Genomic DNA, 54,007 nt, shown 5'->3' with positions numbered 1-54,007 from the left:
GACCTTCCGCGAGTATGCAACTTGGTGGAGGTCAGAAGCAGCCAAGGTCAAACCAACACTAGAGGAAGAACAAATGAACAAATTCTTTGTCAGGGCACAGGACCCACAATATTACGAAAGGCTAATGGTCATTGAGAATCATAATGTCATGCCCCAACCTCGGGAGGTGCGACCGGCGCTCAATCGAGTAAACCCAACTGAGCAAGCCTTATCGAACACTTCCTACCCAACTCGATATGAATAAGGAAACTATGCTTTCATTCATTTATTTAGACGAGGAAAGATAGTGCATTCTACAATGTTAGTTCATTTTAAATCACAACATTAAACCGTCGATAAGTTCCAAGATACAAATACACTTTAGAAAAGCGAATATTAGAATTACATCATAGTTCGTAGACCCATCCAACGCCCGTACGTAACCCACACATATGTCTACGGAGTCTCTAAGGATGTAAAAGACAAGTATGACAATGCCGGCAACAAGGCCCCGACTATACCTCAAAAGTATAAGTCTACAATAAAAGATGTGCAATATAACCCCTTGAAGGAGAAATGGCTCACCAAGACTTCGAGAAGAAGGTACTCTGCTACGCGCGATCCACACTATCTGCAATGGAGCCACCTACATTCATTTAAAAATGTAGCGCCCCCGGCAAGAAGGACGTTAGTACCATGGAATAGTACTAGTATGTATAACTAAGCACCATCTAGTTAGAAAGAACTTTCATACCAAACATAATGAAATCACAAGTATAACTCAATAGCTTTAAATGATCCCAACATTATCAATGTAGAAGAATCATGCAATTTTTCACATTATGTTTCCATAGCCTTTAGTTTGGGGCATTTCTTACTGTTCCTCCTTGTTCACTATACCACCGCTAGCTTGAGCAGAGTCCGATCTTGACCCGATCGGCTAGGTTGCCTCATTTGAGACATACACTTCAATCATAATCTCAGTTCCCTTTTATCCGGGGTTCAATATCAACATATTACCACTATGTGTGCGGCATGGCGTCCGATCTTAGCCCGATCGGCTAGGCTGCCTTACCAAGGCGTTTCCCTTTTCTCCATCATTCATCTCAATTCAATCTTTGTTTCACATATATTATTCCGTAGGCACTTGGAGCCACAACTATCACGTCATATATTTGGCACTAGGCTGTATTTCACATCATTCCCAATTTCAATGTTAGATTTGTAATTTAGGATAATAAGTGCACACAAGAGCAATTAAAATTGTAGGCGAGGAGACTTCACATAGATTGCACAACATATGCAACTTCAATTTCAATTTAAAGTCCAAGCATTTCAATACATAATTCATATCCTTGCCCTTTCAAGTTATCAAGATAGCACGTTGATCATGTTGAGACACATCTTTCATGCATATACGGTTACAACCTCAATTCATGTTAAATAACAAGCAATGCAACAACTCAGCTTTAATCTTACTATACTCACACAAACACCGATGAAGCTCGATTTCTAAAAGACGGGGTTTTAGCCATACATACATTGTTTAAGCTTTCCTTAATTCCTACAAAATTCTGGGACTCTTAGTACCTCAATCTATAGTATAAGAATTACAAATCGAACCAAGAATTAGTGACATGGTTAAGATTTTAGCTCGTTCAGGTATACTATCAAGCACCAAGTGTGCATGGTGATCTTAGGTCCCTTTTTTGAAAGAGATTCCCCAATGTTATACTTCAATTGTTGTCTCTTTAATTCTCATCCTCCCCATACCCCATTATCTCTTATGCATGCAAGATTATTAGCCATATTTCCCAAGAACTCAATTGTTAATCACTTATTTTAAATAGAAAGTTCAAAATTACAGATTATGGAACAAATTCTTACCTTTTTAGGGTGAAGACCTAGCAACTCTCTTGACAATCTTCAAGATTTTGGGGTAAGAGTTGTGTGGGGATTAGATGAAGGTCACTCCATCTCTCTCTAGAACTCCTTTTCTCACTCTATCTTCAGTTAAATAACATAGAGAAGGTCATACGGGGTGTTTTTAATGGGATGTGGTCGGGTTTTAAAAATTAGAAAATAGGAGTCCCAACTCAGATCTGCGATCGCATATGCGATCGCATATCTGACATGCGGCCCGCAAAATGGCCCGCAAAAATGGTCCCAAAAATTGAACACACTGCCTTGGTATGTGACAAGAATGCGGTCTACATACCTGTTCTACGGTCGCATAATGCACCGCAGAACTGCCTCTTGCAAAAATCCCAAGGGGATTATGCGACGACTATACGACCCGCATATCGAGTATACGACCGCATAATTGGCCGCATAGGTAACCTCAAAATTACCTATCACACTACTTGTTTCTGCAGTGACTATGCGGTCTGCATAACTGTTATGCGACCGCATTCTAGACCACATAATTGCACTTTTCTGGAAAACATTGATCCTTGACTTTTTAGTGTGTTGATCAGTCCAAAGGGTCCGAACCGATTTTTTTTTTGCAAATTTCTAACACATATTTCTAACTTGGCACTACGAGCTTTGGGTTTTGAGTGGAAATTTTCACGGGGCCTCACATCCTCCCCCACTTAAGATTATCCGTCCTCGAATGAGGATCAAGGTTCTCTTATTAGCAATCTCTATGCAACCTTCTGCTTTTTACAACCTAAACATACTATTAGTCTCCAAATTGGCTAACTCCCTGAATTTCCGAAAATTTCGCTAGAGTTCCCTTTGTATCTGGGCCTTATCCACCTGTTAGAGATCCCCAGAAACAAATCCTAACAGCAGGTACACATTCCATAGGCATAACATAACTCGTACAATACTAACCATGGCCACATATGCAACATATATATATATATAACCAAAATAGGATAGTTTTACATAGATTAATTCAAAAGGTAATAGTTCATAGGAGCTAAATGCATAAAAAGCTATTACATGACTATTCAAACAGCTGCGAGTACTTCTTTTTCATTTCATCCTCGGCTTCCTAAGTGGCTTCCTCAACTTGCTGGTTTTGCCATAACAATTTCACGGAGGCAATCTCCTTATTTCTTCCGAACTTGCCTATCAAGAATGGCAATTGGAACTTCTTCATACGACAATTCTTCATTAACCTCAATAGTTTCAACTGGCACAATAGTAAATGGATCTCCTACTACCTTTTTCAACATAGACACATGGAAGATCGGATGTACCAATGACATCTCGGGTGGTAGCTCAAGCTTGTATGCTACCTGACCAATCCTCTGAATGATTCTGTACGGTCCGACATACCTCGGACTTAATTTCCCTTTTTTTCCAAATCGCATGATACCTTTCATAGGGGAAACCTTCAAGAATACCCAATCATCTTCCTTGAATTCCAAATCCTTGCGACGTATATCCGAATAAGACTTTTGGCAATTCTGGGTAGTTTTCAACCTTTCCTTAATAACCTTGACTTTCTCCATGGCCTGGTGCACAAGGTCCAGCCCTATCAGATCAGCTTCTCCGACCTCGAACCACCCAATGGGAGGCCTACATATTCTACCATACAATGCCTCAATAGTGCCATCTGGATACTAGCGTGGAAGCTATTGTTGTAAGCAAACTCTATAAGTGGCAAATGATCATCCCAGCTACCTTTGAAATCAAGGGTACAAGCACGCAACATGTCCTCAAGTGTCTGAATAGTCTGCTCTGCTTGCCCGTCAGTCTGGGGGTGAAAAGCCATGCTAGATTTACCTGCATGCCTAAACCTTGCTGAAATTTCTTCCAAAAGATTGCCGTGAACTGAGCCCCTCGATCTGAAATGATGGGACTGGAGTACCATGCAACCTGACTATTTTCTTGATATATAACTGAGCATACTGTTCCGCTGTGTCGGTTGACTTGACTGGGAAGAAGTGTGCTAATTTCGTGAGCCGATCCACGATCACCCAAATTGAGTCGAACTTGCGCGGAGTGCACGGTAACCCTACCACAAAATCCATGTTAATCATCTCCCATTTCCACATTGGAATTTCTATGCTTTGAGCCAATCCTTCGGGCCTTTGATGTTCGGCCTTCACTTGCTGACAATTCGGACATTTTTCCACAAAGTCTGCCACATCCTTCTTCATGTTATTCCACCAATAAATTTCCTTGAGATCATGATACATTTTCGTAGAACCTGGGTGTATGGAATACCTAGAAGTGTGAGCTTCTGCCATGATCCTTCCCCGAAGATCGTCAATATCAGGAACACATAGGCGGTCTTGGTATCGTAGGATACCATCATCCATGCCAAGGAAAAAAGCTGTGGTCTTGTGTTTGTGAATCCCCTCTTTCAGTTGTGCTAACAATGAATCATTGAATTGTTTTTCTTTCACTTCTGCCACAAGCGATGATTCAGCCCTATTCTACACAATTACCCCTCCTTCATTAGAGTTCTCAAGGAGAACTCCCAAACTAGCTAACTGGTAAACCTCCCTGGCTAATGGCCTCTAATATGCCTACAAATGAGCCAAACTTCCCATAGATTTTCGCTAAGAGCGTCTGCCACAACATTAGCCCTTCCCGGGTGATAGAGAATATCAATTTCATAGTCCTTGAGTAACTCTAGCCATCTTCTTTGACTTAGATTCAACTCCTTCTGCTTGAAAATATATTGAAGGCTCTTATGATCCGTAAACACATCCACATGGACCCTATACAAATACTGTCGCCAAATCTTTAGCGCAAACACTACTGCTGCCAGCTCTAAGTCATGGGTTGGATAGTTCTTCTCGTGATTCTTGAGTTGCCTAGAAGCATATGCTATAACCTTGCCGTGTTGCATTAACACACACTCGAGCCCGACGCTTGAAGCATCACAATACACCACAAATCCCTCTATACCCTCTGGTAGTGCTAATACTGGTGTTGTTGTCAACCTTGATTTTAATTCTTGAAAACTCCTCTCACAAGCATCAGACTATTGGAATTTAACTTCTTTCTGCGTCAATTTAGTCAATAGATAGGCAAGAGTAGAAAACCCCTCCACAAATCTACTGTAGTACCCAGCCAAACCCAAGAACTGCGAATCTCCGTTGGAGTGGTAGGCCTAGGACAATTCTTCACTGCTGCAATCTTTTGAGGATCAACCATAATTCCTTCCCCAGAAATGACATGACCTAAGATCGCGACAGATTTAAGCCAAAATTCGCATTTTGAAAATCTTGCATACAATTGATGTTGCTAAAGAGTCTGCAAAACTTCCCTGAGATGGTCAACATGGTCCTCCCGACTTCGGGAATATACAAGAATATCGTCAATGAACACTATCACAAAGGAGTCTAGAAAAGTCTTGAAGACTCGATTCATAAGATCCATGAAAGCTACCAGGGCATTTGTTAGCCCAAAGGACATCACCATAAATTCAAAGTGCCCATACCGAGTTTTGAAAGCCGTTTTTGGAATATCCTGCTCTCTTATCTTCAATTGATGATACCCGGACCACAAGTCAATCTTTGAGAAACACGCAGCACCTTGCAATTGATCAAACAAGTCATCTATTCTTGGTAGAGGGTATTTATTTTTGATTGTGACTTTGTTGAGTTGCCGGTAGTCAATACACATCCGCAGAGACCCATCCTTCTTTCTTACAAACAAGACCGGTGTGCCCCACGGTGATACACTCGGCCAGATAAAACCCTTTTCTAGCAAATCCTTCAATTGTTCCTTTAGCTCTTTTAGTTCTACCGGTGCCATTCTGTAAGGTGGAACTGATATAGGCTGCGTGCCTGGCATCACATCGATCCCAAAATCAATCTCCCTGTCTGGTGGAATCCCAGGGAGCTCATCTAGAAAAACATTTGAAAATTCATTCACAATTGGTACAGACTCAAGGCTAAGCACCTCGGTATTGGTGTCCATAACCTGAACTAAATGATAGATACACCCCTTCTTGATCATCTTCGCAGCCTTAAGGTAGGAAATAAACCAACCTCTAGGCACTACATTATCTTCCTCCCATTCAATAACGGGCTCATTAGGAAATTCAAGCCTCATAGTTCTAGTCCGACAATCAAGTTTGGAAAAGCATGAATAAAACCAACCCATTCCCATTATCACATCGAAATCGACCATCCCCAATTCAACAAGATCCGCCGTGGTATCCCTACCACGTACCGTGACAACAAAACATCTATAAACTCGAGAAGTTGTAATAGACTCACCAACCGGAGTAGACACCGAAAATGGTTCATGAAACTGATCTGGTTCTATCCCGAATTCCATTGCAACAAAAGGGGTAACATAGGACAAGGTGGAACCGGGGTCAATAAGTGCATACACATCATGAGATTGAACAGTCAGAATACCTATAACAACATCTAGGGAAGCCTCTGTAGTCCGACGTCCCCTTATAGCATAAAACCGGTTGGGTCCTCCTGAACTCTGCGCACCACCCCTAGCTGTACCACGCCCTACGGGTGCTGGGGAGGGGGCTGAAGATGTAGCAGCTGCTGGACTGGATGACTGAGTTGTGCCCCTACCTGCTCCCTGGCGGGATACACGACAATGTCTCTGAATATGACCCCTCATCCCACATCCATAGCATATAAGTAACTCCAGATAGCAAGTCCTTGAGTGCATCTTCCCGCACCTGGGGCACGGCGACCTTTGTTTCTGCTGGAACCTCTCTTCTGACTGACCCCGCTGATGGGATCCCCTATTTCCCTGACTGGGCCTGAAACAACTCCACCGCTGCTGGCTGGGCCCTGATGGCGGTGCACTGGCTGAAGACTGTGCAACAGACTGGGAAGGCCCTGATGATCCTCCCCTGAAAGTTAATCTTCCCCCACCTAGTGACTCTCCCATGTTGCCCGTAGACCGGACCTTGCTGTTACCCTCTCTCTCCATTTTGTTCTTCAATTTATGGTTCTATGTGGCCTGAGCAAATGCTACCATCTTCCCATAATTCATGTCAGAATTCAATGCAGCCATGGAAGCCTCATTAATAGTCAAAGAATTAAGGCCCTGAACAAACCGACGCACCCTGGCCTCCATTGTGTGCAACATATGAATGGCATACTTGGACAAGCGAGCAAACTCCATGTGGTACTCCCACACACTTCTGTTACCTTGCTTCAAATTTTCAAACTCTACTGCACGGGCTGCCCTTGTCTCAGCGGGCAGGAAATGATCTGTACAGGTATCTGCAAACTCGCTCCACCTTGCCGGAGGGCGCCACTCCTCTCGGGAATCTTCTCACAACTCAAACCATGAATAGCCACCCCTTTTAGACGGTAGGCGGCCAACTCTACTCCCTCCGTCTCAGTTGCACGCATAACCCTGAGGGTCTTGTGCATCTCATCAATGAAATCCTTAGGGTCATCTTCTGGATTGGCACCTGAAAATACTGGAGGGTCTAACTGAAGAAATCTGTTCACCCTAGAACTAGTAGAATCCCCTTGCTGGCTGGATGAACTGGGCACAACATTTGACCTCTGGGCTTGAGAGACTACTAGCTGGGTCAACATCTGAATAGCTCCCCTAATATCCCCATCAAAAATACCAGAACCGGAAACTGGGGCTGGAGGCGGGACAGAGGTATCAACGGGAGGGATAGTGGTACTATCCACAGGTGTAGGAACTGGGGTAGTCTACTCTGGAATAGAAGAATCAGGCAGAGTGATGGCAGGGCGGCTACCCTCACCCACAATATCAAGCAGTGAATCATCAGCCATTCCTAAAGTGGCATTAGCATTGGCTTCGTGGCTCTCGCTTTCTTCTTAGGTTCCATTTACTGAAAGATAGAACAATGCACTAATTAGAGAGGGAACAGTTTCACCGCACGATCCAGAATATCAAAGAAGGGTGTTATTCATAAATGCCCAAGTAGCCTCCAACTTATAGATGTGGTACTACACACCGATAAGGACTCTACTAGACACGGCTCCGAGACATCCTAGGACACTTTAAAACCTTAGGCTCTAATACTAAGTTTGTCACGCCCCAACCTCGGGAGGCGCGACCGGCGCTCAATCGAGTAAACCCAACTGAGCAAGCCTTATCAAACACTTCCTACCCAACTCGATACGAATAAGGAAACCATGCTTTTATTCATTTATTTAGACGAGGAAAGATAGTGCATTCTACAATGTTAGTTTATTTTAAATCACAACATTAAACTGTCGATAAGTTCCAAGATTCCATACAAATACACTTTAGAAAAGCGAGAATTAGAATTACATCATAGTTCGTAGACCCATCCAACACCCGTATATAACCCACACATATGTATACGGAGCCTCTAAGGATGTAAAAGACAAGTATGAAAATGCCGGCAATAAGGCCCCGGCTATACCTCAAAAGTATAAGTCTACAACAAAAGATGTGCAATATAACCCCTAGAAGGAGAAGGGGCTCACCAAGACTTCGAGAAGAAGGTACTCCGCTACGCGCGATTCACACTATCTGCAATGGAGCCACCTATATTTAATTAAAAATGTAGCGCCCCCGGGAAAAGGGACGTTAGTACCATGGAATAGTATTAGTATGTATAACTAAGCACCATCTAGTTAGAAATAACTTTCATACCAAATATAAAGAAAGCACAAGTATAACTCAATAGCTTTAAACGATCCCAACATTATTAATGTAGAAGAATCATGCAATTTTTCACATTATGTTTCCGTAGCCTTTAGTTTGGGGCATTTCTTACTGTTCCTCCTTGTTCGCTATACCACCGCTAGCTTGAGCAGAGTCCGATCTCGACCCGATCGGCTAGGTTGCCTCATTTGATACATATACTTCAATCATAATCTCACTTCCCTTTTTATCCGGGGTTCAATATCAACATATTACCACCATGTGTGCGGCATGGCGTCCGATCTCGGCCCGATCGGCTAGGCCGCCTTACCAAGGCGTTTCCCTTTTCTCCATCAATCATCTCAATTCAATCTCTGTTTCACATATATCATTCCGTAGGCACTTGGGGCCACAACTATCACGTCATATATTTGGCACTAGGCCATATTTCACATCATTCCCAATTTCTATGGTAGATTTGTAATTTAGGATAATAAGTGCACACAAGAGCAATTAAAATTGTAGGCATAGAGGAGACTTCACATAGATGGCACAACATATGCAACTTCATTTTCAATTTAAAGTCCAAGCATTTCAGTACATAATTCATATCCTTGCCCTTTTCAAGTTATCAAGATAGCACGTTGATCATGTTGAGACACATCTTTCACGCATATGCGATTACAACCTCAATTCATGTAAAATAAAAAGCAATGCAACAATTCAGCTTTAATCTTACCATACTCAGACAAACGCCGATGAAGCTCGATTTCTAAAAAGACGGGATTTTAGCCATACATACCTTGTTTAAGCTTTCCTTAATTCTTACAAAATTCTGGGACTCTTAGCACCTCAATCTATAGTATAAGAATTACAAATTGAACCTAGAATTAGTGACATGGTTAAGATTTAGCTCGTTCAGGTATACTATCAAGCACCAAGTGTGCATGGTAATCTTAGGTCCCTTTTTGAAAGAGTTTCCTTCAGTGTTATACTTCAATTGTTGTCTCTTTAATTCTCATCCTCCCCATACCCCATTATCTCTTATGCATGCAAGATTATTAGCCATATTTCCCACGAACTCAATTGTTAATCACTTATTTTAAATAGAAAATTTAAAATTACAGATTATGGAACAAGTTCTTACCTTTTTAGGATGAAGACCTAGCAATTCTCTTGACAATCTTCAAGATTTTGGGGTAAGAGTTGGGTGGGGATTAGATGAAGGTCACTCCCTTTCTCTCTAGAACTCCTTTTCTCACTCTATCTTCAGTAAAAATAACATAGAGAAGGTCGGACGGGGTGTTTTTAATGGGATGGGGTCGGGTTTTAAAAATTTGAAAATAGGAGCCCCGACTCAGATCTGCAATCGGATATGGGATCACATATCTAACATGCGGCCCGCAAAATGGACCACAAAAATGGTCCCAAAAATTGAACACACTGCCCGGGTATGCGACAAGAATATGGTCCGCATACCTGTTCTGCGGTCGTATAATGCACCGCAGAACTGCCCTTTACAAAAAACCCAAGGGATTATGCGACGACTATGCGGCCCGCATATCGAGTATGCGACCGCATAATTGGCCGCATAGTTGACCTCAAAATTACCTATCACACTGCTTGATTCTGCAGCGACTATGCGGTCTGTATAGCTGTTATGCGACCGCATTCTGGACCACAGAATCACACTTTTCTAGAAAACATTGATCCTTGACTTTTTAGTGCATAGATTAGTCCAAAGGGTCCGAACACACTTTTCTAACACATATTTCTAACTTGGCACTATGAGCTTCGGGTTTTGAGTGAAAATTTTCACGGGGCCTCACACACAAGTTCTTCGATATCATCAAACTCGGAGAAAGGATTGAGGAAGGTATCAAAAGCGGGATGGTGACAAATTTTGAGGCACTAAAGGCCACGAACAAAGCATTACAATCAGGCAGCATATCAAAGAAAGGAGAAATGGGGGCAGTAATGGTGGCTCAAGGCCCAAAATCTCCGCTCACATACCAAACACCTCCTCCCACATACCAACCCTCATCTCCCAGATATTCTCAATCTGCCACCACCTATCATACTTATAACACCCAGCCAACCTACTATCATTCACCTCCAACTCGTCCAAATTACCAGAAACCCCGACCTAACTTTGATCGCAAACCACCCAGATAATACACTGCTATTGCTAAACCCATCGACTAGCTGTACGAAAGGTTGAAGGCCGCCGGTTATGTCGTCCCTATTCCTGCTGTGGCAATTGATTGATAGCAAAATTATACAGGCAAAGGAAGATGCACCCAACGTCCACAACAATCCTCTCCCGGATCATCGGGGTTTGTACGTGCCCCCTTTTTTCCCTCCGCTGAGAGAGAAATCCAGGTTCCGACGTTCATGGGGGGTAATAACTCATTTTCTTTTGGGAATTGGGTATTTGAAAAGTCGCCACCTAACGGATTATGGTGCATTAGGGCACCTAGAGTAATTAACTCTTAAACTAGGTTGCATTACCAGAGATTTAGGGTAAGGGCTCGAAATAACCTTGAGGGGAAGGTATTATGCACCCCTCTTGGTCCACAACGGTGGGTCCCGACCGAACTTATACTCATGAATCAGTCCTTTTAACAAATAAATAGTTTAAACACATACTTGTAAATAAAGGCATGTTTTTGGTATTTTTGAGCACATGTAAGTAATGAAACAAAACGAAAGACTTGAACAAGTGGCACATGTATAAAGGAAAGTAAGATTTATTTAAATAACAAGAATTGGGAAAGATAGGTCCTAGGTTGGTTAGCCTACAGGATCACCCAACACAATGCCCGATATTCACTCCTCAATAAGGGGCTACATGTGACATTAGCGCGTAGTCATCATATCCTTACTACCCAATTCCTTCCCCTTGGTCATAACCTAAAGCGTTCTAGCAACCTTGAAAACGTCCTATGCGTTCACTACCCGTCCCTTCCATGTGGCCCTGGAGGTATTTAGGACCTCTAATTTAGGTAGTTCTAGAACTTCCTAAGGTTTTAAAGGATAAAAGTCTAGGCATCAATCAAAAACAATTAGGGCTGCATTTATAGAGAACAAATTACAGGCTCACAGTCACCTCCACAAATATAACAAGTAAGTGCACGTCTTCAAACAACTGTTTCAAGTATTTAATAAAACTTAGAACATGATATCTAGGTGAGCAGGAAGTATACAACATGAATTAGAACCAAGTGGCAAAGACCTATTAGTTTGCCTACTGGTTTTAGACCTGAGAATGTGAGCAATTTGAAATAACAAAGCACATTTTTATAGTTGCAGAATTTTAATTGCCCTAGAGGCTTGCCTAAACTTATAACAGTGACGTCCTAAAAACATGGTATCTATATTGATTAGAAATGTAGTAAAACAGTAAAATGATTTTTAAACGACAACTTGAGATCCTAGCAGTATTAGTTAAGGCAGCGTTTGAAAACTTATTAAGGAAACAGACAGATTAATTAAACCAATTCAGAGTGAACAAACATGAGTTATACTGATTTATCTAATTAAACTGGTTTTAAGTTCTATAGGCATGATTTCTATTAGAGATGATTTTAACCCTATAGGCATGATCTCTATTATTAAAAGCTGACTTCTGAACTTATAAGCATGGTCTCTAATATTGTGGAAGTTAAGCAAACATAGCAAATATAGTAGATTTAACACAACCCTATAGGCATGATCTCTATCAAAGCCATTCAGATCCTATAGGCATAGTTTCTAATATTGTGAAAGTAAAGTAAACATAGCAAATATATTAACACAACCCTATAGGCATGATATCTACCCGATTTACCCAATATATATATATATATATAACCACCCACCCTTTTCACTAATCACCCCAATGTTGTTTACAATAATTATTACAGATGAATGAATTAAAAATAGAAAATTACAGAAATTAATATATTGGGAGCCTGCAGTAGGCCCATATGATTTCCAAGCTTCCAGTAGCCTCAAATGCCAAAGTTCCATAACCGATATCATGTCTAGGTGTGTCAGAGTTCCCTAAGGACCTCAAGGATCCTGGGTAGTGCTCATACCTAGACATTTTCTCAAACAATAACTAATTTAGGTGCAGTGTGGAGAGGCCAACTTTGACAAGCCAGAGTTCAGAGAGATCTCAAGGATCTCAAGGTAGTACACATGTCAAAGGGGCAGAACCTAGTATTCTAAGAGTAAAGTGAGAGTGCATGATGACTTTGAAAGAGTTTGCTAAACAATAGAAATAAGTTCTTCGTAATAGAAAGAATTTTATGAAAATCAGAACATAGTTAGAGTAGGAATAGTTTGAGAGAACATGAAGAACATTTTAAAAAAATCAGAAAGCAAGTCAAAGAACACACAGTTTCAGCACAGACCTCACACAAGGGAAAGGGGTAGGGGGGACACCTAGAATGCACCTTAGTGATGGCAATCAAATACACAGATTGTACCTGCAAAATTAAGTTGAGAACACATAGATTTTAGACATAAATAGGATCTCATTAGTGAAATAGAACAAAATGGACTTAGATAACCAAACTAGGCAAACACTTCATGAAACATTCAAGGTTTTAGAAATTCTGGTAATATACAGAACATGAAGAATTTGGTCATGCTGGGTGAAATCATAAACACATAATGCAACTTGGGACATGTTAGCGAACCAATTATTTAAAGCAGGATTGACAATGCTAAACAGTATAATAGCTATAGCCTTTGAAAGAATAAGCTTAAACATGATTTTGTGATACAGTAATCTAGGCATGCTGATTGCATATTAAGTAGAATAGCACATAGAACTAGAAATCACAAATTAATGAACTGCAACAACAAAGAAAAGACACAGTTTGGAATGTGAATTGAATCAGAACATACCAGTTAAGGAGAGAATACAGAGTACAGAGCAGAGATGGTGCAAATGACCATCCTTGGCCTACAACCGACTAGACTAATAAGAATTGCAAGGAACAGAAGAGAATAGAGGACTTTTGAGAGTGTGAGAGTGTAGATGAGCTAGTGTTCGTTGTCCAGAAAAAAATAAGAGGGGGTTTATATAGTAATCAAAAGCATAACAAATAAGGTAAGAGATCAATTAAGTAGCAAATCAGGGAAGTCACATATAAATCAACAAGTCCTTCCCTTAATCAAGGGACAATCAAATCAACGGTAAAAACATGCTAGTATTTAAGGAAAAGAATCAAGTAAGGTTTGGGTATAGAGTAGGTAATTAGGGGTAGATGAACAGAAGTTTTAATTAAGGAAATAAATTAGTAAGAATCAGCAAAACACAAACAAGGCAAGGGAAAATTAATTAAGGCAGGTAATTCAATCAAATCGAGTAAAGAGGTAAGAATCGAAAGTTTAAGGGGAAGTGTTCAAATTAAACCAGGAAATAAGGAATTCAGAATAATCAAGGGTTCAATCAAAGAGAAAGTCATAAAAGAGTCAGCAATTTTAGCATATAAAGTAAGGCAAGACATGAATAGTCAGAAATCGACACATAACTTTAACAAAACAAAAAGTTAAACGACATTGATTCAAGGAGAAAGATACAGGTCTTAACATGAATGGTTAGGATGAACACAAACATATAGAATCAGTGAAAGGGTTGAACTAAGAAATTCAGTAGAAGCATATTAGGACAAGAAAATCACGAGAAATCACAAGAACCTAAAGCAAGAACAGAATCAGATGTACCAGTACTTAGAAACCAAACGAAGAACCCCAGAAAATTAGGGCTTTCAGTACAAGTGAGCTAGGGTTGTAGAAGACTTACAAAATCAGTCGAAACATATGAGAATCAGAAGATTAAACATAAAAAATCTTCAAACATTTTGTAAAAAGAAATTTCGTAAACCCTAGTTTAGAAAAAGATGAAAAATCAATTGAAAATTATAAGATTCTTGTAAAGAACCGCAAGGTTGTTGTAAAACTCACATGAAACAAGTCCAAATCATCTCAGATCTGCACAAATCTAAGAGGTTCAGAAAAAGAAATTAGGGTTTCGAAGAGAACCATACAGAGGTGAAGAAACATGCTTAGAAACCCATAGATCGTAGTCAATATAGGACGATCTTACTCGGAATCACACTGGAATGGCCTGAAATAGGCGAGAAAGGAACCGTAGATGCAAGTCAACTAGCCCTAGTCCCTTGAGGGCCTTGGAGATGGCAAGAGTAACGTGAGGGAGGCCATTGGAGGCCTGGGGGGCAGTGGGAGATCATCGTAGACAACCATGTATGAGGGTTAGTGAGGTTTGATTAGGTTTAGGTTTGAGAGCGTTTGAGAGCAGAGAGGGGTTTTAGGGCGGCGGGTAGTGTAGAATGGTAGGGTTTGGGGGGTCTTTTGGGTTTATTTTAGGAATGCTCATTCGTGGCCGTTGATCTTTATGATCAACGGCCTAGATTAAATGGTATTGGGGCCGAGTTGGGTCTTCAGGATTTGGGATGGGTAATTTAATTGGGGATTGGGTTGGTAATTGGGTTAAATTGGGGCTAAAATTGAAAATAAAATATGCTAGATTTTAAGTAGCCATTTTAATACTATATAATTTATAAAAAATAATAAATGATTTCTAAAAAAATACTTTCATGTATTAAAATGATTTAAAATAGTTTAATATTTTAAAAATATAAAAGATCATCTTATGCATCAATAATGTAATTATGCATTAGTAGGGCTTTTATTGCAAATATATGCAATTTAGCCAAAAAATATAAATGCAATTATAAAAAATGCGCTAAAAATATTTAAACAATATTTTGGCATAAATAAAGAATTTAGATGACTAAATCACCACAAAAATAATTTAAAGGATAATTATTGGAAATTTTATAAATAAAAAAGAGAAGAAATAAATCAATTTGGAGAATTTAAAAACTATAGAAAAATTATAAAAATGTTTATGCATGCTTATAACTGAATATGTAATATTTTGAAAGTATATATATGCATTAAAAATATATGAAGAAAAATTGAGTATCACCAGCTGCCTCTCTTTACCGGAGAAGGATGACAGAGTTTTCGGGTAAAGAAATGATGGCCAATTTTGATCGGACGGGATGTTTTGAAAGACAGAGGCTGGACTATGGTACTGAGTTGCCTACATATCCCCAGTTTTACAAGAATCAGGCCATGTGTAGTTCTGGATTCATTGGCACAATATACCGATGAAGTCACTGCAAGAACGGACACAGGATGCAAGAGCGGCTATGGTGAATGGTTAAGGTTTGAGATAGTTGAAGGAACTGGAGCTAGGTCACTCCTGCTAGAATAAAGGTTGCTTTCTGGTCACCTGCAGATGAAAAGATGCTGCCGACATATATTTGTACGAAAATTTAAACATGATGCAGATTCCCTTTGGACCATGAAGGTTGTCTTTGGACGGTTAAAGATGACGTCCTGGGTTATGAATTTTTAGTGAGGGATTTGCAGGCAATGAAATGTTGTTCTCGGGCCATGCAGATGGTGCCTCCGAACCATGACGCCTTTGAATAATGGTATGTAAATTTGAGGGATCCTCAAGCCATGACATGGTGTCTTCCGGCTATGAGGATGATGCCTTTTAGACTATGTCGCCTTTGGATAGATTGGCGATATTTCAGCCCATGAGATGCAATAATATGATGTTAACAAGACAAGACTTAATCTTGTAAAATGAAGGGTAGAGCTTAGATCGATATAAAAGAAAATAGATAGTACTAGAAATAGAGCAATATTTGTGCAAAGAGGGACATTGCTTAGTCCCATGCAAATGCAGAGGAAGGGATTAGCCTCATGCAGATGTAGAGGCAAGGATTAGCCTTATACAAGAATGGAGGCAAGGATTAAACTCATGCAGATGTGGAGGCAGTGATTAGCCTCATGCAGATGTGGAGGCAGTGATTAGCCTCATGCAGATATGGAGGTAGGGATTAGCCTCATACAAATATGGAGGTAGGGATTAGCCTCATGTAGATAGGGAAGCAGGGATTAGCCTCATGCAAGTAGGGAGGCATGGATTAGCCTTATGCAAATATGGAAACAGGGATTGGCCTCATGCAGATAGGGAGGTAGGGATTAGCCTCATGCAAATAGGGAGGCAGGTATTAGCCTCATGCAAATATGGAGGCAGTGATGCAAATATGGAGGCATGGATTAGCCTCATGCAAATATGGAGGCAAGGATTAGCCTCATGCAAATATGGAGGCAGGGATTAGCCTCATGCAAATATGGAGGCAGGGATTAGCCTCGTGCAAATGTGGAGGCAGGGATTAGCCTCATGCAAATATGGAGGCAGTGATTAGCCTCATGCAGAGAGCAAGTAGCAAATAAGAGTAGTATATATCTTAGCTGGAGATATATTCGATGTCTGATGTCCTGATTGATAGCGAATTTGCCTTGTGTATACATATCTGCGAATGCTATTGTTACGTCAAACGTGCCTGCATTCAAAGAAAAATTGTAAGTTTCGTGAGGGGAGGTTGGTTCGTGTTTCTATCTGCTGGCCTTGCTTTGCTTCGTTCTGGAGGACTTTTTGAGTTCCCTTGGGTAACACCTGACTGCTACGGAAATAAAGTTTCGAAAAATATGCAATCATTGATAAAAATAGAGTCATTTTAGAAACATATTGATATATTAAGTAATTTTAGATGAACTAGTAGCTGTAACACGTTTTAAAAACACTGCAGCTTTCTTATGTAGGAATTTTAAGGGTCCTCCTCAAAATTCTGCCCCAATTTGGTAGATGATCTTTTGACCATTTACGGATAATAGGCCTAGCTGCACCTTCTTTGAAATTTTGAGAATCCTTCTCAAAATTCTACCCCAGTTTCTTACCCGATTTCTGACCGTCTGACACATGTTGGCATTGGCTGGACTTGCTCCGGAATTTTGTGGGTCCTCCTCAAAATTCTGCCCCAGTTTCTAATCTTGGGAAGAAATGGAAATTTTATTATGATATGACCGAACCCATAAGGCTGCCTACGTATCCCCTCTTAAACGGGAATCAGGTTAAGCGTAGTTCAATTATATCAGATGAGGAAATGTAAATAATCTAAGCATAGTATCTCTTGACTGCGTATGAATTGATTGGTTTTGGCCAGATTTCTCCATCCATCTCTACAAGTATGGGTGTTCCTCCTGTCAGCACCCTGTGAACCATATAAGAACCTTGCCAGTTTGGGAGAGAATTTCCCTTTGGCTTCATCTTGATGTGGGAAGATCTTCTTTAGCACCAATTGTCCTGGTGCAAATTGCCTTGGTTTGACCCTTTTGTTGATAGCTCTGGACATTCTGCTCTAATAAAGTTGTCCGTGACACACTGCGTTCATCCTCTTTCCATATATGAGGGCCAATTGTTCATAGAGGCTCCTTATCTATTCTACATCGCTGAGTTCAACTTCTTGTATGATTCTTAAAGAAGGAATCTCTACCTCAGCTGGGATGACAGCCTCGGTACCATAAACCAACATGTAGAGAGTAGCCCCAGTTGATGTGTGAACTGTGGTGCGGTATCCCTACAAAGTGAAAGGTAGTTTCTCATGCCATTGTTTGTGATTTTCTACCATCTTGCTTAGTATCTTCTTGTTGTTTTTGTTGGCGGCTTCTACGGCTCCATTCATCTGAGGCCTGTAGGCTGTGGAATTCTTGTGCTTGATTTTGAAAGCTTCACACATAGCTTTCTTCAGATCACTGTTGAGATTGGTGGCGTTATCAGTAACAATGGACTCGGGAACTTCGAATCGGCAAAAAATACGAACTTTGACAAAATCTACGACGACTTTCTTGGTCACAGCTTTGTAAGATGCAGCCTCTACCCATTTTGTGAAGTAATCAATAGCTACTAGAATAAACTTGTGTCCGTTTGAAGCAATGGGCTCAATCGGACCAATAACATCCATTCCCCAGGCAGCGAATGGCCAAGGTGAGCTTGTTGCATTGAGCTCGTTTGGCGGCACTTTTATCATATCGGCATGCAACTGGCATTGAAAGCATTTGTGGACATACTGGATGCAATCTGTTTCTATGGTCATCCAAAAGTAACCAGCCCTAAGTATCTTCTTAGCCAAGACAAAATCATTCATGTGCGGGCCACAGGTCCCGACATGTACGTCCTTGAGCAGTTTAGACATGTACGTCCTTGAGCAGTTTAGAAGCTTCTTTTGCATCAACATATCTTAGCAATCCCAAATCAGAAGTTCTTCTATACAGATTTCCTCCACCGTGGAAGAAGTGATTGGACAATCTCCGGAGTGTGCATTTCTGAGTGTGATTTGCATGCTCCGAATATTCTCCCTTCGACAAATACTCCTTGATGTCATGGAACCAAGGCTTTCCATTTGTTTCTTCTTCAACATAAGCACAATATTCCTGCTGATTATGGATCCTCACTGGAATGAGATCAATATAATTCTTATATGGATGTTGTATCATAGATGACAAGGTGGCCAATGCATCAGCAAACTCATTCTAAATTCTGGGCACATGTCGGAATTCTATCTTCGTGAACCTCTTTCTCAATTCCTGCATATGGTGAGATATGGCAATATCTTGGAATTCCTCGTGGCCTACTCTCCTTGTACTTGGTGCACAAGCAAATCTGAATCACCGATTACCAACAGCTCCTGAATGTTCATGTCGATAGCCATGTTGAGCCCTAGTATACAGGCTTCATACTTTACCATATTGTTGGTATAGGGAAATCTGTGTTTAGCAAATACCGGATAATGTTGACACGTTTCTGATACCAAAACTCCTCCAATGCCCACTCCTTTGAAATTTGCAGCTCCATCAAAGAACATCCTCCAACCGTCGTATGCTTCGGTAATGTCTTCCCCTACGAATGACACTTCTTTATCAGGAAAGTATGTTTTCAAGGGTTCATATGCTCCTCCCACCGGATTTTCAGCGAGATGATCTGCCAATGCTTGTCATTTGACCACCTTTTGAGTTATGTAGACGATATCAAACTTACTTAACAATATCTGCAACTTGGCTAACTTCCCAGTCGGTATGGGTTTCTTAAATATGTACTTCAGAGGGTCCATCCTGGATATGAGGTATGTAGTGTAGGCATAGAAGTGATGCCTCAATTTCAGAGTCGTCCAGGTCAAAGCACAACAAGTGTGTTCCAGCAAAGAGTACCGCGCTTCATAAGATGTGAAATTCTTACTCAAGTAATGAATGACTTGCTCCTTTTTTCTTGTCTCGTCATGTTGTCCCAGAACACATCTGAAGGCTCCATCTAATACAGATAGATAGAGTATCAAAGGCCTCCCAGCTCTGGAGGGACCAAAACTGGTGGTGTGGATAGGTACTCCTTAATCCTGTCGAAGGCTTTCTGACAATCCTCGATCCAACTTGTCTCGGCATATTTTCTCAGCATCTTGAAGATAGGTTCACATATGACTGTGGAAGGTGCTATGAAGCGACTGATATAGTTGAGACATCCCAGGAAGCTCATCACGTACTTTTTGCTCATAGGTGGCGGTAACTCCTAAATAGCCTTGAGTTTAGACGGATCTAACTCAAACCCTTGACGGCTGATGATGAATCCCAATAACTTTCCTGTGGGAACCCCGAATGCACACTTTGCGGGGTTCAACTTCAGATTGTACCTCCATAATCTGTCAAAGAACTTTCTCAGGTGTGCTATGTGATCTATGGCCCTCTTGGATTTTATAGTGACGTCGTCCACATACACCTCTATTTCCTTGTGTATCATATCATGGAAGATAGTTGTCATGGCTCTCATGTAGGTAGCCCCAGCATTCTTTAGACCAAATGGCATCATTTTGTAGTAGTATATCCCCATGGTGTAATAAAAGCTGTTTTCTCCGCATCTTCTTCGTCTATCTAGATCTGGTGATAACCCGCGAAGCAATCTACAAATATTGGAGTTCATGCTTGGCACAGTTATCAATCAGGATGTGTATATTTGGAAGTGGAAAGTCATCTTTGGGACTCGCTCTGTTTAAGTCCCGATAGTCAACACATACTCTGACTTTCCCATCTTTCTTCAAAACTGGCACAATGTTAGCTAACCAGGTTGGGTACTCCATAACCCTGAGAACTTTGGCTTTGATCTGCTTGGTAACTTCCTCCTTGATTTTCAAGCTAATATATGGTTTGAACTTTCGGCGTTTCTGCTTTACTGGCTGACACATGGGATTAGTAGGTAACTTGTGATTCACTATAGACGTGCTCAAACCGGTCATGTCATCATATGACCATGCAAAAATGTCCTCATATTCTTTTAGGAAATGGATGTACTCTTCCTTCTCTGTTGGTGACAAGTGAATGCTGATGCAAGTGTCCTTGATGGTCTCGACGTCCCCCATATTTACTGCTTCGGTTTCGTCAAGATTGGACTTAGGCTTATTCTCAAAGTTTTCAATCTCCTGACAATTTCCTCGGGTATTTTATCCACTTCATCTGAGTCGATAATCTCATGTTGCGTTGCCTCATTACATATCACAATCACCGGTTAATCAGGAAAAGTAATAATAACATTGTAGAAAGAAAAAGTGTAAAAATAGTAATGAATAATAAAGAGCAAATGCATTTGATTAAAACCGAAAAATCATCCAGACATGTACGACTCGATGAATCGAGCATTTATTTTGAAACAAGTAAATCTTAAAATAAAATTACTGGAAATCTTAAATGCCTAGAATGGCTATAGAAGTATAATCTACCAAGCTACCCAGGGACTCGGCGGGCTCGAGATGGTGCGACGGTCCATTTTCTGAGAACAGATCCCTTCTTTACGGTCTGAATAGTGAGGCCTTCTTCCTCCTCCTTCTCAATTATGGCATTGCAGTCCATGTCTTTATCCTCCAAGAACATATTCTTCAACCCAGCTAATGCTTCCTCTTCTACAATCTCCCATATTGTATTAGCTTGGTGAAAAGCTTGATCTAAACGTGGCATGGGTTGCTCGAGAGGGTAATACGGTCCGTGCCATGGAGGCGACCAATCATTGTATTCTTGCCATGTGTAATGATATCTGAGCCCAAAGGTAGTGCCATGACCCTTCAGCCGTATTGGTTTTGTGATACCTTGGAGATTCTTCCCCAACCCTTTACCGGGCTCATACCCAGACCATGCCAATATGCTTTCTATTTTACTGCTCCACCATTTGTCCTTCTCGACATCATTGACACGTTCAATGTGATGATAGGTTTCCCTCCTAGCCTTCTTCTATACCCAATAGCCCGAATGGTTTGACTAGTGTAAATGGGGTTACTCCCATCTCCGTGAATGATCACCTCCTGACAATTCCATTCGAATTTCATGGCCTGATATAGTGTGGAAGGCATGTCTCCAGCGGAATGGATCCATGGTCGGCCCAACAGAAGATTATACGAGGCAGGTATGTCGAGCACCTGAAACTCGATGTCGAACCAAGTTGGCCCCATCTGCAAGCAAATGTTGATTTCCCCGATTGTGGCCTTTGAGACCCATCGAAAACTTTCACATTCATGCTTCCTACTCGTATTTCATGAAAACCTTTGTCCACCCTTTTTAGAGTGTCCAACGGACAAATATTGAGGCTTGAACCTTCGTCAACCAAGACCCTGGCAATGCATTTGTCTTCAAATTGCACTGTAATATGCAATGCTCGGTTGTGATTCAACCCCTCAGGTGGTAGCTCATCTTCATGGAATATGATCTTATGACTTTCCAGTACTTTCCCTACCATATTGGCCATTTCTCCACCGGTGATGTTATTGGGTACATAAGCCTCGCTCAACACCTTCATTAAAGCATTCTTATGTGTCTCTAAATTTTGCAATAGTGACAGGATTGATATTTGAGCTGGGGTTTTGTTCAGATGGTCAACGACGTAATACTCCTTTGCTTGTACTTTCCTTCATATGTCATTTGGCCCTATCTCAATAGCAGGCTTCCTGGTAGTGGCATCATTACTTGGTCCTCCCAAGTGTTCAGGTGTATAGACTCTTCCAGTCCTAGTCATCCCTTGTGCAGTATCAGATTCTTCCATCTTTGCCTTCCCTTTTCGCCGAGCTTTGGCAATGTAATCCCTGGGTATTGCTTTTGAGTCGAAGGGAGGTGTGGTTGATACTGTCACTGTGAAAAGTGTGACCACTTCTACTTCAAATGGAGTGGGGGTGTCCGCAAGTGGAGCCACCTCTACCTCAAATTGAATCGTTGCAGCTACCTCAACCTCGATTGGTGACTGAGTCTATACCATAATAGGAGTAAGTGTGATCGCAACTTTAAAGTTATTGCATTCTCGAATAAGCCCAATCGACCCCTCAGGGTCCCATTCTCTGTTTGTCTCTATCACATGTACTCCACCACCTCTATGATGAGGGAGGGGGTTGTTGCGGACATTAGGTGCATCTTCCTTGGCCTGTATGACCTTGTTGTCGATTAGCATCTTGATTTTATCCTTCAATGTTCGGCACTCATCAGTGGTGTGCCCCTTGATACCAGAATGGTACGCACAAGTTTTGTTTGGATTGACCCATTAGGGTGGATTCTCTAATACCACAGCGGGAACATGAGTGACATAACCCGCGGCTTTCAACCTCTCATACAACTGGTCGATAGGTTCAGCAATGGCGGTGTATTGTCTAGGTGGCTTGCGGTCAAAGTTGGGTCTTTGGTCTTGGATAATTTTGGCGAGTCTGTGGTGACGGGAAATGAGACGGTTGGGAGTTATAGGTGTGATGGATAGTGGTTGGTTGGGAATATCTGGGAGTTGAGGGTTGATATGTGGGCCGTGGTGCTTGGTATGTGGGTGGCGGTGTTTGATATGTGGGTGGAGGTGTTTGATAGGTAAGTGGAGATTTCGGGCCCTGAGCCACTATTACTGCCCCAACATCTCTCTTCTTTGATATGCTACCTGATTGTAATGCCTTATTTATGGCATGTAGTGCCTCAAAATTTGTTACTATCCTACTCTTGATTCCTTCTTCAATTATTTCTCCAAGTTTGATGATATTAGAAAATTTGTTATTTTTGATAACCATCAACCTTTCATAATATTGCAGATCCTATGCTCTGACGAAGATCTTGTTCATTTGTTCCTCATCTAAAGATGGCCTGACCTTGGCCGCTTCCAACCTCCAACAAGTAGCATACTCGCGAAAAGTCTCAGTAGGTTTCTTCTTAAGATTCTGAATGTAGAAAACATCCAGTGCATTCTCTGTATTGAACCTGAACCGGTCCATGAAATCCGATGCCATACTCACCCAATTGGACCATTTCTCAGGATCTTGGCTGATGTACCAGGACAAAACATCCTCAGTAAGACTCCTTATAAAGAGTTTCCTTCGAATCTTTTCGTCTTTCCAGACCCCGACAAGCTTGTCATAATTGGTCTCAGATGAACCTTGGGATCACCTGTACCATCGAACATCTCGAACTTGGGAGGTTTGTACCCCTCTGACAGTTCTACATCTGGCTGTATATATAGATCTTCATAGTTCAAACCTTCTATTCCTTTGTCGCCTTCAACACCCTGAACTTGGCTCGTCAACTTCTTGAGTTCTTCAACCATGTTTTTAACGAGTAGGTCCTTCTCGAAAGATTCTGGCGTATAGGAGATTGGTTAGATAGGGTGAGGTACAGTTTCCACATATATAGGGTTGCTCTGATGGGTGCTAGGGACTTGGGTGTAATGATGGTCATTGGTGGAGTTTTGGGGATCGGGAATGGGTTGTGGTGTGTTTTGGGGAGTGTGGTAAGTGGTGGTTGCTGGGTAGTGAACTGGTTAGTGGTGATGTTGTGGCGGAGTTGGTATTAGTAATGGATTGTGATTTTGGGGTGGAGTTGCGTACTGATTCGGTGCAGGAGTATTTTGTGGATGTTGGTTTTGTGCGTTTTGGGGAGGTGGTGGGTTCTTTGTGTTCTATTAGTTGAGGTCGGGGACATTCAGGGTGAGTGACAAGTTTGCTAAATTGTGAACCTGCTCAAGTACTCCTTGCAATTCCAATATCTTTTGTTCCAATCTCAAGACTAGGTCGTTTGGTGCCGGAGTACTTCGTCCATCTGAAGTTCCTGCGTTCTCAACATTCTCCTTTCGGATACCACTTAAATAGTCCATTTTTTCTTTTCCTCTGCCTTTTGTATTGCTTGGAAGAGGAGGAGGTGGAGGGCCTCTAGATTTGGTATGATATGCTTATGATGCCAGTATGAGGGAACCAACCTAAGGGAATGGGAATAATCAAAATAAGGAAAAACAAAAAGGTAACAAGTTAGTGAGGATTTTGAAATGTTTGCAGTATTCAAACACATATTGCGAGAATGTAAATTCGCATCCTAATTTGGGAGCCTCATTGTGCCCGAGGTAGGCCTAGAGACAAATAGATTTGGAGAACTTTAGATGCCAATAAATTCTTCATTTCATAACATGAAAAATAGACGAATCCCAAACGACACTAAGATAATAGAAAAAATAAGTCACTATTGGAATTTGGCCTTATTACATTTCAGGAATGTAAATAAATCTAGCATATTTGGTCCCAGAAGGTCCTTCCCCAGATTTGATATTCCTAACTCCATCATATAGGTCCCCCAGCTCGCGCAGACCCAGCAGCAAGTAGGCTCTAGCCAGATGTCCTCCTTCAATTCCTTCAGCATTCTGGCAATCCTCGATCCTCTTTATGACTTTACCTTCCAGCTCTACTATTCCTCGCTCCAGATATTCCAACTTCCTGTTGGAAGTGACTGCTATTTCTTTCCATTCTTCAATCAACCTCACATTCCTCTCATGTATTTCCCGGTGCTCATTCTCAGAGTTGTGGACCCTCTTACACAACCTGTTGTATTTGACTTGAGCTTCAGCTTCTTCGTCTATGATTCTATTCCTTCGACCGGCTCCTGTCATCACCATTCCTTTTAGATTGTCTTTTAACCACACCGGGTAGAGAGGTTCTCACCCTGCATCATATCTGTTGGGCTCAATGGTGTTCTTTTCAACAATGATCTTGAAGTGCCACATGTGCTGAGCTTGGCACTTGTAAGGGACGTCGTTGTCTTGAAAGTCTGCTCTGAAATGACTCATCTTGACAACACTTGGTACAACCTATTTCCTATCTGCTTGCCTCATAACTCGGATAGAGCCATAAGGGTATATCCCTCTCAACCCAATCAGCACCAGGTGTTGGGCATCCCTAGATCTGATGATGAAATCGTCTGTTGGGAACCATTCAAAAATTCATTGAACTTGCTCCTCGATCAGATTGTCTAAGAACTCCACCCATTCTTTGGCACTTTCCGGCTGAGCAAACCTATTCGGAATGTAGGTCATCCGCTTGGGGTGATGGAAGGCGATATGGTCATTCCAAGCCCTTCGCGAGAATTCTTGGCGATACTGGCCCTTTTGAAGATGTTCTAATAACCACAACTGCAGCAACATGTTACAACCCTCAAAATGCTGGACCGCTCTTTGACAGCGCTCCAGAGCCCTGTAGATGTCAGCTATGATCATGGGGACTATGGTGTATGTCTGTCCATTAATCCCTTCCATCAAAATGTTGGCGACCATGGCCAACCTAGTGTGGATTCTTTCCTTTTTCATTAGGAATACTATCAAGCCTAAGAAACATATAATGAACACGAACACTCTGCGGTGGATGTGGCCCAGAGAAGTGAGAGAGATCTCATCATGGTAGGTACGGTAGGACTTTCTGGCCATACCTCTCATACAGATATTCGAAGGGTATGTAAGATTCCTTCAGGCATACCAGGTTAGCATTTTTCTTCAGCCCCATCATCTTTAAAAACCCTTTACCAGTACGGTTCTCTGGCACCAATAACCCGGGGCTATCCCAAGTCAATCCCTCAAGCCCTCCAATCTCTTCTAGAAGTGGTGTCATTTCTATGTCGCCGAAACGGAACACATCCCTTTCACTATCCCAGAATAAAGTGGAAGTCTCGATCATCATTTTGTTTGGCTCAATGTCTAGTAAAGAAGGAAAGTTACTCAGGTACTTTCTTACATGTTTCTTGTCGCTTGAGGAAAGGTCCTCCCACCAATCTAGCAGCAATGGTGGGATGTTGTTAACCATACCGAATCTAGGGACCTCGTGCCTCATTTTCTGGAAAACAAAAGGGTTAGGCTTTTTTCCCCACCAAACTCGACTATTTATACATTCATGATTAGCATATTGGCATTTAGTTCTCCAAATTAATGCATAAAATGTGGTTGTGCCCGTTGTGATTATGGAAACCCCGGTGGACTTTTGGATAAGGCTCATATTAAAGGATTATTATGTGGACAACATACTAATCCGACTAGGTTTGACCATGATGCATGCATAATTTCAACCAGAGTAAGGTTTATATGGGGGTCTAGACTGATACCCTCAAGTGGACAACTTGAGGAGGAAAGGCAGGAACTGTCGACTGCACCGCTAATCGACTAGTTTTACCGAAAATAAGCCTTTTCAAATTTAAGGGTAATAAATAGGAAGAGCGCAACCACTCATCAAGCGTTGCTATAGGATTTGATACGCACGAGTGGAATATGACGTGGAGCATGATTTATGCAGCAATAAACATGTAGTCAAGTATTTGCATGTAAGAATAATAAATGCAGTATTTAAATAATTGAAAGATAGTTACAGGAAAAGAAAACAAGGAGACAAGTTAGTTTCAGGAATAAAAGAAATCATAAATGTTTTTTTTAAAAAATAGACAGTAAAACTCAAATAAGGGGAAAGGGTACATGATAAGCATGCTTGGACTAATTCACAAAAGATAAGTTTGTTATGGTAAGAGCCAAAAATATCACAAACACAGTCGCCATGCTGTCGCACCCCCTTTTTTCCCTCCACGGAGAGAGAAATCCGGGTTCCAATGTTCATGGGGGTAATAACTCATTTCCTTTTGGGAATTGGGTATTTGAAGAGTCGCCACCTAACAGATTGTGGTGCGTTAGGGCACCTAGAGTAATTAACTCTTAGACTAGTTTGCATTACTAGAGATTTAGGGTAAGGGCTCGAATAACCTTGAGGGGAAGGTGTTAGGCACCCCTGTTGGTCCACAACGGTAGGTCCCCACCGAACTTATACTCATGAATTAGCCCTTTTACCAAATAAATAGTTTAAATACATACTTGCAAATAAATGCATGTTTTTGGTATTTTTAAGCACATATAAGTAATGAAACAAAACGAAAGACTTGAACAAGTGGCACATGTATAAAGGAAAGTAAGATTTATTTAAATAACGGGAATTGGGAAATATAGGTCCTAGGATGGTTAGCCTACAGGACCACCCCACACAATGCCCGGTAATCACTCCTCAATGAGGGGCTACACGTGACATTAGTGCATAGTCATCATATCCTTACTACCCAATTCCCTCCCCTTGGTCAGAGCCTAAAGCTTTCTAGCAACCTTGAAAACGTCCTATGCGTGCACTACCCGTCCCTTCCATGTGGCCCTGGAGGTATTTAGGACCTCTAATTTAGGTAGTTCTAGAACTTTCTAAGGTTTTAAAGGATAAAAGTCTGGGCATATATCAAAAACAATTAGGACTGCATTTAAAGAGAACAAATTACAGGCTCACAGTCACCTCCACAAATATAATAAGTAAGTGCACGTCTTCAAACAACTATTTCAGGTATTTAATAAAATTTAGAACATGATATCTAGGTGAGCAGGAAGTATACAACATGAATTAGAACCAAGTGGCAAAGACCTATTAGTTTGCCTACTGATTTTAGACCTGAGAATGTGAGCAATTTGAAATAACTAAGCGCAGTTTTATAGTTGCAGAATTTTAATCGCCCTAGAGGCTTGCCTAAGCTTATAACAGTGACGTACTAAAAACATGGTATTTATATTGATTAGAAATGCAATAAAACAGTAAAATGATTTTCAAACGACAACTTGAGATCCTAGCAGTATCAGTTTAAGGCAACGTTTGAAAACTTATTCAGGAAACAGACAGATTAATTAAACCAATTCAGAGTGAACAAACATAAGTTAAACTGATTTATTTAACTAACTGGTTTTAAGTTCTATAGGAATGATTTCTATTACAACTGATTTTAACCCTATAGGCATGATCTTTATTATTAAAAGCTGACTTCTGAACTTATAGGCATGGTCTCTAATATTGTGGAGGTAAAGCAACCATAACAAATATATTTGAATTAACACAACCCTATAGGCATGATCTCTATTAAAGCCATTCAGATTCTATAGGCATGATTTCTAATATTGTGGAAATAAAGCAAACATAGCAAATATATTAACACAACCATGTAGGCATGATATCTACCCGATTTACCCAATATATATATATAACCACCCACCCTTTTCTCTAATTACCCCAATGTTGTTTACAATAATTATTACAGATCAATGAATTGAAAATAGAAAATTACAGAAATTAATATATAGGGAGCCTGCAGTAGGCCCAAATGATTTCCAAGCTTCCAATAGCCTCAAATGCCAAAGTTCCATAGCCAATATCATGTCTAGGTGTGTCAGAGTTCCCTAATGACCTCAAGGATCTCGGGCAATGCTCACACCTAGACCTTTTCTCAAACAATAACTAATTTAGGTGCAGTGTGAAGAGGCCAACTCTGACATGCCAGAGTTCAGAGGGATCTCAAGGATCTCAAGGCAGTACACATGTTAAAGGGGCAGAACCTAGTATTCTAAGAGTAAAGTGAGAGTGCATGATGACTTTGAAAGAGTTTGGTAAATAGTAGAAAGAAGGTCTTAGTAATAGAAAATTTTTATGAAAATCAAAACATTGTTAGAGTAGAATAGTTTGAGAGAACATGAAGAGCATATTTTTTAAAAAAAATCAGAAAGCAAGTCAAAGAACACACAGTTTCAACACAGAACTCACACAAGGGAAAGGGGTAGGGATGCACCTTAGTGATGACAATCAAATACACAGATTGTAGTTGCAAATTTAAGTTGAGAACACATATATTTTAGACACAAATAGGATCTCATTAGTGAAATAGAACAAACTGGACTGAGATAAACAAACTAGACAAACACTTCATGAAACATTTAAGGTTTTAGAAATACTGGTCATATACAGAACAAGTAGAATTTGGTCATGCTGGGTGGAATCATAAACACATAATGCAACTTGGAACATATTAGTGAACCAATTATTTAAAGCAGGATTGACAATGCTAAACAGTATAATAGCTATATCCTTTGACAGAGTAAGCTTAAGTATGCTTTTGTGATACAGTAATCTAGGCATGCTGATTGCATATTAAGTAGAATAGCACATAGAACTGGAAATCACAAACTGATGAACTGCAGCAACAAAGAAAACACACAGTTTCGAATGTGAATTGAATCAAAACATACCAGTTAAGGAGAGAATACAAAGTACAGAGTAGAGATGGTGCAAGTGGCCATCCTTGGCTTATAGCTGGCTGGACTAATAAGAATTGCAAGGAACAGAAGAGAATAGAGGACTTTTGAGAGTGTGAGAGTGTAGATGAACTAGTGTTCGTTGTTTAGAAAAAAAATAAGAGGGGGAGTATATAGTAATCAAAAGCTTAATACGGTAAGAGATCAATTAAGTAGCAAATCAGAGAAGTCACATAGAAATCAACAAGTCCTTCCCTTAATCAAGGGACAATCAAATCAACGGTAAAAACATGCTAGTATTTAAGGGAAAAATCCAAGTTAGGTTTGGGTATAGAGTAGGTAATTAGGGGTAGATGAACAGAAGTTTCAATTAAGGAAACAAATCAGTAAGAATCAGCAAAACACAAGCAAGGCAAGGGAAAATAATTAAGGCAGGTAATTCAATCAAATTGAGTAAAGAAGTAAGAATCGAAAGCTTAAGGGGAAGTGTTCAAATTAAACCAGGGAATAAGGAATTCAGAATAATCAAGGGTTTAGTCAAAGAGAAAGTCATGAAAGAGTCAACAATTTTAGCATATAAAATAAGGCAAGACATGAATAGTCAAAAATCGACACATAACTTTAACAAAACAAAAAGCTAAATGACACTGATTCAAGGAGAAAGATACAGGTCTTAACATGAATGATCAGGATGAACACAAGTATATAGAATCAGTGAAAGGGTTGAACTAAGAAATTCAGTAGAAGCATATTTGGACAAGAAAATCACGAGAAATCACAAGAACCCAAAGCAAGAACAGAATCAGATGTACTAGTACTCAGAAACCAAACGAAGAACCCCAAAAAATTAGGGCTTTCAGTACAAGCGAGCTAGGGTTGTAGAAGACTTACAAAACCAGTCGAAACATATGAGAATCAGAATATTAAACATAAAAAGTCATCAAACATTTTGTAAAAAGAAATTTCGTAAACCCAAGTTTAGAGAAAAGATGAAAAATCAATTGAAAATCATAAGATTCTTGTAAAAAACCGCAAGGTTGTTGTAAAACTCACATGAAACAAGTCCAAATCATCTCAGATCTGCACAGATCTAAGAGGTTCAGAAAAAGAAATTATGGTTTCGAAGAGAACCATACAGAGGTGAAGAAACATGCTTAGAAAACCCATAGATCGTAGTCAATATAGGACGATCTTACTCGGAATCACATTGGAATGGCCTGAAACAGGCGAGAGAGGAGCCATAGATTCAAGTCAACTAGCCCTGGTCCCTTGTGGGCCCTGGAGATGGCAAGATTAACGTGAGGGAGGCCATTGGAGGCCTGGAGTGTAGTGAGAGATCATCGTAGATAGCCATGCATGAGGGTTAGTGAGATTTGATTAGGGTTAGGTTTGAGAGCAGAGAGGGGTTTTAGGGCAGCAGATAGTGTAGAATGATAGGGTTTGGGGGGTCTTTTGGATTTATTTTAGGAAGGCTCATTCGTGGCCGTTGATCTTTATGATCAACAACCGAGATTAAAGGGTATTGGGGTCAGGTCGGGTCTTCAGGGTTTGGACTGGATAATTTAATTGGGGATTGGGTTGGTAATTGGGTTAAATTGGGGCTGAAATTGAAAATAAAATAGGCTAGATTTTAAATAGCCATTTTAACACTATATAATTTATAAAAAATAATAAATGATTTCTAAAAAAATACTTTCATGTACTAAAATGATTTAAAATGATTGTTTAACATTTTAAAAATATAAAAGATTATCTTATACATCAATAATGTAATTATGCATTAGTAGGGCTATTATTGCAAAGATATGCAATTTAGCCAAAAAATATAAATGCAATTATTAAAAATGCACTAAAAATATTTAAACAATATTTTAGCATAAATAAAGAATTTAGATGATTAAATCACCACAAAAATAATTTGAAGGATAATTATTGGAAATTTTATAAATAAAAAAGAGAAGAAATAAATCAATTTGGATCTTTTAAAAACTATAGAAAAATTATAAAAATGCTTATGCATGCTTATAACTGCATATGTGCTATTTTGAAAGTATATATATGTATTAAAAATATATGAGGAAAAATTGGGTATCAACATCACGGTGCAGTTTGAGGATAAATTCATTGTCAGGGTCCTAATAGCTAGAGGTTCAAGCCTCAACATTTGCCCATTGACTACTCTAAAAAGATTGGGCAAAGATTTTCACGAGATACTAGCAAAAAGTATGAACTGGAAAGCCTTTGATGGGTCTCAAAGGGCCACAATTGGGGAGAAATATCTCTGTCTGCAGATGGGGCCAACTTGGTTCGATGTTGAATTCTAACTGCTTGACATATCAGCTATATACAATCTTCTGTTGGGTCAACTTTGGATACATGTCGCTAGGGTTGTGGCTTCCACACTACACCAGGCCTTGAAGTTCGAATGGAACCATCAGGAGGTGATCATTCATAGAGATGGAGGTAATCCTATTCACACCAGTCAAACCATCCCGGTTATCGAGAACATGAGAAGGCTAGGAGGGGAAACTTATCACCACATCGAACATGTCAATGCAGTTGAGAAAGACAAATGGTGAAGTAACAAAATAGAAAGCATACTAGCATGGTCTGGGTACGAACCTGGCAAAGGGCTTGGGAAGAATCTCCAGGGCATTACTAAACCAATACAGCTAAAATGTCATGATACAACTTTTGGGCTCAGATATCAGTATACATGGCAAGAATATGATGATTGGTCGCCTCCATGGTGTGGTCCTTATTACCCTCCCGAGCAACCAGTGACACATCTGGGTCAAACTTTTTACCAGGCTGATACAATATGGGAAACCGTAGAAGAAGAAGCTTTAGCTGGACTGAGGATTTTGTTCCTAGAGGACGAGGATATGGATTGCAGTGTGATAATTGAGGAGGAGGAGGAAGAAGGACTCACCATTCAGACTGTGGAGAAATGAGTCGTTCTTAGGAATTGGACTGCCACACCATCTTGGGCCCGCTGAGTCCCTAGGTAGCTTGGCATTTAGCCTAAATTTATTTCTATAGCCATGCTAGGCATTTCAGATGTTTTCAGTAATTTTGTTTTTCAAGACATGTTTTGTTTCAAAAATAATTGCTCGATTCATCGAGCTGTACTTATTTTGGGATATTTTCAATTTTTTATCAATGCATCACTATTATTATTCATTATTATCTTTCACACTTTTCTTCTACAGCATTATTATTACTTTTCTTAATGAACCGATGACTGTGACATGTAATGAGACAACACAACATAAGGATAGTGACTCAGAAGAAGAAGATGAAATACATGAGGAAATTGTCAGAGAGGTTGAGAACTTTGAGAATAAACCTAAGTCCAACCTGGACGAAACCGAAGCAGTAAATTTGGGAGACGCCGAAACCATCAAAGAGACTCGCATAAGCATTCACTTATCAGCGTCAGAGAAGGAAGAGTACACTCATTTCTTGAAGGAATATGAGGATGTCTTTGCATGGTCATATGATGACAAGACCGGTCTGAGTATGTCCATAGTGGCTCACAAGTTGCCTACCAATCCAATGTGCCCGCCAGTAAAACAGAAACTCAAAAAGTTCAAACTAGACATGAGCGTGAAAATCAAGGAGGAAGTCACTAAGCAGATCAATGTCAAAGTCCTCAAGGTAGTTGAATACCCAACTTGGCTAGCCAACATTGTACCAGTTTCGAAGAAAGATGGGAAAGTCAGAGTATGTGTTGACTATCGAGACTTAAATAGAGCAAGTCCCAAGGACGACTTTCCACTGCCAAATATACACATCCTGATCGATAATTGCGCCAAGCATGAACTCCAATCCTTTGTAGATTGCTTCGCGGGTTATCACCAGATCTGGATGGATGAAGAAGATGAAGAAAAAATAGCTTTCATTACACCATAAGGAGTGTACTGCTACAAGATGATGTCATTTGGTCTATAGAATACTGGGGCTACTTACATGAGAGCCATGACAACCATCTTCCATGATATGATACACAAGAAAATCACTACAAAACAAGCAGCATTTAGCGACGGAATTTTGCGACAAGAGTTATTCCGTAACTAAATAACGACGGATTAGCGACGAAATTTGTATTTTGTCGCCAAATAAGCTAGAAGATAATTCAAACCAAATATAGCAATGGATTCGCGACAAAAACTTATATTCCTCGCTAAAATTGGCGCTAAATATTAGCGCCTTTATTTTACCTACAAAATTAGCGATGAATGCTGGGCGACAAAAATTATTGAAACGTAGCGACGGATTTAACGTCCAATAATCTGTCGCAGAATTTATTTTACTTATCAAGGCATTCGAAAGTTATCTGCGACAAAATATTCCGTTGCTAATTTCCTAAAATATAATTTCATTAATTATTATTAGCGATAGAATTTCGGTTCGTTTCTATTCCGTCGTTAAATTTCCGTCCCTAAAATTAAATTACCCTAGGCAAAAGACCTTCCCAACCATTAGGGCACAAACACCCTAATTTCTCCGCTATTCTTCCTCTTTCTTCTCTTCCTCTTCTTTGAAGGCACAAATGCTGAGACTTCAACACCCCAATTTTTTCAGTCGACAGTCCTCAACAAAGGCCGAGACCTCAGTAGCGTAGGTTTTCAGTCGACGGTTTTCCATTTTTGCAAAGGGGTTTTGTTCTCAGAGGTATGGGCTTGCTTTCTTCTGATATTTGACAAATTAAGTGTCAAATCTTTGACAATTTCGTTACTTTTCTTGTGTTAAAAAAGTGATTTTTTTATACCTATCTGAAAAATAGAAGAAAACCTTTGAAATTGTAATTTTTTGCTGCAGATCTCTGAAATTCGAAGTCGTGTGTTTGTAGAATTCTGAAACTCGAAGTTGTGCATTGATTTTAGGGATTGCATGTCCTTGATAAGGTAAGCTTCTTTGTGATTTTATCTTGTCTTGTGCTTTACTTTGGTGTTTTCTTTTCAAAGTTTCTCCATTTGCCTTTTTGTTCACTGGCATTGATGTTGCTGCAGATATTGCCCTCCCTCCAGATTTCTTTGCTAATTTTATTATATTTTAGGTCAGGTTCGTCTCTTTACTAAATTTAATCGAAAGCTCATTCTCTGAATTTCCCTTAATATATGGATATGATCTGTCTTCCCTTTCTCTGTGATTGAAATGTCTCTTAATCTAAAATCTGATTGGTAACAACGTGTTGTATTGAAAGCCGAATTGTTTTTGTGAAATCTGAAGGAAGCACGTCATTTTTATGTTAGAATTAGTATTTGTCACTTCCTTCAGTTTGCCAAAATCTCGCATGTTTCCTCTGTTCTCCCTATGTAAATGCGAATGAGAATGTGAAGTGGATTTGTTAATATTATTGAGCTGCTGAACTTTTTGAGATATGGTTTTGTTCAATAATCTTGTCCAGAAATTGAACCAAAATTCCTAGTGCAGTTTTGTAGGAAGTGATACTATTACATAAAAAAAAAGAAGTAAATGATCTCTTTCTCATAAAATCATTACAAGTTTCATCACAAATCAATCTTGACATTCATTCAAAAACTTGAAAACACAAACTTGTAAACTTCAAGTTGTTTGGTATCCAAGAACAATCATTTCAGATTTCCAGTGTTTCCAGGAGAAATCAGATGAAAATATATGAGTTCTTGTTCATAAAGTCAATACAAGTTTAATCAAATCAATAATGACATTTATTCAAACACTTTCACTTCTTGCTGAAAGCATTCAATTGCTGTAGTTGGATCCTGAATTGGCAGCAGTTGCTACAGCAGTCATAGCAGCAGCAGCTGCACCTACTTTTATACCTCTTGCAGCTTTAACAAGCTTTAACAATTTCTTGTTTTTTAATATTAAATAGAAACATGGACAATCTAGAGCGTGATTGGATGTACAAAAGGTTGGATGGTCGAGGGGATATTAATTCAAGTTTCACAACTGGTGTGAACAAGTTTCTCCAGTTTGCTTGTTCTCAGCGCAATCACATGAGTGGTGACAATGTTAGATGTCCATGTAAAAAATGTCACAACATTAAATACATAGATGTTGAAACTGTTAAATTTCACCTTTATCAGTATGGATTTGTTGAGAACTATTTTCTTTGGAAGTATCAAGGAGAAAAAGATGTGACCGGTGAGATGTCTTCTAGTGGTGATTTGCATGGTGGCACTCAACCTGAATCGGGATATGAGAATCCATATCGATAAATGGTCTTGGATGCAGCTGGACCCAATTTTGGCCATGGTTTGAATTGGCAGTCTTATAATAATACTGAACCTGAGTCGTCTCATTCTTATGAACCTTCAATGGAGGCGGAGCCTAATCCTTCAATGGAGGCGGAGCCTAATCCTTCAATGGAGGAGGAGCCTAATCCTTCAATGGAGGAGTAGCCAAATCTTGAGTGCCAAAGGTTTTATGATTTGCTATAGGCCGCTGATAAAAAATTATACCTTGGTTCTTCCGTCTCTCAACTCGCAGTGGTTTCCAGGATGCTAAATATTAAAATGGAGAATACTTTATCACAAAGAGGTTATAACCAAATGATGCAATTGTTGAAAGAGGCTTTACCAGAAGATAACACAATGCTTGATAACTATTACGAGACCAAGAAGCTAGTGCTTAGCTTGGGTTTGCTAGTTGAAAAGATTGATTGTTGTAATTCTGGATGTATGTTGTATTGGGATGAAGATGAGGACCTCACATCTTGCAAGTTTCGTGGCCACTAGGGGTACAAACGTCGTGTCAGTTCTCATAAGCGGAAATTAGTCCCTTATAAAAAAATGTATTATTTTCCTTTAATTCCTAGATTGCGGAGATTATATGCATCTTATGCTACAACCGCTTATATGAGATGGCATCATGAGCACATACAAGAGGAGGGCGTAATGCGTCATCCATCAGACTCTGAGGCTTGGAAGCATTTCAACGAAAGTCATCCCTTTTTTGCTGTTGAACCAAGAAATGTAAGGTTGGGATTATGTACTGATGGTTTTTAGCCCTTTGGTCATTCAGGAAGGAAATACTCTTCATGGCCAGTGATTGTCACTCCATACAATTTGCCTCCAGGAATGTGTATGAAAGAGGCGTACATGTTCTTAACTATCATTGTTCCAGGGCCAAACAACCCTAAACAAAAAATTGATGTTTATCTACAACCTTTAATAAAGGAATTGACCTTGTTGTGGGAGACGGGTGTAGAAGCATTTGACATCTCAAAAAAAAACAAAATTTTCAATTAAGGGCCGCTTTGATGTGGACAATCAATGACTTTTAATCATATTCTATGTTATCTGGATGGAGTACTGCCGGTAACTTGGAATGTCTTTATTGTATGGAGAAAGCACACTCCTTTAGATTACGTCATGGTGGGAAAACAACTTGGTTTGACAGTCATAGAATGTTTCTTGACCAAAATCATACGTTTAGGAGAGATCGTAAAAACTTTCGTAAGGGTCAGACTGTCAGAAGGCTACTACCACCCCTTAGAACAGGAGAGGAAATCTTGAACCAAATTTGTGAGTTGGGACTGAGGAAAGTAACTGACCTAGATGCAGAAGAAGTTAATGGGAGAATTTCTAGGTGTTGTGGATGGAAAAAAAGAAGCATCTTTTGGGATTTGCCCTACTAGAGCTCTAACATGATCCGACATAATCTCGATATCATGCATATTGAGAAAAATGTCTTTGATAATGTATTTAACACAATTCTTAATGTTGATGGCAAAACAAAAGACAATCCAAAGGCACGTGAAGATATGGTAAACTATTGCGATCGACCGCAGTTGGCAAAAAATCCTATTGATGGAAGCTATCCCAAAGCTACATATACAATAGGGAAGAATCAAAAAATTGCCTTGTTCAATTGGTTGGAAAATGTGAAGCTTCCAGATGGGTATGTTTCGAATTTGAGTCTATGCCTAGACACAGACAAGTACAAATTATTTGGTATGAAAAGTCATGATTGACATGTTTTCATGCAACGATTATTGCTTATTGCCTTCCGTGAGCTACTTCCTAGTAACGTGTGGCAAGCACTTACAGAATTGAGCTTATTTTTGTAAGGATCTCACCTCGCATGTTCTTCGAGTGGTGGACATGGAGAGATTAGAGGGCAGACATCCCACAGATCTTGTGTAAGTTGGAGCATATATTTCCCCCTGGATTCTTAAACTCAATGGAACATGTGCCTGTACACCTTCCATATGAAGCAAGGATTGTTGGACCTATACAATATAGATGGATGTATCCTTTTGAGAGGTTATGAACTTTTTATGCTCTTATTATGACAAGTATACTACCCCATGACTTTATGAATTTAATGATCTATCCATTTGCTTGTATAGGTACCTTCGAACTCTAAAAAAAATAATAGAGAATAAAGCTAGTGTCGAGGGTTCAATTTGTGAAGCATACTTGATGGAATCAACACAATTATTTTCTCATTATTTTGAACCTCATGTCATGACACGTAATCATAATATGGTCCGTAATGATGATGGTGGTGTTATGGAAGATCTTGAAGGAAATTTATCAATATTCACCCATCCAGGCCGACTATGGGGAGAAGGAAAAAAGAGAAGTTTGTCCCTCGAAGAAATCAAGGCAGCCTAAACTTATATTCTACTAAATTGTGTAGAGGTTGAGCCATTTGTAAGGTATCATTTTTTAATAATAATAAATATATCCATATAGTTTGAGTCTGTATATAACTTATTTTTTGCAATAAAGTATGTACATTCAACAGTTGCAAGAAGAATTCCCCAATCTATCTCAGGATCAAATAAATGAGAGTCTCGAAACGTATTTTGCTATATGGTTCAAAGAATATGTAAGACTATAAAAATCATTATCTTTTAAGCAATTATGTCCTTGAATTGGCTTGTTATATTTAACTAAGTCTTATAATTTTTTTGAAATAGGTTCGATGCAACCACATTGAGAACCAATTCTTGCGTAGTCTTGCTCATGGACCATTAATAAGCGCAAAATGTTATTTGGTGAATTTTGTTAACGGATACAAATTTCACATAGAATGTCATGGTAGTGCAAGATCAACAATTAATAGTGTAGTTTGTATCTCGAATCAAAATGTTGGTGACTATTATGGACGGATACAAGAGATTATACAATTGGAATACCGCGAAGAACCTTTAAAGCAAACTGTGTTATTCAAGTGTGAATGGTTTGATCCAACTGTGAATGTTGGTGTCAAGGAACATAAACAATACAAGTTAGTCGATGTGAACCATCGCCGTCGTTTTAGAAAGTACGAACCTTTTATTCTTGCGATGCAAGCAACTCAAGTGTATTATGTGCCTTATCCTAGCACGAAAAATGACAATGATGATTGCGTAGCTGTTTTGAAAGTTAAACTTCGGGATGTTCCAAGTTAAACCTCCTGATGAGGCAATAACATCAACTCCAGAACTGAATCTTCCATTCCAAGTTGAAGAAGTTGAAGTCCATTTGATAGATATGAAGTTCACCACTGATGAGAATATAATCTTACATGATCCAAATGGCAATGTAATTGAAATAGTTGAACCCATTGATGATGGACTATTGATAGAGAATGAAGAGTTTGAAGAAGAATATTCAGAAGACGAGTATGAAATTGAGGATGAAAATGAGGAGGATGATGAGGAAGAGTTTGAAGAAGAAACAAATGATGACTAGTGTGTTGATAAAAATGCACTACTATATTTTTATTGAGTTTTGTTTTTCTAGTAATATGTATGGTATGTTATAAGTCATGTATCTATTTTGTAGTATAATCTATAGAGAATCAAATCGAATACCACGTTTGTAGTAATCTAAATGGTTCAGTACTCTTCTAGCTTACGTTTTGTTGTGCCTCTTTTTACATTAGTCTGACTCTTTTTTTTGTAGCAGTAGAATAATGTTTATTATCAACTTAATAGTGTTACCTGGTTAATCTGTCTAAATTCAGAATTAATTGGAGCCAAGATCGTTGTATTTTGGTCTAAAAAAGTTATCAAATTCAACAATTCAGTGAGTAGTTCAAGCATTGGATAGATCAGGTATCTTTCTGATATTATCTTTAGCAGAACATATTTTTTTTGAAGCTTCATATGCCATATTTTATTTAGATATGCATTGTTTCATATCCTTCTTTTATTTATTTATTTATTTATTTATTTTGTAGATATGCCTCGAGGTAGAGGTCGAGGTAGCGCAGGCCGTGTAGGTAAATCTTCTGTTAGGGGTAATTTTGCTACTCCTGAAAATATGCCTACTGTTCCCATTCCCACAATCAGTCCTCAACAAGGTGGTACGAGTTCCTCAGGTGGACCAGATCACATCAATCAAGTTCAAACATTAGGTCCTAGTAGTATGCCACCTATTAAAACATCAGGCCATAGTAGTACCCCAACTATTAATTTGGAACCATCTCCAAATACCCCTAATAAGAGCAACACAATAGGCGAGGGTACTTCTTCTCAAAGCAACATAATAGGCGAAACTGAGTGTAGCAATACCCGCAGGCCGCAGACGCTTCTTACTATTTCTCCTACAGGGTTAGTCTATACTTATACTATTACTTTTAGTATATTTCATTGATATATGGTATGCCTTTAAACAATGTCTTCTACTTGGTTCAGGTTAGAGCCTTCATTTGAATGCTTTGATTGTATAACTAAGTCTTTTAAGCATGAACTTGATCCTAATGGAATCAACTAGAAAAGCGTCTCAAATGAGATAAAAAAAATTATTTTGGAGAATTCAAGGTATATAATCCATCACAATTATATTAACTTTGATATGTAACTTATTAATGTTATTACTTTACAAAATTATTTCAGAAGGCATTCTACTAGGATTCTTCAATTGATAGTGCGGTGCGGATCCAATGGGAGCATAGGGCAACAAAAAGATATAGTGATTTTGTTAGCAAACTAAAATCAAGTAGGGTGCAACTAGACACTATTCCAAATAATGTGTGGGAAAGTTGGTCGAGACTTTGGAAAGATCCTAAGTGTGTTGAGAAGTCAGAAATAAATGCAAAAAATCGTTGTGGTGTGAGCGGAGTTGCCGCTGGGACTCACATAGGTGGCTCTATCAATGTTGGGGAGCATCGCAAGAGACTTGTAAGTGGATTGTCTCTTGTCCTGTTTTTAATATACTATGCTTGAAATTATTTGGGTGTTTGAAATTATGTCTGCATTTGTTTTTGGTTTGTTGCTGGTATTTTTGTTTCTTTCTTATGGTTTGCTGCTGGTATTTTTGTGTGGGAATTTACTTCATTTATAAGAAAATTTCATGGTTTGATGTGAAGATTATATGAACATGTTTATTTGGAGGGAGTAGTTCTTTTTGATAAGTAAACTTTTATTGACAAAAGGCCACCAGTTCTATATACAATATGTACTCAAGTGAGCACCATACAAGACTGTTAATTTTCAAGAGACTAGTCCAATTACCTATACAGTTGAACATCTTAATCTCCTCCAAATATATACAAAGAAAAAGTAAAAAATTAATCTCTGCCCTATTTTTTTTCTGTTCTTCTGTTCTTCATCTCTAAATGAGATTTGGAAGAAGTGCCTTGCTGTACTGCAATGCATCATACAGTCAAATTAACAGTTGCTACGAATTTAGGAATTTTAATCTGTGGAAGCATAGTTTGATACAATCCTTTCATAAATACTGTTAGAACTATAAATGCCAACTAATTAAATAATAAAGGAAAGAGTAAAAGGAAGCTTAGAATTTGATCTATGAATCCATAACTAATGAATTTAATGTAAAACTTAATAAAGGAACATGAATATTCTCTATGGTTTAGTAGTATCTGGTGATGTAAAAGGTTATTGCCTTAAAGTCTCAGACTCTCAGCTTGTATTCACCCCTACAGATGTTGTAACAATATTATTTGTTTATGCTTGTCATGTCTAACCAAGAGTTTAAGAGAAAGAAAATTGTGTGATGTATTGCACTAATGTAGCTCCCGATCCATCAAATGTGTCTAAAGTACATAATGTGTTATTCAGAAGCATTCCTATTCCAACTTTTACGTTTATGACTATCACTTTATGAATTTATGAAATCCTATGATAGTACATAGTAACTTGTCAGTTCCTCTCTCTACTTATGCCTCCAGTGGAAGATTTGTCTATATCAAGGTCTTATAACTTAAACTGAAACTTATTCTATGTTGTCTGTGATTGTGGAACACATGATCAGTCTTCATACTCATCAGTTACTTATGCCAATGTCTCTATAGAATGGTCTTTATTTGGATTATCTGTTCAGGTTTCAATTCTTGAAAACATGCTAGAGCACATCTCTGTAGCAAGAATATTACCATTCTCGAGAAGGTAGCATAAGCTCTAGTTAATCTTTCTAACTATTCTAGCGTGCAAAAAATCTAAACATAGATGTGCAGATTTTCATTGCTTTTAAGCTTGAAATTGAAACATAATAAGGGAAAAGGAAAATGAAATGGAAGAAGAAGAAGACGACATTTGAGGAATGCTTTGCTATTTGAGGTTCTCATGTGCAAGCATGGCTCGCACATTCGCCTTGATACTTGGGCAACTGCAAAGATGTCCCTTCTTTTGTGTTTTTTGTGAATCTTCAATTTGCGAAACACATGCTCTTAGAAAAGTTGGGACCCTATAAAATTTGGAATACTACTGTTGAAGGATAAATGGGTGTCCATTAGTATTGTCTATCGAAATATTTATGTCGAATCACTGATGTATATAAAAATGGCATATTTAGTCCCGCCCCAGCCCCAAAACACATGCATGAAAGCCTGCAATTGTCTAATTTCCTGAACCATTTCTTTGACAATCAAATTTGTCTTGATTTTCAGGTTTAATGATAAGCTATATCCAGATCAATAGAGTCCAAGTTCTTATGAAATGCAAAACTGCTGGTTTGTTCCAGTTTAGAGATTCTTTCCTTCTTATGAGGTTTTACATCACATAGGCAGACAAACTCCCTTGAATAACTTGCATAAACTTCTGGCTTTCATCTGCATATTAGTGTTCCCTTCTCTGTGCTAAAAAATTTCAGATTTAATTTCTTATACTAGTGAACTTATATGTCGGTTTAGTGACAGAAGTATAGGCACTACAACTTTGATTTAGTCACAAATGACAATGTTTTGTCATCTGTTATGGAAATACTCACCAGAAATTTTGATTAAATATTCCCTTTATTGAGGCTCCCTTTATATAGGCCCTTAAAAAGGGTCGAGATCCAATACCAAGTGAGTTGCATTTGCACGTCCATACACATGGTAATGATGGAAAATCTTTTGTTCCTGAGAAAGCCCGAATCGTACATGTAAGATAGCCTTTTAAATAATTTTATTGACATTACTTTCATATATTTTTTTTTCATTTTGTAGACTAAATGCTCAATATTATTTAGTCTTTTTATTTCACTAATTATTAACTCTTCTACAGGAAAAATATCAGGAGACATTAACAACGAACACAAACTCAATCTGATATTGATCAGTGTAAAGTATATTATCAAGCCACGAGAGGAGAAAAGAAAAGAAGAGTATATGGTCTTGGATCTCAAGCAAAATGCTACTACGGGCCAAATCTTGATGGCTCTTTTGGATCTGATGCTACATCGTCAGCAACACCTCCAAATGCTCAATCAACATCGATAGGGAATCTGGATGAGTTAGTGATGCGATTGATTCCTGCACTGACAGATCATATAGTTCCTGTAATCGTTGACAGGGTACGCGAATTAGTTTTCTTACCCTCGCATCACCCAAATACTGATCTTACCCACCGCCCATTAGGTGTGACACCTACAGTTCCTATATCTTCTACTGCTGCTAACATTGATGAGGTTCATGCATTGAGTTCTGATGATGACCGTAACTCTCCAGCCTCGCATCTTCTACATCTTTATTGTTGGTCCTTGTGGATTTTTTGAACTTAACAATACTGTTATATGCATTATGCTATATTTTGGACCTTGTTGAATATATTGTTAATTTATATCAATATTAGTGACTTTTTATTAAGTGTATTTAATAGCTTTTATGTAATATGATAGAACATGGTACAATTAAAAATAATAAATAAAAAGAATTCTAAAAATCAGCAATATATTAAAAATTAATTAGCGATGGATACTTTTTGTAGCTAAATTATCGCGTAAAATTAAATCTTGCGATGAATTGACGACAAAAGATTTTGTTGCAAAAGGCAGGGAGAATTAGCTATAACGTCTAGCGACGGACATTTTCGTCGCTATAAGCACAAACGACAAATTTTACTATGTATTGCAGCAATGAAAGGTTCAAAATAGCGATAGAAACAAGCAAATATAGTGACAGTTATTTCCCTCGCTAACCTTTTCTACAGATATATTTCGTCGCTAATCCATCGCTAATTTTGCGACGGTTTGGTATTTCCTGTCGCTATAAGCCTAGCTACGAGCATTTTAGGGACCAACTTGAATCCGTCGCTAAAAAACTGTAGCAACGGAAAACATTGATTTAGCGACGGAAAACGGCCGTCGCTAAACGCTATTTTTTTTGTAGTGAATAGAGGTGTATGTTGATGACGTTATCATCAAATCCAAGAGGGCCGTAGATTATATAGAAGACTTGAGAAAGTTCTTTGACAGGTTAAGGAGGTACAATTTTGAAACTGAACCCCGCAAAATGTGTATTCGGGGTTCCCGCAGGAAAGTTGGGATTCATTGTCAGCCGTCGGGGCATCGAGTTGGACCCGTCCAAAGTTAAGGTTATTCAAGAGTTATCGCCACCAAAGAGCAAAAAAGGACGTGATGAGTTTTCTAGGGCGTCTCAACTACATTAGTCACTTCATAACATAGTCCACAATTATATGTGAACCTATCTTCAAAATGTTGAGGAAAGGTGCTAGAACGAGTTGGACCAAAGATTGCCAGAAAGCTTTCGACAAAATCAAGGAGTACATGTCCACACCACTAGTCCTAGTCCTGCCAGAACCTGGGAGACATTTGCTGCTCTACCTATCTGTATTAGATGAAGCTTTCGGATGTGTTTTGGGACAACATGACAATACAGAGAGAAAGGAGCAAGCCATATACTACTTGAGTAAGAAGTTCACACCTTACGAAGCACAATACTCCCTGTTAGAACGCACTTGATATGCTTTGAGCTGGACGACTCAGAAATTGAGGCATTACTTCTGTGCCTATACCATGTACCTCATATCCAGGATGGACCCTCTGAGGTACATCTTTCAGAAGCCCATGCCGACCGGGAAGTTAGCCAAGTGGCAGATACTATTAAGTGAGTTCGATATTGTCTATATAACTCAGAAGGCGGTCAAAGGACAAGCATTGACAGACCATCTTGCTGAAAATCCTGTGGGAGGGGAATACGAACCTTTGAAAACGTATTTTCCTGATGAAGAAGTTTCATTCATAGGAGAGAACTAAAGCTTACGACGGTTGGAGGATGTTCTTCGATGGGGCTGCAAACTTCAAAGGAGTGGGCATTGGAGCGATTTTGGTACCAAAAATAGGTCATCACTACCCTGTATCTGCAAAGCTTAGGTTTCCATGCACCAACAACATGGCAGAATATGAGGCTTGCATCATGAGCTCAATCTGGCCAACGATATAAATAGACAAGAGTTACTGGTAATCGGTGATTCAGATCTTCTGGTACATCAGGTTTAAGGAGAATGGGCTACGAAAAACACCAAGATACTACCATACTTGTATCACGTACAAGAATTGATGAAAAGATTCACAAAGATAAAATTCAAACATGTGCTCAGAATTCAAAATGAGTTCGTAGATGCACTGGCCACTTTGTCATCAATGATACAACATCCAGGCAAGAATTTCATTGATCCCGTCCCGGGTGAGGATACACAATCAACCGGCTTACTGTGCTCATGTTGAAGAGGAAATAAATGGAAAACCTTGGTTCCATGACATCAAAGAATATGTGGCAAGAGGTGAATATCTGGAGCAGGCAAACTATACTCGGAAGTGCACACTACGAAGGCTGTCTAATCACTTCTTCCAAAGTGAAGGGACCCTATATAGAAGAACTCTTGATCTAGGGTTGTTGAGGTGTGTTGACGCAAAAGAAGCTTCCAGATTGTTCGAAGAAATATATGCCAGAACTTGTGGACCACATATGAATGGTTTTGTTCTAGCCAAGAAAATACTCAGAGCTGGATATTTTTGGATGACCATGGAAATGGAATGCATCCGATACGTACAGAAATGCCACCAATGTCAGGTACATGCAGACATGATAAAGGTACCACCTAATGAGCTTAATGCAACAAGTGCACCCTGGTCTTTTTCTTCTTGGGGAATGGATGTCATCATTCCGATCGAGCCCACTGCTTCAAACGGGCACAGGTTCATTTTAGTGGCCATTGACTACTTCACAAAATGGGTAAAGGATGCATCCTATAAAGCTGTAACCAAGAAATTCGTTGCAGACTTTGTCAAGGATCGTATTGTTTATCGATTAGGAGTTCCTAAGTCTATTATCACTGATAGTGCCGCTAATCTCAATAGCGACCTGATGAAAGCCATGTGTGAAACCTTCAAAATCAAGCGCAAAAACTCTACATCATATAGACCTCAAATGAATAGAGCTGTGGAAGCCGCTAACAAGAATATCAAAAAGATACTAAGGAAGATAGTAGAAACCACAAACAATGGCACGAGAAGTTACCTTTTTCCCTATTGGGGTATCACACTACAGTCCGTACATCAACTAGGGCAACTCCCTATTTACTGGTTTATGGTACCAAAGCTGTCATTCCAACCGAGGTAGAATGCCTTTCTTTAAGAATCATGCAGGAAGCCGAACGCAGTGATGCAGAATGGATAAGGAGCCTCTATGAGCAATTGGCCCTTATAGACGGAAAAAGAATGAATGCAGTATGTCACAGTCAGCTTTATCATAACAGAATGTCCAGAGATTTCAACAAAAGGGTCAGACCAATACAATTTGCACTGGGGCAGCTGGTGCTGAAGAAGATCTTCCCTCATCAAGATGAAGCCAAAGGGAAATTCTCTCCCAACTGACAAGGACCTTACATGGTTCACCAGATGCTGATAGAAGGAGCACTCATACTTATAGAAATGGACGGAGAAGTCTTGCCAATACCAATCAATTCAGATGTAGTCAAAAGATACTATGTTTATATTGTTTACATTTTTTCATCTGGTGTAACTGAACTACGTTTGACCTGATTCCCGTTGAAGAGGGGATACGTAGGTAGCCCTGTGGGTTTGGTCATATAATAATAAAATTTTCATCTTCCCCCAGAACTAGAAACTGGGGCAGAATTTTGAGGAGGACCTTCAAATTCCGGAGCAAGTCCAGCCAACACCATCATATGCCAGAAAGTTAGAAATTGGTTAAGAAAATGGGGCAGAATTTTGAGAAGGATTCTCAAAATTCTGGATAAGGTTCAACAAGTTTCGTCGTACGCAAACGGACGAAGGATCATTTACCAAACTTGGGCAGAATTTTGAGGGTCCTCAAAATTCTAATACAAGAAAGTTGAAATGTCTATGAAATGTGTTACAATCACTAGTTCATCTAAAATTACTTGGTATTTCACTATGTTTTCTAAAATAACTCTATTTTCATCAATAAGTGCATATTTTTGAAAACTCTATTCTGTGACAGCCAGGTATTACCCAGGGCAACCCAAACAAGGCCTCCAAAATAGAGCGGAGCAAAGCCAGCAGACGAAGGCACGAACCAACCTCCCCTTACAAAACTCACAATTTTTCTTGGGATGCAGGCATGGTGAACATAACAGAAGTATTCGCAAACATACATATATCAAAGTCACTATCAATCAAGCAGCCAAACAGAAATATATCCAGCTAAGAAATACTCTACTCCTATTTGTTACTTGTTCACTGCATAAGGCTAAGCATTTCCTTCTCTTTGCATGAGACTAAGCCCTGTCTCAAATCTTGCATGAGGCTAAGCCCTACCTCCACATTTGCATAAGGATAAGCATTACCTTCTCTTTGCATAAGACTAAGCCCTATCTCGAATCTTGCATGAGGCTAAGTCCTGCCTCCATACCTGCATAAGGCTAATAATTGCCTTCTCTGCAAGAGACTAAGCATTGCCTTCTTTGTATGAGACTAAGCCCTGTCTCCAATCTTGCAGGAGGGTAAGCCCTGCCTCTATATCTGCATAAGGCTAAGCATTACCTTCTTTTTGCATGCGGCTAAGCCTGTCTCTCATCTGTATGAGACTAAGCCCTGCCTCCACATATGCATAAGGCTAAGCATCGCCTTCTCCTTGTATGAGACTAAGCCCTGTCTCAAATCTTGCATGAGGCTAAGCCCTACCTCCATATTTGCACAAGGCTAAGCCATGCCTCCATATTTGCACAAGGCTAAGCCATGCCTCCATATTTGCATAAGGCTAAGCATTGCCTTCTCTTTGCACGAGACTAAGCTCTGTCTCAAAACTTGCATGAGGCTAAGCCATGCCTCCATAATTGCATAAGGCTAAGCATTGCCTTCTCCTTGCGTGGGACTAAGCTCTGTTTCAAATCTTGCATGAGGCTAAGCCTTGCCTCCATATTTGCATAAGGCTAAGCGTTGCCCTCTCTTTGCATGAGACTAAGCTCTATCTCAACTCTTGCATGAGGCTAAACCTTGCCTCCATATTTATATGAGGCTAAGCACTGACTTCTCATGGGACTAAGCATTGTCTCTTCCTACATAAATGTTGCTCTATTCTTGGCACTGTCTTCTTCTCCCGGGCTAAGCTCCGCCCACAAACTCCACGCAAGACTAAGCTTTGTCTTGCTATCACTTTCAGTATCATATCTCTGCACATCATGGGCTTACGTATAGCTAACCTGTCTGGAGGCGTCATAGTCCGAAGACATCATCCTCATAGCCTGAAGACACCCTGTCATGGCCTGAGGATCTCTCAACACTTGCACATTATTATTCAAAGGCGTCATGGTTCAAAGGCACCATCCCCATGGCCCGAGAACATCATTTCATGGCCTGCGAATCTCCTACCTCACAATTCATGGCCCAGGACATCATAGTCTAAGGACATCATCCGCACTATCCAAAGACAATCTTTCATGGTCCAAAGGGAACTTGCATCATCTATATGCCCATCTTTACTTCGCCATTCATAACACATTCCCATCAATTACCCACCTTACTCTGTTATATCCAGATATCTGCCCTACAATCTCTTCATTACACTCCAGACCCATAATCATAATTCTATCTGACATTACCCCTCACAAAAGAACCTTTTGATGAAACTGGCTACCATAACAAACATTCACCGTTGGGTCCAGAATTACACATGACCTGATTCCTGCAAAATCAGGGATATGTAGGTAACTCAGAGATCAGGGTTCGACCTCTATTTTTTCAAAACACCCATTCGGTCAAAATCGCTCATCATTTCTTTACCCAGAAACTCTTTCATCCTTCCTCGGTAAAGAGGGGCAGCTGTTGATACCCAATTTTCCCTCATATATTTTTAAATATGCATAAACAATTTCAAAATATCGTACATGTATTTACAAACATGCACAAGTATTTTTACAAATTTTTAATAATTTTAAAGGCCCTAAATCAATTTATTCCTGCATTTTTAATTATATAAATATTCAATAATTATCCCTCATATTACTTTACAATGATTTAGTTATCTAAATTGATCATTTATGCTCTTATGAGTGTTCAAATATTTTAATTGCATTTCTTACAATTACATTTGCATTTTTAAGGCTGTAAGTGCATATTTTACAATAATGGCCCATACATATGCATAATTACTTTATCTATGCAAAAAATGACTTTTTATATTTTTATAATGTTAAGTAATTATTCTAAATCATCTTCATGCGTAAAAATTATTTTTTATCATTTAATTATATATTTTTAAAATTATTTTATTTAGTAAAATGAGTATTTAATAAATAACCCTTTTAATTCCTCTAATTTCCGGACCTAAACCAGCCCAAACCCCTTTAAAACTTAACCTAATTCATCCCCAGGCCCAAATCTGCCTACCCAACTCAATAACCCCTCTTCAATTGTGGCCGTTGATCTTTTAGATCAACGGTCCACATTAACCCTTACCATTTTTAACCTGAACGACCCCCCGACCTAATTCATTTGTTACACTCTGCCGCTCTTCATTCACTAACCTCTCCAACTCTCTCTCAACTCGCCCCTAAACCTAATCACCATCATCGACGAGAAGCTCCTATCTATGGAGTTTTCGTGCATTTTCCGATCATTACCAGCTTGCTATGCCTCCTGGCTGTTTGATTACATGGATCCTTGAGAAATCTCATGGAGATCCAACCTGTTCTTGCCTGAAACTTGTTTACTAGGCTTGTCTATGGCCATCTCCATTTGTGAGTATTATTTTCTTCCTGTTTATGGCTCGAATCTATGGTTTTAAACCAGGTCTCTTCCATCTCTGTCATTTTTCTTAAAACCCTAATCTTATGCTACTTGGGTCTGTTCAGATCCTTGTATATTTGAAACGTTTAAGTGTTATTTGGTATTTTCTTTGAAAAAAACCTTCTGATTTCCTTATTATTATTCGATTCTAGTGTTTTCTAAGAACTGGGGTTTCGTCCTAAGTTCTCTTCAAAGGGTTTTTACCTTTCAAGCGTTTGAATCTGATTATCTTTACTACTTTGACTAATATTGTGTATATGCTTTAAACCCTAGATCTTTTTGTTTATTGCACTGATTGCTTCAATATTTTTCCGTTATTTGTTTATCTTTGTCAATCAAATATATTGACTGATTTTATTTAGGGTTCGAATTATATTTTCCTGTTAAAATCAGTACTTCTCTGTGATTTACCTATTTTCCTTATTTGTGACTTTAATTAGTACTACTTGCCTTAATTAGATTATTAGTCTGTTTTAGGGATTTAATTGACTCCTATATGGTATATGCTTGATTTGTTTATCTTATTTAAATCCCAATCTGAATCGCTAAGGGATTCTCCCCAATTTAAGGTGGTCCTTTCCGGATTCTTCTGTGGGAATTGATCGAGTTAAGTCCTCAATTAACTGATTGATTTAATTACACTGTTTTATGAACTCTGATTTATTCTTTACCTTATTTGTCCTACCCTACTAAGCGCTATATAAACTATCATTCTGACTTCTTTAAACAACGAACAATAATTCAAACACACACACATATAAACTTTCTCTCATCTCTCTCTACTACTTGCATTCATTGCTTGTCTAGACGGCTGAAAGCCAAGGCTAGACTGTTGAATCCTGCCTACTTTACCTTCTGCTTCTGCTCCCTTGGCTGGTATGCTCCCACTATTGCCATTTAATTTAACCTATATGTTTTTCTTGCAATCAGCATGTCTTTCTACTGAACCTGTATGTTTTTCCTATTTCAGCATGTCTACTGCTATTTAATTCAACTATGTGTCCTGTTATTAGCATGTCTACTTATCTCATTAGATCCTATGTTTCATGATTATTGTTCCCAATCAGCATGTTCACTAGACTCTATGCTTATCGTTAGACTTGTGTATTTCCTTATAATCAGCATGCCTTCTTCTGCTTGAACAAACCTATGTGTTTACTACAATAAGCATGTCTACTTATGTTCAACCTATATGTTACTGTAGTATCATGTATACTTCTATTTGATTGAACATATGTGTCTTTTTTTCAACCTGTTTACTCCTATTTAGCCAAACCTATGTGCTTCTGCTTTCAGCAAGTCTGTATACTTGCTCATGTCTAAATTGAACCTATGTCTACTTCTCCACTAGCAAGCTCTTAAAATCTTCACTTCTCACAATATGGCTCCCCTGCCCTACTATCCCCCTGTACGTGACTATATGCTCACCTAGTGACAGTTAATAAACTAAGTTGAAACTCTAAGTTACCCTGTTTCTGTATACTAATTGACTGATGGGACCTTTGTTTGAGTTACAATGATTGAATGACCTTGTATGCTCCTTACTTCCTGAGAATCCAAAACTATTTTCTTAAAACTATCTCTTGTTTTCAACTCCTATTCTTAGAACACCTAGGGTCTTGCCCCTCCTATGTGAGAATTGCTTAGGAGTCCATGAGACTCCTCTGAACTTTGACACACTGGAGTTGGTTTTCCAAACTTACTCACAAAGGGTTACTTTGAAAGTTTTCTAGTGTGAATATTACCCAGGGTCCCTGAGGCCCTTGGGAACTTTGACACACCAAGATACTATTGGGTGCACTATGAGGTTATGGCATTTCTGGATTAGTTGAAGGCCTAGTTTGCCAGGTTTATCCTTTAGGCCTATATTCAGGCTCCCTATAGCATAGTTTATTCCTTCTGGAATTCATATGGTGTGTAATAATAATTCTTGTAAACAGATATTGGAAAAATTAGTAAAAGGGGAGGGATTCTTATATAATTTTTGTGGGGAAATTGAGTAGAAATCATGTCCTTAGGTTTACTATCTTCTTGCATTAGAGACCATGTTCTTAGGATTATTTACTTGCATTAGATACCATGCCCATAGTTTATTGCAATGTCTGTTATTTGGTGTTTACCGTGAAAATGGTAATAACAATTAAATTTGATTAAGTGGTTCTAAAAATACGTGATCTATTTTTATGCTAGTTGTTAGGCAATTGATGATATGTGAAAGACTTAGAAACGAGATAAGAGCTTAAAAATGAGATGTTAATCAAACCGAATCGCTGTCAATCGGAGCCTCGAGCTTGCCTATTCGAGGGCCTCGGGGTCGAGTCTGAAGCTCGGCTGGGAGCTATCGAGGGTAGTCAATGGAGACTAACAGTTATAAACAAATCAATGACGGCTCATTATGGCCAATAATAGGCAATAAATGATGAACTTTAAGTAGAACACAATAAATACGAGCAATAAATGAAGTAATGAGATCAAGAAAATATGTTAGAGAGCAGAAAGAATATTCTTGAGTCTTTAGTATTGAGCAACAGATGATTACAAAGTGACAGGGGTACCCTTTATATATGAGGGGGAATCCCAACATGGTATAAGTGCATTTATTACAAAGATATGGGGATGGGACAGCTAGTTGACGCCATGATTCGGGTCTGAACTTAGCTCACTAGACTTTGTCAGCCTTAGTTGTATGCCTTGGGAACTCCCCACTTTTCCATCATAGCCGTTGGTCCACATTGCCCCGAGGTCGAGCGTCGATAGCCCTCGAGGATGAACCTCGACCCTAGTCTCGAACCTTGTGAAATGTGCTTTCAAGGCATCATAATGGCAGAAAATTGGACCCTCTGATTTTACCGTATACAGATAGTCCCTGCGTTTCTTAGAGTTAAAGTGATAAGAAACAACCTTGAATTCATGACCCTCTGGTACTTCCGTAGCGACGACAGTCATAAGGTGCCAAAAGACGACGTACACATAGTGCCTGAAAGCCTTCGCATTGATTACAGAAGTTGGCTGTCACTTGACCTCCTTCAGCGTGCGTGCGAGGCCTCTATAAATATTTCTCTTCTCGTTCTTTACAACTCACTGCACCAACAAGCCCCAAAAAGGTTCCTTCTACCTTTACTTTTGTTCTTTCTTCGAAATGCAACTTCCCTTTTTCTTCTGGAATCTCTTAGGAATGGCGAAAACTTCTGCCTCTACTTCTCAGGAGAGCGTGACCTCCTCCTCTTCGCTTCCATCTAAAGGCAAAGCAACAATGCCTCCTCGTGCTGAGGAATGCGTTCCAGAATTTTTTGCAACGGCTTCCGATTTCAAGGTCGAGAGACCTTCTTCGAAGCCTGGGCGTCGTGAGCTTGTGTCTCAGTATATTAGCTCGGTATTAGACATCGAAAAGGTGAGGACTGATTGCCGCTGGGGGGCCGTGGTGCTTATGGAGATACCTACTCAAGAGGAGGATATAACGATATTCCTTCAACGGTAAGAGCTGCAGATGAAATAGTAGTGGTTATACCGACATCTACTCAAAGAAGAATAGTATTAGAGTTATACAAAGCTGATTTCTTCAGTGTGTATACTTACCCATTTACCCTTGGGCCGGTGGGGCCATCCTTGCCTCCGATAAACCCCGTGATTCTCGACTTCTGCCAACGGTATCAAAAGACCCTCGACCAAATTCACGCTTTATTCTGGTACTATGTGAGCATGATTG

The 54,007-nt window shown here is 39.3% G+C and overlaps 1 protein-coding gene, 1 long non-coding RNA gene and 1 pseudogene across 7 annotated transcripts; 2 read left to right on the top strand and 1 right to left on the bottom strand.

The window, feature by feature from the left end:
• Positions 1 to 18,651: 18,651 nt before the first annotated feature.
• On the bottom strand, positions 18,652 to 18,960 carry LOC138882868 (uncharacterized). The gene has a single exon (XM_070163505.1). The coding sequence runs from the start codon at positions 18,958 to 18,960 to the stop codon at positions 18,652 to 18,654; it is 309 nt and encodes a 102-aa protein (XP_070019606.1).
• A 15,352-nt stretch (positions 18,961 to 34,312) lies between these two features.
• LOC138882601 (uncharacterized) lies at positions 34,313 to 39,694 on the top strand. Of its 6 annotated transcripts, XR_011404152.1 has the most exons (6): positions 34,313 to 34,534; positions 34,682 to 34,767; positions 35,721 to 38,115; positions 38,202 to 38,513; positions 38,603 to 38,686; positions 38,778 to 39,694. It is a non-coding gene; the product is annotated as an uncharacterized lncRNA (long non-coding RNA). The 6 variants fall into 6 exon arrangements; XR_011404150.1 differs by having other exon boundaries at positions 38,202 to 38,686; XR_011404153.1 differs by lacking the exon at positions 38,778 to 39,694 and having other exon boundaries at positions 35,721 to 37,803; positions 37,921 to 38,115; positions 38,202 to 38,771.
• Positions 39,695 to 39,757: 63 nt separating this feature from the next.
• Positions 39,758 to 43,881, top strand: LOC104223798 (uncharacterized; annotated as a pseudogene).
• The last annotated feature ends 10,126 nt before the right edge of the window (positions 43,882 to 54,007 follow it).

Source organism: Nicotiana sylvestris, chromosome 12, assembly GCF_000393655.2.
Source record: "Nicotiana sylvestris chromosome 12, ASM39365v2, whole genome shotgun sequence".
Classification (NCBI taxonomy): domain Eukaryota; kingdom Viridiplantae; phylum Streptophyta; class Magnoliopsida; order Solanales; family Solanaceae; genus Nicotiana; species Nicotiana sylvestris.
Note: the sequence above shows the minus strand (reverse complement) of the source record. Positions and strands in the feature narration are given on the sequence as shown.

What these genes read in the sequence shown, in the direction of transcription:
- LOC138882868 (XM_070163505.1), bottom strand. Translation starts at nt 18,960, where the DNA reads ATGATACAACATCCATATAAGAATTATATTGATCTCATTCCAGTGAGG.